This window comes from Atractosteus spatula, chromosome 3, assembly GCF_055471065.1.
Source record: "Atractosteus spatula isolate fAtrSpa1 chromosome 3, fAtrSpa1.hap1, whole genome shotgun sequence".
NCBI classification, from domain to species: domain Eukaryota; kingdom Metazoa; phylum Chordata; class Actinopteri; order Semionotiformes; family Lepisosteidae; genus Atractosteus; species Atractosteus spatula.
Genome location: NC_142708.1, coordinates 13,353,075 through 13,425,163, shown reverse-complemented (window position 1 = coordinate 13,425,163; position 72,089 = coordinate 13,353,075). Strand labels below are relative to the sequence as shown.

The following is a 72,089-nucleotide window of genomic DNA, read 5'->3' as shown; positions in this document are numbered from 1 at the left end:
TGCACTAGATGTTTTTTGACTCTCTTTCAGATTCTCCCTGGCACTTTAATGAGTCTCTCATGGCTTGACCCCTGCCTGTCTGCCCATGGCTAGTTATAAGATGGTGGCAGTGACAGATTGAACCATTCCCACCATGCTGAAGCAAGTACTTTGCTTCGTGGGGTTTGGGAACTACTGTCGTTGCTTTATCAGGAACATCAACTCTGTTGTAGAACCCATCCCCACCCTCACTAAGAAAGGACCTAGAGGGCAGGTGAAACCTCCCACCCCCCACCCCCCCAGATGCAGACAGCCTTTGAGGTACTGAAAGAGCGCTTCATGTCGGTTAGACATCCAGCCCCTCTTTACCCTATGAGGCAGAAATGGACTGCTCAGTCATGAGAGTGGGAGCTTTTCTTTCCCAAAGACCTGGGTCACTACTGAAATTGCACCTTTGTTCTCTAAGAAACTCTCAGCAGCAGAGCAGAATTACATGGGCAACCTGAGCAGTTGGCAATAAAACTTGCCCTAGATGAGTGGAGCCATTGACTAGAGGGAGCTTCATATTTATTCTTTGTATTAACGGATTATAAAAATCTTCCCTACATCAAAAGGGCCAAAAGGCTGAATCCCAGGCAGGCGAGGCAGGCTCTGTTTTTCACTTGTTTATACATTTCTTATTGAAAAGGTTCCAAGAATGGAAAAGTGGACACCATACGTGAGATCCATACTCCAGGTGAAGTATCCATGGACTCAGAGCCCACCATTTCTTCTGCCCACATATTAGGAGCTACCATACTGGCAATAGAAGAAGCAGTGACAGCAACACTGGCCTCAGACCCTGTTTGTACACTTGATTCACTTGACAGACTGTCTGTTCCTCCATCAGCAAGGCCTGCAGTTTTGCAGTGTGGCCATAATTGTTGATCATCAGGTAATTCTGGTGGCCTTTAATGAATGATTATGAAGGCTTTGTGGTTGTGTGTCACTTCTACAACTGGGCTGAAGATCCTAAAACGGTTCCTGCAGATTTCCTTTGGCCACTTCCCACTCCATAGAGCCTGTGATCATCCACCTCTGTGGACTTTAGCACTGGTCTGTGGACCAGTGGTGAACAGTGCTGGACCAGTTTACTAAGGCTGCACACTCCATTTCTTTGCCCAGGTTACCATTCATCCTGCAAATGGCAGACATTTTCACTAAAGAGATCTTCTGGCTCCATGGATTCCCCTCTGATATCACCCCTGACCTACCCCAGTTCATTTGACGTTTTAGCATGCCTGTTGTAAATGGCTGGGAATTAAAGTCAATGTGTCTCAGGGTACCATTCAGAGACCAATGACCAGAAAGAAGAGGGATCAGGAGACTCTCCTAAGGTGTCATGTGTCCAATTTCCAAGATGACTAGGTGCACTTACTGCCAAGAATGGAGTTGTCTCATAACATCTTGCAGTCCACAGGCATGTTTCCTTTCCAGTGCCTCTATGGGTATCAATGGTCAATCTTTGCCCTAATTCTGCCAATGCTCTTGCTTCCAACAGATATGTACAGGACCTTGAAGAGGTGTGACACAGGATGCATCATAACCTTCTGAAGACTCCACAGAGGCATCTGTGTTTTATGAATTACCACTGGTGAGACTGGCCTTGGCTGAGGTGACAATAGAGGGTATGATTGTCCACCAAGAACCTCTACCTGCAGGTGCCATCCAAAAAACTGTCCCAGAGATTTATTGGTTTATTGGAAAGAATCACTCCAGCAAACTTAATGGCTGGCCCTTCCCTACCAGTTTGGGCATTGCATTGCATCTGCATTTCACATTTCCCTTTTGAAGCTTGTACTGACCATTACACTCCTACCAGATTCAACCAGGTCCTGTGACCGTGGGGTCCCAACATTTACCCCAACGCATCCTGAATTCCCAAAGGGTCCAGGGAAGTGTGCAATATCTGGTGGACTGGAGGGGTTGTGAAACTGAAAGGCATTCTTGGATTCCTGCCAGAGAGTTGGTATGTTTTCACATCCGGAATCTTATAAAACCTCATCCACACCTGGAGGTCACTCATTGATGAGGGTGAGTAGTACTGTAATACACATGCAAATGCCGGCCCGAGTCCCCATATCTCCACAGTAACAGGTCGAGTTTCCACTATGGAAACAAGTAAAGGTTTATTCCATGCTGAAAAGAAAAGAAAAGAAACAACAACATTTTGGCTGTGGAGCTTTCTTCAGTTGTGGTCTTCAAGTCTTCTTCATAGAGTCTCCACTATGTCTGTTAATTCATCTAATGGGTGATTATCAATTCCACCTATGAAGCTGACGCTTACCTTGTTACCATCAGGTATTTAAGCCCTGCCTTCACATTGTCCCTCATTCAATTATTGGGTTTTTCCTACCAAGACTCAGTGGCCTTGTTAGCTTCTAAAGTTTGTTCCTGTTGCTTGGTATTCTTGCTCTCTGTGCTTCAATCCAGCTTGTTAGAGCACATCACAGAGAGAGTCCTATTCCTTAAATCCTTGCCTGTTTTTTGTCTCTCTCTTTTCTCCAGATTCTCCTTGACACTTTAATCTCTCATGACTTGAAAATTTTAGTTTCACTTTCATTTGCCAGTTTGTATGTCTCCTGCAGAGCCTGCATGTGGATCCATTCCCTGATTCCTTTGCCACTGCACCTTCAGGTCAGTGTAGTGGTTTTTACAACCTTAAAACAATTTGACCAACATAACACATGTTAAAAGAAAGATCATGGGTTCATGCAAAATAAAGTTTATTTTATAACATCTTATTTTTTACCACCAGAAAGAAAAGATTTTTGCGAACCTTAGGGTTTTTGCTCATCATGTATCTTCTTTACCTTCATGTATCTCATGTTAAGATATATAATGTAATTAATCTATAATAATCAAATATAAGACTCAAATAAGACTCACAAATATATTTAGATATAAATACTGTTTTTCAACAGTTAATTTTAACAGCTGGTTGCTTTCAAGTCTGTTAAAAGGAACCTGCCACTTGCCTATAGTCTACCCTCCTTGAGTGTTAATGGGGGTCAGAGTAGTGATTAATTATCAGCAAGAATGCTATCATAGATCAATAGACCTGACAACTAATTTTTCATCAAAATATCAACATTTTAGCAAACTGTCATCAATCACATTAAAATGACCAAAACAGTCAATGGCACCAATTACTGACGCACAAGATTGAGAACTTCATATGAAAAAAAATCCAGCTGGCAACCAAAACAATTATGCCATGTAATACATAGTAACACAACTGTGCCATTCTGTTTCAAATGTCTCAGCCATTATTTTAGATCATTAGTCAAAAGCATTGTTTTTATAGATGTCGTTAATTAAACCTTCAGCATTTCCTTTAGGTTATATGTTACAATAAAAGTGCAACTGAAATTTATGAGTCTTTGGTCTTAAAGCTTAAACTTTTGACTGAAATAAACAATTTGAAATAAAAATAAACATTTATTTTCCATTGATCTACGTATAAAGTATTCCAGATAATTAACCACAATCTTTAATCAGATTTAAAACATCACCTGTGAGCAGTTTTAAGGTTTTAAAGCCTGCAATGGAAGTATGTGTCTCGAGAACCACTCATAAATAAAATTGTATTATTATTCTAAACAAAATATAAAGTAACATATACAAGAGCTAGCATTAAGAATTTTACATTATATTTACATTATATATAGCATATCTATTTGAATTTTAATGACGTTTGTTATGCCTAAAACGTATAGTTTCGGCTTTTGTAACATTAACAAAGAAAGATAGTTAAACCTGAAATAAGTTCCTGGGTACTTATGCAGTATACATTAGGTAGACATTTGTAGGTGTTAAAATAATCTTTATGAATCAGTTGTTTTCAGAATACATTCTCAGTGAATCATTTCACTTACTGTATATACACAATATGTCCTAAAGAAAATATTTACTTGTTTTCAACATTTTATACTTCAGCAAACCATAGCATATACACCTCCTTCTCTAGAGAATTTCAGACATACAAAACGTTTAAAATACCTGTATACTTGTTACTGTATATAGAAATTATGGGCATGAATTTTAATTAATTCATCCCATATCACAATGCTTAGGCGATGGAATTATTATCTTACAATTTATAATTCCATCTTTTGTATACTATGTATAAAGCCATATAATCTTTCAGCCATTGTGATACAATGAGAGCTAATTAATACCATTATACATAATTTGTCGCTGCTCTTAAAAAAATCATCTTATCCATTGACAGTGCCCCTTGTTAGATACAGTAGATACATGATTAGATAGATGCAAAAGTATTTTTCTGTTCTTTAAATCCCAAGAGCAGCAGCTCCCTTTTCATCTCTCACATTGTTTTCAGTCTATATACCTCTAAGATACACTAGCACTTCTGTTTTGTCTGCAACACAGAAAACCGTCTGTCATGCCATCTGGGATTTCCCTTTCAACTTTGTTTTCTGAATTCCATCGAGCTACTGTGTGACCTGTATGCACTATACAGCAGCAGCAACCTAGAAGACACCAGCTATTAGTGTATTGTTGGTATTGTGAGGGACTTAACATTTTGCTCCTGCTGGCTTTGATCCATAATTTGGGAACTATGAAAAAAACATGCCATATTTCAGATGAAGTTCTGCTCTAAAGCAATCTAAACTATGCTTCACAGTTCTCATGAATTATCGTTGTACTATACTGAAGATATACTGAAATTAAATTTAGCAGCTTACACTTGTAAAACGCCAGACATCAGGGGCTAGTCAGAAAAATTTGCAATACATTTAAGCTGGGATACTAAATAAGACCACTCTTGCATTCTCTATCAGAAACTGCCTTTTGTAAAACAGTGGCAATAGGATTTATCGTTCTTTAAAAACATGGTAATATAAAATGTTTATATGAATTAAAAAGAAACCTATACAATACATTCTACAGCACAAAGCTGTCAAGTATCTCGAAAGACAGCCAATGAATTTATTATTCACATAAAATTCCCTGTCAAATACTTTGAACCGTTACTGGCATTTCATGCCTTCTGTCATCATGCCAAGCTGGGTTGACACCTGCTCTTTATCGTTAAGTGAAAATACCTTAAAGTCTTAAAACACTGAGTTGCATATTCCCCTGAATAAGAGGGCAAAGAAGGTTTAGCAAGGTTACTACTGAACTGGAGTTCCTCCAAGAAAGAATGCAAATTATTGATCTTAAAATCCATAAATGAATTTCTTAGAATAAACACTATAACATGCTATGGTGAAGGAACAATTTAACCACCGTTAACTAACAAATATGATTTCAGCTTCACTAATTATAAATTCTTATCTCGGTTCACATCAAGAAACGTGCAAACTAGAAACCTTAAGGTTTGTTTTTAATTCCTTTGAAACAAATTAAATAATACTATAAGTCATAATATAGTATTATAGTATAGTACTATAATATACAGTACACACCTGAAGAAGGCTCCACGGCCAAAACGTTGTGTTTTCTTTCTTCTTTTTTTTTCAGCATGGAATAAATCTAATACTTGTTCCTTTGCAGCCTACACATGCTGACGCAGCTATCCACCTAAATAATACTACAGTTTGTTGTTTTTATTAATGGCGTGGTGGCAATGTAGTCAGTATTGTGGCCTCATAGCTCTTGAATTGGGGTTTGATTTCAGCTTGCACATTCTACCCATGTTCGTGTGGGTCTTCACTTGTTTCCTGTTACCTTTCAAAGTTTAAGGTGTTTTTAAATTGTTCTTGTACATTATGTGTGTGCATAGTAATGGCCTGACATCCTGTCTATGGTGCAGTGCCTCATTATATCATAGTGTACGTTTCTGGGAAAGACTTTAGGTTGCTGGACCCTTATCAAGTATAAATGTTTTTGATGATGGATGGATAAAAGACAGTATTAAAATATAGAATTGTCACGAAAAAAACTAATAGGAACTGAATGAATTAAAAGTGCATAAAAACAATAATTAGCAATAATTGAAATGTGCACATTAATTTTAATCATCATTATTATTATAATTTGAGTTGTTGCAAATTTGAATGATTGATGATTGTTCCAAAAATAGTTTTTTGCGATTTCAATTTTATACTATCCTGATTTGCGATTGCCAATTATTTCTTTACATCTTGGCTGCCTGCACTGCACAGGGAAAATTAAAAAAAAGACAAGATACTCTTTTGGCATGAGAGTATACATATATCCAAAGGTTTTGCCTTATTTTTCTTTAGGTAGTTGCTTGTTCTTTAGACATAAATATTTATTACTTCTATAAGTTAGAAAGTACTTTAAATTTGCAGTTTTTTAAGAAGAAGCGGTAGGGCAATTACATTTCTATGCTTAATGCTAATAGAATGCATTACATATATTACTGTAAGAAAAATTTCACAAATTCTATTAAATGTTTTTACAGCGTTCGTACTTTTCCAATGCCATGATTATAGTTACAGAAGTAACAGAAAAACAAGGAAATGCCATGTATTGTACATCACACTTTATTATTGAAAAAATTAGTTTGGAAATGGCATAAAGACCAAAGTATAATTATTCATTTTAACAGCCTCTGTGGTGACATTTCACGTTGAATGACCACATTCCTTCATACAATTTAGTATCAGTACTCCACATTTACCACTGGAATCTCCAAATGACTTTTTTTTCTGTCTGTAGATTTAAGGGATTATTTTACTGTGTAGGCTCAAAACACATGACTACATTTGAGTAAATTTGAAGCTTAAGATTTAAGACTTCTTTGTATATTTTGAATGCTGATTACAATTTGTAAGGGAGGAATGCTATCCGATTCACAAATCACACAGTTATTCCTTACTTTATACTTACAGCTAATCCATTATTATTGTATAATTACTATATGGCACTGCAAGGCTACTGGTGTAAGAAAAATTACTGCTTGCTTTGAAGTCTCTTATCTATGTTCTGTCTATTCTATTTGTCTCAATGTCTCAAAGTTGTCTCGGTGTTGACTAATATTTATTAGTTTCTTTAAAATTATTATTGAAATCTGGTGAACAATCTGTCTATACTTTTACATATTGAAAACAGCCTTTGACCGGCACTTTTTTTAACAAGATCAACATCACACTGTAACAATGGAAAACTTGCAACATGCTTAATATAAATTGTTCCTTCCAGACTCATCTTATGCCTATGTAAGCACTTTTTAATATTCCACGTTAAGAGCCATTAAAGGAATGTAAAAAATTAATCCTTCAAGAAAAAAATCTCAATGATAAATAACAAATACTGAAAAACCATGAGTTTTTCAAAAAGTGTTCCTTTATGGAAAATAACTTACAGTTTCAAAAATGCTGAGTAAGTACAACATGAGCGTTGAAATAAAAAAATAGATGAAGATAACATTTTATTCTTTTAGAAGAGAAGATTTAAACTATATAAGTAATGTTTTGACACAAAAGATGGGGATGGGAAACTACATACCTGCAGCTTCTCGAGATTGATTTATTTGATGGTTTTCCTGGAAGGTTTTCAGAAGCTGAATTGACTTAAAATATCTAGAGACATGCTACTGAAGCTGTCAGATAATATGCATGTATGCTTTGATCTTTTTGAGATCACATTTGAATCATCCCCTCAGTATTGGTTAATGCATGCTGTGAATAATCATTAACTATTTACTAAACAGAATTTTCCTTTCCTGGTTTCCTTCTGTCTTTTAAGGTAACATAAACAAAATAAAATATTCTGAAATGCATACTAGACACACTGCAAAACTCATTATTGTCTTTTAGTTTACACTTGGATGGCTTTTTAAAAAAAATTATAGTGAAGTGTTACGACTACACTTGCAACACTTCAAAAAGAAAGAATTTCCTCATTTAGGTAGGATGAAAGATATTCAGCATCATTTTTCCAAACACACGTGCATATAACAAATGGCCTGGTTCCTTTTTTGTGATTTGGAATTCAAGAATTCTGCCACAGAACGTATTCACATTTACAGTACATATCTTCTTGATACAGTATGTTGAAATGTAAAATGAATAGTTTTGTTTACTGTACAGTATGTGATCAATGGAAAATTCACTTAAAACTAGGTCTCTAAAGTACAATTAAGAAGAAATTCTTCATTTTCACAGTGTGATAAGAGTTCAGTATTTATTATACAGTATTTACAAAAATGTATAAAGAATAAATCTTCTTGAAACCCAGCTTAATGAAAAAGATCTTGATAGGAAATCTTGTGTTTACAAATCTAATGCTGGAGCAGACATTAGTATGATTTTGTTGTTGTTCCTCTGGTCCATATCTTAAAAATTATTTTTTACAGAAACAAAGTTGGCAACTGTTGATCTACAATACATTTTCTCTAGATCTTTTCATCTTAAAGATGAAAGTTCTGAAAATATTTTACATGTAGTACAGTATAAGAAGGGACCCGCTTCATTCATCATTAAATTGCAATACTCACCTGAGTGATATGTTGCAGCCATTATACACCATCAGACGCTACTATGCAGATGGGGTAGAATGACTCAAGTGGATTGAATTAAGCGGGAAATTTAGGTAGTGCGAACCTAGAGTGGAAATTAGCCAGGATTCTAGCATTAAGACTCCTACTGTTTCATAAAGTGACATGGCTTCAATGAACAAGTATTCAGAACCTTGATTTAATGTCTCATCTGAAAGGTTAGGGATTGCATTTCATACAGTACAGTGTACCTTGGGGATACCATACTGATGTGGCAGTTCTGGGCCAGAGGAAATACCATTTGGAGCTGCAAACTAGTTTTCCATTGAGATCTCCAATACCAGTATGTAACAGGACTGGCACTGTCTAGCCTCTGGGATCGAGCTACATGCTGGTAATTCTGTTACCAATGACTTGTAAACCTAAAAAAAAAACACACTACGCAGTGTAACTGAACTGTAAAGTCATTTTTGCTGATAATATTATATGTATCTATTGTATTATATCAGACTATATAATAATGAAAACTTGTAGTGATTTTACCACATAGCCACTTTCTGTATAGTATTACCACAAAACATTGAACACAGTAGATTTATTACGTGAGTGAAGAAATATAAACCAAGTAGAGATTAATTGATAATGTGATGTGAAAGTAAGAATAGCAAGGGAATCTTTTGAATGATTATATCATAACAGAGAAAACTAAAAAATGTTAATGCATTTAACTTACATTAAATATTAAAACCTTTTTTGTTTATATTTGTGAATATGTAAACAATCAGAAAATGGATGGAGAGTTCTTTACATACAGCGATAAAGTACAGTAGAAGTTGAAGGTTATTGTCTTTGAGAGTAAGTAAAAGCCTTGAAATCATATCTACCATTTCCTTTTTACATAAAAGCCTTCCATTTTCTAACTGCTTTATTCAATACAGGGTCACAGGGCAGTCGGATCCTATCCCAGCAAGAAACAGGTGCAAGGCAGGACCTGGGGCCCAAGCACTGAGAGGCAGCAATGCTAACCACTGCTCCACCCTATCACCTTATATTTAACACTTCTGTAGAAAACTGAAAAGATTCTAAACACTTTAATTCATTCTGGATAAGAGTGTCTAAAAGTAATTACTATTATATAATTATTTTTTTTACATATACAATAAAATACATTTAAATTATATTATTAAAATAATAAAACACATGACGATGGAACTCACCTACAGTAGTAATTTTCCACTAGCAAAAGCTTGTAAGCCACAGTTTTATATTCACCCTGACCCTTTCAGGTTTTGATTTTTTCTAAAAAAACAGACAACATATTGTAGTTATTACAGTGTACTAACAGGGCAGTCAGATTACAATCAATCTTTTCAGCCTCACTTCACACTCTGGTGACAAGTACCCTGACATTATCTAAAGCAATCATATGTTTAACATGCACGTTAATTCCAGATACACAATTCATTCGTTACATGTTTCCTGCTTTCTGAATATTACAATGCTGTCATTTTGAAAGTTTAAGAGAAGGTGGAATGAAAGATACACATCATTAGACAGGTGTGTAGAAACTTCTCAGTGTCAGCAAGATGAAAAATCAATCAATATACTTTGTATCTATCATTTTGCATTTCAATTTCCCTTCATCCTTTAGGATCTATTTTTATTAAGTCTTTCTACTTGTTTTTTGTCTTATATTGGAAGGACAGAAGAGGCTTCTCTCCACATTAATACTCGCATGAAAAACAAACAAAACAAAATAAACTTTCATAAAATAGAGTTATTAAATAATTTCATAGTTCATTCTATACCTCATTTTATGGGGTTGTCACAATTGAGAGTGATACTTACCTCTAAAAAGTACCTCTAAAAAGTGCTGTATTATTACACAATACTGCATAATGCTGTCATATAATGTTAAACACAATTTGGTTTATAGATAGATAGATAATACTTTATTAATCCCGTAGGGAAATTGATGTAAAAGACTTGTAGAAAGACTTTATACATACTGTATTAAAAAAGTCATTGTCCATCATGGGCATACCGTGATGTTGTCACGGCTGACATTCCTCCCCTAGAGGGCGCTCCACTATTCCTGTCATTAGTTCCGTGATTGTTGCTGCAGTATGTTACCCAGGTGTAGCCTGTTATGTCTACCACTATTTAAAGTCCAGCTCCTCCAGTCCTCAGGGCTCAACATTAGGGTACGGATGTCGCGAGGCCCACCTAGCATCAGGATACCCTTCGTCCGTCTCCTGAGGGCATAGGCCTCGTCCCTGACACCTCTTGTTTCCTGAGCCCGGAGTCTGGAGGAACTTGTCCCATCATCCTAGGACCTCCATGTTCTCCGTGTGTTCGAGTTTTCCCCCTTCCCAGGGATTTTAACCTTGTCGCATCAGAGGATGGATTTATTGTTGATGGACTCATGGACTGTGCCCTGACCTGCCTTTGGACCTGCTCGAATTTGGATGCCATTCTTTGTCTCCCCCACTCACTGTCTCATGGCCTCTCACTATTATTTTGTGCACCAATAAACCCCTGTGTGTTTTCCCATACCACGCCTCCTGTTTTCTCCAGCTCTTACCGCATCGCATAGGGTCTACAACAAAACCCGACACAGACTGCAGACTCTGTCCATAACAGATGTATGCTGTACTACACCCATTGCTTCCCAAGCCAGGCTTCAGCTCCCCTCTGATCCTATATAGGATAAAGCAGTTAGAAAATGTATGGATTGAATTGAGTGTACATTATTTAGATTATTTCTGTCTGTTAAATGTTTATGTCCATAAATGTGTGAAAACAGGCTTGGAAGGCCCAGTACCTTACAAAGTAACTCAATACAGTATTGTGCTATTAAAGACAAAACAAAAAAAAAAGTAAACAAATACAACAGAAAAAAAATAGAAAATATGGTGGTGATTATTGTATTTTGCATCATCACTATCGCTACAATAAAGAAGAAAAAACTAGACATACATACAATCTATGATTTTACTAGTCATTTTAGAGTTTTGCTACACTCCATATAACTGCATAAAACAGAAACGTTTGGTTTCAGTTCATTTAATATCTTACTATAGGTAAAACAAAAAGGAAAAAGTAGGATGTTGCTATTCCATATTTTAGTATATAATCTTAATCCTTTCAGATTTTATTATTTTATTATTTTGCTCTGATAAATATAAATCCAGGATTAATATACTATTATTATACTATCATAATATAAACTGAACCTAATATTATCATCAGAAGGTTATTTTGTATTTTTTCCAAAATTATACATTAGAGAATAATACAGTACAGGTAACTCTGTTTATATGTGATAACACATTTATACTATTTTGTCTACTGTATACAAAGAATACAAAGAAGTTATAGCCTAGCTTTGCATGATTATTTGTAAAATGATTATTGGTTAAGAGCAAAAACTATTACAGTTCTTACCCATAAATAATTGCAAATTGGCTTGTATTTATAAGCGTTAAATTCAATATTTAGGAATTAAATACAAACTGTACTTTCCATATTGAATCTAATTTAAATTTAAACACAAATGTAAAAAAATGAATTAATTTGGTTTTGGTTTGGTTGTTTTAACACTTAACAAATTGAACAAATTGAATCAATGACATTCATGTTATCAGCCATATATTAGGAAACACAATGAAGCTTCAAAGCAGATGTTAGTCACAAGATTCCCTTTTGCAGAGTTACTTTATCACAGATATATAATTTCCAGGTGTCTGCTGTTTTAATATTTCTTGCTCTCCAGTCAGGAATAGTATATTTTTCATTCTTTAATTTTAACTCAACAGCAATATATTGTAAACATGTCATATTTTAACATCGATATTATGGTATTATTCCAATTTTCCAAAACAGTCATTTTGATCTCACCAATATGATAGAATAGAAATGTAAGAAACCATGTGGCTTATGTGATCCCTCTAAGTTATTTTAATGCAATTATTATGAATAAGTAGAATCCAAAAACTAAAGGGAAAAAATTATAATGAAAGGAAGGAATAAAAGTTTTATGCCATGAAAGAATATTGGCTACAAAGAACAGCATCTGACAATGCTTATTCATTCTGCCAAGCAATTGTTCCACTGTCCCCAGCTCTCAGCAGTGACAGACAATTCATCTAGTGCCAGTCATGTCCTTGGAGACTGGTCACCATGTACTTACCATGATAATCCAACCGCCATTTCCAAGTAGGGAGCCAGATGTGATGAGGTCAGCCCCTGCTCGCAGTGCAGGCAGGAAGGTTAATGATGATTGATGTCAAATCACTTTTTGTGAAGCGTCTGCTTGTCACATCAAGAAGTCACACGTACAATCATTTTGTGCTCTCTAATGGAAACATTTATTTCATTTTCAGCTGCACAGTTTTATTCCAGGAAGTCCTCATAGTAACAAGAAATGAATGCCAAGTTTTACTCTCGAATTTGCATTTAAGCATTTCAATATGCATCTTCAAAAAGGCATTTCCTAATCCCATAATACACCTTTTTGCATCAGAAATGTATTTCTTACTATATTTTGCTTACTTAAGTCTAATAGATAATATTCATATGTATTTGATTTCCATTTTGTATGCTATTCTATTTTTTAAGAGTGGTTGCTAGATTTTAATTTGCACATTTTCCTGCAAAAGTCAACTCTATTTAGTCTAAAGAGTGTACCAACAGTGTCAAAACAAATGAGAGATCTAACCATGATCCATGCTGTCAGATTCTGTGCAAAACTTGCACAATCATCAGTTTGATTCTGAAAATAAAAGCCTGTCAGATTCACTACATGACACTTTTTAACTGCTGACTTTTAAAAAAATACAACAAACAGTAAAATCCTGAATCCTCCAAAATACTTTTCAAAAAAGAAATATCTTTTATGGCATGTGCAATGACTAACATGTGATAATTAACCCACATTAAACTTTATAACTCTGATAATTTTACAAAAACAAAAAAACACTAAGGGTTAAAAATTACACTATACAGTATAAATACTTAGAACACCAAGACAGTTCCGTACTATTATGCATTCATATAGCATTTATGTGTACGAACAGTCTATCTTTTACCCAATTGTGTGATTGGTTCCTATTAATGCTCTGTTATTATACTGAACACAAAAATGTATTGCTTTATTTATGTGCGTTTTTCAAAATCTTTTGAAAAAAAGACCATGATGTACTCAAGAAACTTTGACTGTTGCACATATATACAAATTCAGCTTGGTATTGTAGGAGTCACTGTAATGGGGTAATTTATCCTGTTTAAGAAACCAATATGTACTGCTTCCCATGAGAACAACATCTTCAGGTGGACTCAACAACAGTGGAACCTCTTTAGTGATAAATCAAGGTGGAACACCTTACTGAACCTCAGACATGCTCAGTTATATTCTTATTATGTATAGAAAAACAACCACAGGTCCAGGTACGATGGTCTCAGCAGGCATGTCTATCTGCTACAGAACTTAATTTGTAGTGATTGAAGGCAATCTGGCCTTTCTTGCAAGATCAGAATGTGACAGATACTGTATACCGAATATGCCCTTTTCACCAGGCTTGAGCCCCATTGAACAATTGTGGGATAAGCTGAGATAACTTGTGACATCTAGGGTTTAGAAAATAGTTAGCAGGTACATACACATACTTGTCAAAGCTTTATGAGAATAATGGGTCAAAGTCCCCAAAGACAGATCTATAAAATGGTGCAAAGCATGGAAATGTACTGTATGAAAATGTACAGCTTGTATAGCTTACAACAGTATCCATACACACTACTATCCTATTGAGCAAACCTGATTATTAGCATAATACATGTATCAGTCATGTTCAATAGTATCAATGCACATACTACAGTTTTCTCATATTATATTTGTGAATTACTTGCAATTGTACGTTTCTGTTGATGCATCAATTTTATAAACAATTCATAAATATAATCTGCAATTCCTCTTCTTCTTACTATCAGCCTAAAAGTACATTTATAGTTGTAAGAAATTTCTGCATATAGCACCCAAACAATAGATATTTCCTACCAATTTTATCAACTTTTCATAACCACAAGACTCACTTAAAACAATAGAGGGAATAAGGACAGATCAGGGTTATCTCAAGAACTGTAAGTACAGTGTTACTTTTCAGAACAATTTTCCATTGCATACACCTCGAATTCAACACTGCTTATGGTAGAGTTAGCACTGACTGGAAGAGTGATGATAACACATGAACATCACTCTCCCCACAAGTTCCAGGGACTGTTGACAAGGTTATAACATCTTGGCCAAACCAAATCTACAGTTTCTGTGTTTAGCTGAACTGTGACCTGCTGGGAAAGCGTAAGTCACAGCTAGATAAGGCATTAACCCAGAAAATGACTAGACTGTAGGGCTTGACCTGTGTTAGTAATGTGTGTTCCTACTATTTAAGCACCTGAGAAGCCAGAGAGATCTAAAAAACTTATGACAAGTGATAAAGATATTTTGAAAGCTAGTGTTAGTATCTGTTTCTACTTTGTTTTTAAAAGTAGATTGATTTGTTACAGTATATAATGTATATAATATGTTATTCTGAAGTATATTTTAATAAATCCATCCATCCATTTTCTAACCACTTCCTCCATTTGAAGGTCACAGGGGAGTCGGAGTCTATCCTGGCAAGCAACGGGAGCAAAGCAGGATACACCTTGGACAGGACGCCAGTCCATCACAAGGCACACACAGACACACACTTGTACACACTAATAATGATAATGTTTCTTTATTAGCCCTATACAATTTCTCGCATTAGGAATTCATCTTTTCGCATACCCCAGCTTTTCTCCATGAGACACACAGACAGGGAGAGAAGCTTGGGGTCAGAGCGCAGGGTCAGCCATTGTACGGCGCCCGTGGAGCAGTTGGGGTTAAGGGCCTTGCTCAGGGGCCCAACGGAGTAGGATTCCTCTGCCAGCTGCAGGATTTGAACCAGCACCCTTCCAGCCACAGGCACAGATCCTTAGCCACAGAGCTACCGCTCCACCCCACTCACACCATGGCAAATTTTCTCAGAAGCCAATTACCCTACTAGTATGATTTTGTACTACGGGAGAAAACTGAAGGACCTGGAGGAAACTCATGCGAACACAGGGAGCAAATACTGTCCAAACTCCATACAGATAGCACCCCAGGTCTGGAAATGAACTCAGGGCTCTAGTGCTGTAAGACAGCAGTCCTAACCACAGCATCACTGTACCACCCATATTTTAATCAATAGAATTTAAGTTTTAGAAGTTTTAATGAAAATCCTTTCTTATTTTACTAGTATTAGATTATAGATAGAAAAAAAGAGTTAAACATGTTGGGTTAGTATTTTTTTTAGGTGCAAGAAATACTGTGCTAAATTAAAGTGACAGCATGTAACTCAGATTGGCACGTTTGTTTTTAGATTTTCTCTAGACATGGCCCCCTATGGTTCTGGCACACACTGAGTCATTTTATTATCAAATGTTCTTTTTCCTTGGCTGCATATAGTGCATCTTTGGCAATTTTGCCTCTTTGTGAATGTTTCAAGAGTATTTGATCCAATATTTTTTTTATTAAAAGAAAAGTACAAATGTATTTTGTGTTGTTTTCTGGATTATCTAACACTTTATATCTTTAAAAATGTAAAGATAGAGAGATGACTTTTTAAGACACTTTTACAGTATTTACTTTGTTAAGTCAACTGGTTTGTCTCATCATGTGTCACTAAATCAGCCTCATACCAGCAATTGTTTAATGTTAAACCATCCTAAAACTTTTTGTATGTTTTCCCTGTTGATGTTTTCACAATAACTTTGTTAACGTAATTTTCTGAGACACTGTTCACTACAGTATAAGCAGGGCATGATGACAAACCTGTTGGTTATGAAATCTTTATTGTAGCTTGAGACCATAGGTTCACCAATACAGATGAAAACAGCTACAGGTCCTGAAACCTGGGTTAATGGTGGTGCTTTCGCTCAAGTACAGAACACTGAATTATGGGGTCATGCTGTGAGCCTACAAGCAAACAAAAAAACAAACCCAAAACACATACTGCCCTGCAGAATGCATCCTTCATGGCATAACTGTGCATAGTCATGTGTATACTGTATGCAGGAGTAGCTTTCACTGCAAAAAAAATAAAGTATTCCTTAAAATGTGTGTGCACACTTTAATGGATGAAAAAAAAATGATCCACATAAAATTCCTAGGAACCATTTATTCTCCGTTGTTTTTATTTTCTTTAGAAAAGTAATTGTTCTACGTTTCAGCAGATAGTTAAAAAATACTTAAGTTATAAAGCATTGAAAGCATTTCTTCAGATGTGGAATCTTATAGAAGTCTAAAATGAGCACTGTGGGAGGATTGAATCTGGCATTGAGGACCATTATGATCAAATGACTAGTGCCTCTATAACTGAAAGGAAAAATACTTCTTGTTAAATATTTCTTGTTAAATACTCTAAGACGTTTCAGGCGCACACAAATATAAAGTATTATACTGCACACAGGTGACCCGTAAAATAATTAAATACACCTGATAGATAGGTTTAATTTGAGACATGTTCTGACTATCGGTGTTCTTTATTCTCCGGCACCATGCAAACAAATATTTATCGACAATGACACAAAATTGTGCACTCATTTTACACACACATACTGTATACACACAACATTGAATGTTACACTATTTACAAAACAAAACATCTCAGAGGCCTATGCTCTTAAGACCCAGACAACCAATAATGCTAACACTGGAACCTGAAACACTATACAAAGCCTAAGTAGGCCAACAAAAGAGATAAACCTTGTATCCTAAGTAAAAGAATATGGCCAAGCGCTAAATCACTAACTCTGATGGCCAAACGTTAATGAGAATCTCTACCCCTGTTCTAAAGATGCATCATCAACAAGGAGAGTATGTTTTTTGCCTGAGGATTCCACAATAAAGGACATCAGAATTAATTTTATTTATTAGAATTCCTAAAATAAAGCAAGGCAATCTCACTAAAAAACATGGCTCAAATCATTTAACCAGAATCTTGTCTCCAAGATTGATCAGAACAAAGTACTCTCACATGGTACAAACTTTGGTGATGGTCATTCTTCTCTCTCTATCTTTCTTCCTTCCATTCTTTCTATTCTTCCTACCTCTCCTTGTTATGCTGTCTTTCTGTGTGCTGAATATTTATCATGATTAACCAAAGTAATTCACCAGAAAGTTCTCTTCGATCATTTGTGTTGACCTTTCCTGTAGTTGGGCAAACACCTTGAGTTTTACTCATTGTTTTTAGGCTCTGAGAACTTGGAGATGTGATCTTTCAAGTTATGACCACCGTAGTACAGTAGTAACAATATTATAAGAAAAGACAAGAGAAGACTTGGTCCCCATGTCTCTCTGTTTTTTTATTTACTCGGTTGTTTGGCCTTAAATCCACTGACATGTGAAAGGGTGAGCTGGACAGGGCAATGAAAAAGATTACTGCGAGCAATATAAATGCGCTCTGGGAAACGGTGAGGGCTCAATAGGTAACAATGGAGAAAATGTACATTTCTACAGTTGTGTGATGGAATACCTAGATAGTGTGCAACTACCATTGTTAAAAAGTGGCTGAATTCTGATGAGAAAAATGTTACAGTAGGTATAGCATAACCGCTATTCCATTTGTGCAAGATTAATAAAGAAATATTTTCTTATTTCAACATTAGTAAAACACATACCAATAATTACAAATAATTATGTATCATGAAGATAATTTATCATTAATGTATAATGTAATTATACTCAATATGTATGTATACACTATACATACCACATGTATAGAGACATTGATTGATATGCTTTTGATTGACACTTTTCCTAACAAAGCAAAAAAAACTGATACTTCTTTTTTATGCTCCCTGCCACCTCATTCAGTTTTCAAGTGTCATAAAAAGACTGTTTTCAGGTCGTTGTTGGAGGTGTATAAGGAAATCAATATGCTATGAAATGAGGCATGTGGCGTTCTGCATGTATTGATCTGTCTGTTTACGTGATACAGTGTTCTTCATGAAACACCATTTTGCTGCTTCTTATCACATTATGAGTATCATAACCACAGGAATCTGCTATCCTGCTGGTTACAGACACCTTTAAAAGGAATTTGTTAATATTTAGAAATGAATCTACTGGACAGGTATTAACATGGAACACTGTTGTGCTTAATTTGTCAATTATTCTTAAGAATATTAACAGCATGTTAGACCAATCCAAAGTGATTCATACAGTAAGTTTAAATTAAAAAAAATAATCTTCAAAGGAGAGTTTAACCATAATGTTCTGTGTATTTTCCAGGCCTTCTGTGGATGTCTGGGTTCACATAATTTTACGGAGTCCTGCTGAGTACAATTAGGAAAGTCTTGTTGGACTAAGTTTAAATAGTAAATGCAGGGTAAATGCAGACATCATCACAGCTACAAGGCAGGACTCTCGAGGTTTATCATATTCATTTCTAGATGTCAACAGTCGCTAAATTTTTTAACAAGTCCTGAAAGAAAATTTGAATCAATTAATTTGAGTAAAAGTATGAGCAACAAAGAAAGCCTTAAGAAAAGATATCAGCTAGGCCAAATATCATTGGAGTATTAAATAATTTGCCCACAGATTATGTAACTATATTATAAGAATTAATTCAACTCTGAACAATGGTTCATACAGTATATACAGTATAGTTATGACAAATACATAATTAGTCATAGTACAATTAAACTGAGATATGTTCCACACATTTTCACTTTACTTAAGCTTGTAAGTTTGACTATGGCAGCATGGTCAGTATGAAGAGAGATCTTTTTCTTCTATCACAGATTCCAGCATTACCAGACCAGACAGCAATCAGCTTAAAATACTATCACAAGATCTAATTGTGAGCTTTTTAACTTGACAGCTTTCCTAACTAGTGCCAGTTTGTCTTAAAGTTGTCACCAGGACAGGTACAAGCCACCAAGCCACAGGTTTTTGAGACCCAACAATCAAGCACCTGGTCCATTCAATATTAAATACTAAAGATCGCACCTGGATAAAATAAGGTTTTCCATAAGTGGGAGCTGATTTTTGGGTCTAATCCACCACCTAGTGGCGATCATTTTACAGCTCTGCCACTCCTTTAAACAAGTGTTTGAATCGTCACAATGTTCTATAGTACCTGTAGCACTTATTGGCACTTTTTTTAAATATGGTTGTCATTATAGAGATTCCATGCCAGCACATGAGTACAAAAATAACTCACTGCTCAGAGTCAGTTAATGAATGTTGTTTTTCCCCATCAACCCCTTCCATGTATCTCCTTCACCAAGGGGGGCAAAATCTCTGAATTGTATTGGGTGGATAATTGCTGTCGCCCTGTTATCTACTGGAATAAATTCCATTTGTACAGTATCCAAGTGGAAGCCTGTGTATATCTCCACACCTGCAACTCTGGAGTAAGAAAGAAACCAGCTGAGGTTTTTGGTTCCAGAGCTAATGCTATTGTGAGAAGGGAGACCAATTATATCTTAAAAATACTTTTCCATTTCTTCCACCATCTATGATTCTATCTCTACTAGAGAAGTGACATTCCACATCCCTGTAGCCATTCTTCATGACTAAAGTCAGTCCATTGTGGCCAATTCCTCTTAATACCATATTGTACATGATTCTTACTCCATGTTGTTTAGATGACTGTGGGTGGCTAGCCTCCTGGACCGTTCCTGTGAAACATCTCCAAAACCTTGATCCAGATGGGTTCCAGTACTCATGACAAGGTTCTAGAGGTCTTTTATAAACCTTGAACATACTGTAATGTCCTTTTTCCTAAGATTGGTTTAAATATACTGTAGCTCAAGATTTAAATTTCTAGTTTAAAGAAAAGTTAGTTTACTAATGCAATTACCATAAGACCATAAGACAGGTTGTGAGGTTCAGCTCATCTGTTGGTTGCTATTCATTCAATATTATAAGGATCTTAATGAGTCACTTCTTAGAGGATGCCAGAGAATCTGCTTCAAGGCAGTGGCTTGTTAGCCTTTTCCAAAATAAGACCGGAAAGTGATGCAAGAGTTGTTGTTCTGTCAGCACCAATATACTGTCTTTAGCCTGCATCAACTGACCGTTTTAGCTATCCAATGTTCCAGGTGTGTATTAGCGACAGACGTTTGATTAGTGGACAATTACAAAGATTATACTAAACAATCCTCCAATCTTACATCTGGATCCAGTATACATAGCTCTCTAGACACAGTGGAGCCACTCAGCAGGTGGTCTGTGTGCATTATCTGTGAGTCCTCATTGTTTAATCCTGGTTATTTGTTTTTATGGGACAAAACATTCAACGGCTATACCATAATCCAAACTTGTATTCCCCCAAGCACCTAGAAAGATATTGTGGAATTATTTTAGAAAAAACTTGGAAATTTCATTAACACTGTCATAAAAATGTCATAACTGTTGCTTATTGTTCAAAATTGCCATTGTACAACTTAAGTTAAACAACTGCAAAACAAGAAATGAGTAAATTTTTAAACAATAATATTGGTCATTTTTATGAAAGCCTGCTTCTGCTTCTTTTTTGAACAGCTTGCTTGAAAACAGCTCAGATGACTTTATGAAATGTTTACCATTACCAGCCTAGCTTGAAGATGAATAAACGTGCCATGAAAACAAATTACTAAGTTAGATATGCATTACACATACTATGGTAAATGCCCTTGCATTTTTATTTTGTATGTAGAGCTACAGATTTCCACTCTTTTGAAACCCCACAGGTGCAGAATGAATGTAACTAAATGAGTGCAATTACAGTAGCAAATGTATTTGTTAGATAAAGGAAAGATAGAGAAATGCACCAACTCAGCTCTTGGCTCTAGAATTAAATATACAACCAGTTTTCATGTTTATATTATATATACAATACTATTATATTTTGCCTTATATAATAAGCTACTATTATTGTATGTCACTACCAGACATTACATTTACTGGAGTATTTCTGCAAATGTTTGGGGAATTATTTAATGCATACAAGTGGGTGTTAATCATTTGAAGACAATGATTGTGAAAAAATATCAGAATAGATAACAGTTAGAAGAATGTTTCACTACTTTTATTCAAATTAAAAAGGAATCTCAGCACACATGTGACCTACAGTTAGAATACACCCCCGGGAGGAAACTAGCCAATCACAGGGCACACATACATGCAAATGGACAAACTAGAGATGCCTGTTAACCTAGGAAGCATGTCTTTGAACTGTGGGAGGAAACCAGATCACTGGCAAAGAACTAGGACCAGGACTATTGGTAACAATATAAATTTTACATAGAAGGCACCCAAGGCCATGATTAAACCTAGGACCCATGAGCTGTGAATACAGCTAAACCACACATTCATGAAATGAAAAAAATACCATGCATTATTCAAATTTTAACATACTTTAATACCTTCCAAATAGACTTGAAACACAAAACATGGAACTGGATGCAGAGCCTTGTGTCACCTTTGACATCAGCTTGCGCATGGAAGGAGTAGAAGACACTGAACCGAACACTGAAATGAAATGAAAATTTTTGGTAAATCCTAATGATAAAATAGGTTAGAATGTCAGATGATATATTAGAAGAATTATATACAGTTTAGGCTAGTGATAGATCACACAGGGTGTAAGATGTGCACAAAAAAAATGCTTTCAGTGTAAATTTGGTTTAATTGTGAATTTGACACCTTGTTCATGTAAAATGACCAAAAGACAATCAAATAAACTTTTTCAGTTTTTCAGTCAGTAAAACTTCCAGAACAATTTTTTGATTAATCTGGACCAGTGTTGAAATTACCTAGAAACCAAGAAAGCCACAAGCAGCATGGGAGTTGTGCTTCCGATGTGCTCGTGACTAATGCTGATACTCTGGATAAAAGCACGACTGTGGAAAATGAGGAGCACAGTGTGCCACTCGATGCATTCAATGAAGAGGATAACACAACTCAGGTGCTTCTGACTGTTGGGACTACTGAACAGTTTAAATTTCACCAAACCAAACATACATGGCTATTTATGGAAAGCTAATCTCAACAGCCTGACACGGTTAATTGTAGGCTCTCTTGGTCCAGCAAAATAGCCAGGCACAAAACTACATATAGAGAGGGTAACATCCACTGTGAACTTCTCTGTGCCAGATTTTCAAAGAAACATAGGCACATGGGAAAGTTGTGGAAAAAAGTTGTGCAACACACTCGAACGAAGGTGCATTTAGAATTTAAAATTTAGAAGGCTAAAGGGGACACTTTAGTGCAGAGCATCAATGCTCACTATGAACAAAATATACACCACTGCAAGGGTTTACTGCACAATTTACAAAGTTAAATACCATAAATAAACTTTACACCCACATTCAGTATTGTTTTCAATGTGAAATTGTCGAGAATTGAAGAAGATCAATAGGGGGACAGATCTTACATTTAAATCCTCAAACATTGAACAACACATTTGCTCAGAATATTGTTTGAGAACGTTCTCTTTAATTCTGTCTTGCAACAGATAGAATTAGAATGTCAGATATGACCTATATACAGTATAGTATAGGCTGGTGGTAGATCACACAGATCACACATTATGAAACTCTATTGACCTGATAAGAGGTTCATCAGAGTATGACTGCTTCACAAATAAAAAAGTCGATCTGTTAGCATATAATTTTGGTATTTTATATTACTTATTTAAATATATGTATATATGTTATATATTTGTAATATATTATATTACTTTGTTTGCATGATATTGACAGTGCTGACTTGTTATAGTGCATTACATTAATATTACTTGCATGTCACTGTACAGCAGCTTGGTACCACCAGTGTCCCTCACAAAATCCATTCTCTCCAGTTTATAGTGAGCTCTGACACCTTGTGATTTACAAATTAGACTGTGAAGCATCAGAATAACCCACCACAACACCCAATCTCAACTAACAGGCTTCTAAAAATCACTGTGAGTGACACAATGATAACTTAAGAATAGTTGTGTGCATTTTGAGGTTTAATCAGGTTAGAAGAATGTGCAAAACAGAAATGCATACAATCATTTATATTTCAATAACAAAGGAATATAATAAATATAATACACCAGTAAAATTTAAACTAACGTCAGAAAACAGATGTGTGATATTACAAAATTGTGTCACAGCTGCTTTGAATCATTTTGGTGACATGCACAACATCTAAATAAAGGAAATTCAGATTCTAATGCGTAAATATTTATTTATATTTATTAGAATTCCTTCTCTCATTGCAGAGAAATTAATTAAAATAATTTGCATACTTGAACTTCAAGCAATTGACTAATTTCTGTATTGGCATTAAAAAACTAGGATATTTCAAGTGCATTGTATCTTTGTGTGATTGTTTAATTTAATTGCTTTTTATAATTGTCTTGCCTACAAAGCAAAACAAGTACTATACTGTACCCTACATCTGTTTGCATATTATACAGTACATGTGTTTGTTTGCAGAAAAGTAAACATTTTAAAAGTGGTATTTCTATTGTCATCTTTAGGTCTGTAAAGAATTTTCCAAGATAAACAATATTACTTTTGTAGTATATGCTAGCTTTATACATAAAGTTATTACAATCAACTAATTTGTCCTCAATATCATTCTTGATGAATGGAAAATGTTAGACATTATCACAAAAATCTATATGGTTTACTAAATTACTGATTAACAGCATGCAGAACATTTTATCTTTAAATGTTCAATTGATGATCTTCCCTTGTTTGTGAAGGACATTCTGTAAAACTTTGAGGACCTTTTATCTTTATTTCCCAAATTAGACCATAAAAAGCAACTAAATAAAGTTCTTGTATTGAAGATACATTTATTTTGGAGCATGGTGGGAGATTTTTGAAAACCTTACTCCTAATAAAAAGTTAGGTAATACTTAACTTGAATTACAAATTGAACATTCTCATATTTGTGAAATACATTAAGAAACAGAATAGCCAGTATAGGCTGTATATAAGTATAGGCTATATATATATATGCCCTGAGAGAAAAAAAAGTTGATTGGCTACTTGAAGATATTCACTCCACAGAGAAATTGAAGGCAGATGGGCAACCTACCCTACAGTACCTCCTTATTCTGCTCGGTCAAGAATGACTCTGATACCTTTCTGTTCAATACCTGAATGTGAGTATGGGTCTATGCAATATTATTGATATAAAAGAGATGATGTACACCCATGCAGCTTTTATTAATCAGCAAAAAGTAAAGTATATACAGTAATAATGGTATCACAGAATATGTTTAAAATGTTTCAAAAATTTTGTCTGAAAAAATAACACCAAGTGAGAAGTGAGAAGCAAGAATAAAGAGAAGTAATAAGTAGAAAGCAAAACAAGATTAAAAATGACAAAAAAGGTGGTTTAGCTAAAGAAATTACCGCTAAGCTTTTACAGAGTTAGAAATCACTTCTTGTAAGTGGCTTATGCCTATAATAATCACCGTTTGTTACATTGAGGCTTTTAGTTCCAACAAGAATGAACAAGTTCCTAGGGGATTCCTTTGTATGCCATAATGTTTCCCCTAGGTAATCTAATTGGTTTATTGGCCTGCTGGAGTCATCCTCCTCAAATTCTCAGGCAGATCAATCGCATAATAAAAACGCTCATTGTTGAATTCTGCTTTCAGCCACAAATAAAAGGGATAGTGCCAAACAAAATTTTATTTTTGTGTTTATAAACTTACATATATAAACCCTTTTAATTTTATGCATTAATTTATACCTTAGAACACATACAATTTAAAAGACATTCACACTTTACTAAAGGAAATATTTTCTAACCTATATTTCAGTAGTTTGGACTAACCCTGATATAAAAGATACAGGAGTTAACAGGTGAGATTGAATTAGTATGTGTAAAACATACAGTACATACAATCTTCATGATGACGTGGATGTCAGAAAAAAGTCTCCTCCCTCTATGAGCCAAGAAACTGCTACAAAGGCAAAGATTGCAAAATTAGAGGAGGGAGGATTGCAAAATTAAAAACACAAGCAATTAAGCCAGAAACTAAATATTTACAAGTAGGTAGGCAGAAGTGGGCAAGATTAAAATCTGACCACCTCCAGAATTTTCATGGAATATTTCATAAATATAAACTGCAGGTACTATTATAACGTGAATGAACTTCACCAGTCTTTCTTTTTAATCTGTAGAAACATGTTTCTTTCAATTCTGGGGGAATAAATGAATGAAAGACATCCATAACAATGAGTCCATAGGGGACTTTCAGTACAAATCCGGGTTCATAAATGCACCATTGAGCTAGTTTTGAAAGAGCCACAACATGTGATTTAACAAATGTGGCAGCAAGAGTTCCTTATGGATGTCACTTCATGCTTGTTCTCAGATTTGTCACATGCCATTTATACAAAAACAAAGATTGTTTTCAGCCTTTTGGATTTCTGTATCCCCCTACATTTTTGTCAGATCATTAGGCTTCAATGAATCACCAATTAATTCTACCATGGCTGCTGTTGCCATCCTGATTGATAGGTGTCCTTGGATCTCTCTCTAGGACAAGCCACAACGGCAGGTCCTTGTCACTGTCAATCATTTCTCCCCTCCTGGTGTCCTGTGCCTCACTTCATTTAACACTAGCAGCATGTCACTCCTAATATAGACCAAGAAAAACAATTAGCCATGAGAGGAGGTTAAGAGATAGCTCGTCTTTCTCAATCCCTGGTCACAAATTGCCTCATTTAAAACAGGAAGAGTTGTAGATTACCTTTTAACACTTAATATTTCAGCACTCTGTTTCCTACATTGCTTGGGGGTATTTGAGACCTGGATAGTGTTTTGTTCAATAGGAGGCTGCTGTTCTTATGTCTTGCAGAGAAGAACATCGAAGAAGAAAACCGTACCACCTTATAAAATACAAATAAATAAAACAAACAACATGTTTTACATGTACAGATTTATATTACAGTTCAGTAATTTTGTGAAATAATAGGGGAAATTGTTAACACATAATGCAGTAGTTTTTTTATTTCTATCATGTGTTATATTATTTGTTCTGTACCCCTATGTACTGTATATGATTCTGAAGTGTAGGGAATCACTGTTTAACACATTGTGCTGTTGATTCAGATTTTTCTAACACAATCATGACCTTAATCTCACTGAATAGGCGTTGAGCATGAAAAAAGTACACTGCAACTACCAAAAATATGTTCTTTGAGGTAATTGTAACTGAATGGATTAAAAAATGCACATTCAGTATTTGCATACAAATCAATGTTTTATGCTGTTTCCTTTTTATAATTCATATGTTATCCACCACTGAAGTGCGACATCCTCTGTGGAATATAATTGTGCACCTCCAGATCACTACATAACAGATATGGTAGGAAAAAATATTGTTTTAACTAGCTAACCTAAATAGAGAATTTGTAAGTAGAAATAATTGAAAACTAGTTAGTGCAGTATATAGAATTCATTGAACAATTCTTCTGAAATGTGCAATTTGTAACCTATTATGTCAGGACCTCTTTTTACATTCTAAAGCTTAAAACCCCCATTTATTTTAATTTTTGTGATGCGGAATTAAAATTGACACTTGTTGGTCTAAAACCACCCCTACGAGCATTCATCTGTTTTTTTAATTCAAGGTTCCCTTCTACATACTGACTATATCCCTTCTTTATTTAGATTTCTGACAAAATCAGGCTTCAATAATGAATGATTAGAAGCAAATTTAGAAATTTAGCCTTAGAAGAAGAAATCATGCCATTGACTATAAACTGGTCTTTCCAATCCATCTCAGATAGGACATTGCAATATATACAAAATAAAAGGATAAATGGACTTAATGCTGAAACAAGGTTTCAAAACAGAGAAAGAATAAATAACTGAACACAGGTGTATATATTTTAAACAAATAAACCAAAACTTTACATGTGATTTTTTATTTCATCATAATTCACACACTGTTAATCTGATAGAATGTGCTATAAATAGTTCATAAAAATCTTTATCCACTGCATTTAGTAATTTGTAACATCCATACCAGCTTCCTAGTATTACACAGACACAATTGAGAGTTACAATATGTATGGGTTATAAGCTTTAACTATTTACTCAAAAGCACCCTCCAGTGTTGTCTACTGTAATCACACCTTCGTTACTAATGAATAGTGTTTATTAGACAGACGTTCGGGAGGAGGTCAAATTCTAATCTTGCATTTTCACTCTCCTGCAAAATAAATACTCCCTAGCTGGTCATGGTTTTGCATGCATCTTTTCTAGCACTCAACATTTTGTTTCATTAAACAGACATATTTTGCACTCCTTGATGCTAAGACCTTACTTTTATTGCATTTGTCTTCTACATGTCATGACTGGAGTCACTTTCTCACATCTTCAACCTAAGACCTTCTACTGAAAATAAGCATCTCTGCTGCTGCCACACTATCTGTGCTCTTCTTTTAGTTCTCCTGATGTCAGTGCTTCCAGGAACTCCAAACAATGTAGCCATTTTGTCTGTTCTCCCTTTCTGTTTCTGATTTTCCACTGAATGGGGGCTTCCACGCTCACACCCCTCACTGTCCCAAGCCCATGTGGGCCAGGCTGGTACAGTGATGGGTATGCCCCCTGACCCCTTTACTCCCTCCTTTGGTTGGTGTCCAACTGGCATAGTGTCAACCCTCGACTTTTCTACTTCTCTGAAAAACTTCCATCTGAGAATATAGCTGATATTTCTTCTTATTTTGGTGATTAAACTTCAAATATGTCCACATCCATTCCATCTAGTACATTTTAGCAAGTGATGGCTCACTTTCTACTTCCATGTCGTTATTCATCTGGGTCACCACAGTTTCTTCCACTGCCTACCACAGAAGTCTAATCTCAAGATAGCTACTGCTGCTAATGCTGTAACATGATTACTTACTGGCATTCACATCATAGGGGCTTCTCAAGCACTTCATTCTCCAATGATGTTCCTCCAAAACACTTCCCAAATTTACTTGGTCAAACAAGCTGAAGTCTGCATCATACGCACTTCTTATTCATTCTATGCTAGATACACTCTTACTTAGCTCTTAGCTCTTGGGGATACTTTTGAGGGACTGTGACAACACTAATCACTGGCCAGGGCCAGAACTACCATTTTCTCATAAATTTTAGGTAAATTATATACAAGCAGCCAATATGAAGTGGAGAAGATAATCCATCATATTTACCAATTAAATGTAAATGACTCATAGCCAGGTGTTCATGGTTATTAGCACTATTTATTCCTCTCCTAACAACCTTGAAGCTAGAAGGCTACATTTCACTACAGAACACAGATCTATAAGGAGTAACTTTTAACAAATTGGTTAATATTTCAGCAAGAAATTGCCATATAATGTTATTCTGCAGAAAGAACTTGGTGAAGGCATTTGACAGAAAATATGTCTGAACATTTTTTTGCACTGGTACTGTATGTCATGTCATAGTTTAATAGAAACAGATTTTGAACATAGCAGATGTGCTTTATAAGATTGTTGTTAAAGAATTAGGAAATAGAAAAAAAGGAAAATTAAACAACATTACATTATTTAAAAAAAACATAACTTATGGTTTAGACTTGAATCAAAATACACAAGTATTCTCAACAGCTACCGTATGTTGCTTTCATTCTTCGATTGGCTGATTTGCAAAGAAAGCACATACACAGTATTTTCCCACTCCTTCTTTACCAGTCATCAGAAATGTATGCAACATCTCCGCCATGTGGTGCAATTCAGTTATAGGAACATGAATTTCAAAATGAAAAGAAGACATTCCATCCTTCTTGCTAATTTTGTAGATAGTAGCTAAGAGAACAGAGAGGATCTCATCTAACCAGGATATTGGGTTCAACAATATAGCTGGCTAGTGTGTTTCAGCTCCCACAGCCCTTTATGTTAAATTTCCTGTGAAGAATTCAAGAGGGTTGGCTGTGAAGACTTTGAATTCTTGAATTAGCATCTATTAAAGGCAGTTATAGTAGATGACCTAAAATAGTTAAAAGGTTAACTTTTTTCTTTCCATTATTTCCGGTGGACACATGACTTATTTTATCTTATTTTTGCAATTGTCATATATGCAATAATATTCAGATTCAATATCAAAAGAACATTTATTATAGTTGTTTCACTTACTATTACACAAACTAAGCAGTTACAAAAGAGTTGTCTTTTTTCTAAGACAATTGTAACACAAATAAAACACACATGATACACCTGGTTAACAAGGATACCACACTGTGAAATTGTAATTATTTTAAATGATATGTTTTAGCTGCCTGTATGCATGATAAACTGTGATATGCCCGAGAATGAAAGAAAAACTATTGAAATGCATTTTTATGGTGATGCCATATTACAAATATTATAAGGACGGTTATAATCCCATTCAAAACTTAACTCCTCCACATACTGTACCACATTATGAAAATACAGACAAAATGGTTACAATGTTATAATTGTAACAATATACAAGCTGTGTAGGAAGAACGAGAGACTATTTCTTCAGGTATATATGCATATTATACATGTACAGTATAGTATTAACTCAGTTCTGGTTTCCCTTTTGCTTTGTTATTTTTTTCCTATCTTTATCTAAAGAGACTTCCATTTGTACTTCCTTCTTATACAAGTGACTAATATGGAACTTTAACAGAGAACTTTAACATAATAATATAAACAGCAGAATGTTAAGCATTTTAACCAGTGCCATTTGCCCTTGATGGATTGTAACATTTGACTGTTTCACTTAACGAGGATAGTTAAGCTGAACAATGTCTTCTGTCATTACAAAAGTTAGACTTCTTGTACTGCAGGAAAACTATATACACCCTCCTTCAACAGTACTATAGTGATATTTGTATAACACCTCTCTTGCCTGTCCTCTTGTAAGTCCTTTGTAATACAATAGCTTCATGTTAGTAGCAATAAAGTGGCACAGAATAGAATCAACACTTTCTTAACAAGGCATTAGAAGGCCAACTGGGAATGTTCACACAGAAGTCCATTACTTAGTCACTGGGTCATATATCTATGTCTCCAGATGGCTTTTAAATCCTTCCCTTTTAAGTGTCACACGACACCTTTGCTACTTTGATACAGATCCCTCAGCTTATTTAGTCATTACTCTTTTTTGGCTTTGCTTAACTGAAATAAAGCTGTTAAATCTATCGTCCTGTATTCAGGGACATGCCTGGTTTGCAGTTTTTTAGAAGATGTATTATGGACTTCAAGACGCATTTCCCATGCATTCTGATGAACTAATTCAAAATTTGTTAGCACTTTCAAACAAAGTGGGCAGCCTAAGGAAACACAGAAAATTCTGATTTTTTTTGGATAATAAAAGCAACTCAATTGTAAATTCATAATATCAATATATTATTAATATCAATTAATTGTAAATTAATTATATCAATATGATTAATTTACAATCATGGTGAAAATGAAATGATTAAAAGAATCCTTATGAGCAAGTGTGGAAAATCTGCTGGGGTATTACTGTCTGAAACGGCCAGTTTTGTTTTGCTTCTCATGATCCTTTGATTACGTCAACCTACAATATAACCAACAATGCGTAATGTGTAATTTTTTTGCTCTGGATCTGTGTATGGCTGAGCTCTGATCCGCTGTCTCATGGACAGAAAGCTAAAACACAGGTATCTTGGCCTTTTGATGCTCTGTGCACTTGAGAGTCCCGAAGAGTGATGTCACTGTTACACAGTGTTCGATTTTCACAACTTACACAAGACCTCTTCCTCCCTCTCTATAATCCACACTGAGATCAGTGATTGTCAAGCATTAGTCCCATTGATTTTGGTCACAGCAGCAAAAGAGGTCCTGACTATTTCACCATTAAAGATCCTGTGGAACAGAGTAGGCCAAGAGAAGAAGTGTTAACTCCAATGTCCTGGATAATTTTAACCGGTTTGCTCAATCTTGCCTTTCTACATTACCCCATTAATTCAATTAGTGAAGATGTTTCTCAGATCTCCAGTAGATTTATTATGCTGTGGGACTACCAGATTATAACATCAATCTCCATGCAGGTGGGTGTTGCACTGTGCTTACTCCTTCTACAGTATATTCAAAGCATGTTGGGGTCATCAAAAGAACAAACCACATCAAATTAACATTTTAAGATACTTTGCTCCTATCTTCACATATATTTTCATCCATTACATTAAATATTCCCTTACATTTCTACATTATTATTTCTGTATGTGTTTAAAGCATATTAGGGAATATATCATTCAGTGAATTGTTAAAAAAAAGCAGTCTTTAAGTCATATTAATCAAAATCTTTATCACAACAAAATTAAATAAACTCATAGTCAGGTATTCTTCATCATCAATATCAGTTATTTCAATCTACATAGCCATAAAGCAAAAAATGATACATTGGAATATGAGAATTGTTACCTGTTTAATATATCATGTGATATATATACAATATGTCTGTATACAGTATACACGCACTGACAGTTTTCAATAAATATACAGTAACATAAAAGGTTTCAACCATCCAGTTTGAACACAAACCTCATAATTTTCAAGAATAGAAGTAAAAATTCCATAAATATTGATAGTTTCTTGCTATTCTAAATATGGAAATCATCTGCATGCAAATTAACTCTCCGAAAATCTAAAGAATTATTCATTATTCCTTTATTTTACCTTGGTAATCAATTAAGAGCAGGCTTTCATGTCTAATTTCCTTAGAATTGAACTCATAATTCTACTGTTTCCATGCTGTTGCCTTGAATTTTAAGTATGTTGTTATACAGTAGTTTAAACAAATGGTGTTCTTATTTTAACACATCAGTCTTCTAGTGCAATCGCTCTGCAATGTTTTCCTTTACTTGCGCAAAGAAATCAATAATTCACTTTTGCAAGCATCTTTGTTCTTTCACTCTCAGTCACACACACTTTAGACTTCTGCTCTTTCACTCAATATAATGCAGGAAAGTATTGAAAACTTTCTTGTCTCTGTCAATGGGGTCATTCCAGTATGTGTGAGGTCAACTATCAGCAGGCTATCAACTAAATTATCTCCAGTATGCAGTACAGCAGGGACATGCACACACTTCTAAAGGTCAGACTGAAATTTAATGGAAGTAATTTTTCCTACAGAGGTTTATATGCTAGTGTGGAATGTACACTTAAACAACTCAGTATGGACTTAAGTCTTATTATATTGTTATACTGTATATAGTGCATTGTATCCTTTTATTTTTTGCATTTCATTGGTGGTTGAAAAAATACATACATTTAAAACACCTAGCATTTCTCCCACTACAAGACTGCTGGAGGTACTGTGGGTCTTGCTTTAACAGCCTATTATCACCCTAACTTCACCGCCTACAACAATTTGGAATATACCACATAACCCTGGTAGGCAGTCTTTTCCAGTCTCTTTGGGTGTCTTTTAAGATGCAACAGAAAGAAACTAACTAGTTTGAATGTAGATTAGTTTGCTAAGCAAGGTACTGTATAGTTTAGATCATTTTCAACTTATGCAATCAGGCCTTTACGTTGGTTACAAAGGAACAAGTAATAGGTTTATTCCATGCTGAAAAGAGAAGAAAGAAAACACAATGTTTTGGCCGTGGAGCCTTCTTCAGGTGTGAGCAACCTGTGCTTCTGTCTTCTCTTTTCAGCATGGAATAAACCTATTACTTGTTCCTTTGCAGCCTACGCATGCTGACCCAGCTCCCCACCTGAACTTTACATTGGTTATAATGGCATTTTAATAGTTGTGCTCAAACATAAAAATTAAGGAAAGCTTTACTCTCCAGCTTTCTATGGATTTTGTCTGAATCAGCATCTTGGACTTTCTATATACACAGTGCGTTACTAGCATAAAGGTACAAATTAATACCAACACTATTATGTTTCCCAAAAAAAAGTCTTCTAGGTGGATGTTACCCTCAAAAACTTATAATATTGAAGTTTTTTAAAGCAATATATTGCATTTTATTAGGACAGGTTAGATGACGTACATTATAGTGTGTACATTTTGCTCGGTTGATTCTTTTTTGGGCTATTTTGTATCTTTTCACTCAGGGTAATTTCACTTTTAAGACAGCCTTTATGGAGTTCCGTTTTTTTAAACTAAAGTATTGTAGCATGACTTGCAAAACAATTTTTCTCTGTCAGTGCCCAGGTTGGGGAGAAATCGGGACTAATATGTTAGCTGATTTTGTGCCCTAAATACAAATTACATTTTCATTTAAGATTTGTTTCAATACAGTGGAAACTAAACATATTTTAAAAAAAAAAAAGCTTTCCAAAAGAAGCAGATGCTATAATATTCCTTATTGGTGCACTACACAGTGTGATTTGTAGTATTAAGACAAGGTTAATGAAATATCGACAATTGACTTTTTAATTACAATGATTAAAAAGACATTTAAGAGTTCACCTAGTGTATTCATTTTGAATTATATCATTTTCTAGAGTCCTTAAAACCTTCAAATTTGCAAAGATCAAATTAATATTGTAACGCAACGGGGTTCAGGCGGGCGCCCTTGCCGCATTAGGTCGGCCCCGCACCGTCGGGGGCTCGAACCCAGGACTCCCGCTTCACTCAACAGGGACCCAGCCCGGTGAGCTAAAGAGAGATCTCTCTACAACCCACTGGCTGTAGTCCTGCTATTACAGGGAAGGGTGGCGACGTCACCGCTTTGGTAAGCCGGCTCTTACACACCCTGATGGTCGTATGCGTTACAATATTAAGGCCAAAAGGCCTTGTTAAAAATAATTTAACATTTGCTATTTTCTGTAAGCTAAAAAGAAAATGTGATTTTAAGCAGTAACTAGATATTGGCAGCAGGATCTTTATTGCCCCTTTACACTTCACCCTTAAGGAATAAAATAGCTATTGCTCTTGGGACATAGAAAAAAAGTAATGAAATTTACTTCCTATGAACAAAAAAAAAGGATTATGTATTAATCTGAACCCAAGTCAAAATCTATAAATTATATTTATTTTATTTGTATAAAAATCATCAACTAGTCTATTGTAGTACTGTATTTGATTCTCCAGGTTTTTTTTTTACGACAGCTGTAAGTCGTAATAGTCGTAATGTTATATAAATATTACGACTGCTGAAAGGGGCATCACTGAAATACAGAAGTTGGGAAGGCTTCAGAATACGGTATGCAAATTGTTAGCTCAAAATGCTTTGTCAAAAATCCACGCTCGACACTTTTAGTGAACTTTTTTGCCTGCCTATGTGTTTAACCTGTATTGTATTTTAAAGGGGAATGTTTATTTTGACTAAAATACGCGGCATGCGGCATGCAATAGTATAATCTTTTATAATATTGCAGCCTTGCCAGACATTAGACATTAGGCACGATTAAAATCTAGAGATTGTTTAAGTCATTACCCTACAGTACTGTAGTAAACACGGTATTTTCATAGATATAGAGTACTGTTACGCTGGTTGAGTTACAGAAGTATTCATTTTTTGTTTGATCTCTCATTTGGAATGTATGCTGGAAAAGGCATTGGTTTGGAATACGAAATACCAAACTGTTAGCAGGTGGGTGCAAAGTTCTGCGTTCATGTTGTTTTGTTAAATGGCGACACTCCCATTGAGTCTCTTTTTTACCTTTACAGTATGTGCGTGCCTAAAATACTATTCTCATAACAGATTGTGATCTGAGACTAAGAACTCTCACTGGATAACAAGCCACCTGTGTTTCGGATGTTGGAGAGACTGTCATTTATTTTTTCCGTCTAAAATTTTACTTGGACTAAATGGATCGTTTTGTACATACTTTATTGAAGACCAAAGATCATTGTTGTTTCTGATACATTACCTTCCTGAGGCATAGGGGACATATATTTTTTTAATCGTATAGGCCTACATCGGATGGTGGTGCACGATATAAAGAAAAAAAGCTTATACAGTATATTTGTGAATTTGAGTAGGTCTACTTGCATTTTCACATTGCAAATGTGAATGTATTAATTCGCATCTAAGTTCATACACGAGCTATTACTGTCCTTTTCTGTACCTTCATACTAAATAGAGGGGTATTTCAAGTTTCCTTTGTTTACATAATGAAAAACGTGGCAAACTGATATTTTATTCAAACTAAATCACTTGGTTTAACTAAAGTGCGTTTCAGTTAAAAATACACAATTCTTAATTTTGAACGCAAGATAGTGTACCTGTCGCTGACCCTAGAAATAAAATTATATTAACCACCTACAATACTGAATGTATTACTTGCTATTCTTTAGTCATAAGTACATTAATTATTTCAGTTGTTTTCCAATTAAAACAGTTTTTTTTAGTTAAATAGTAAATACACACAAGTATATTTCAGAAAGAGGCAACACTTGTCATCTCTGCTGCTAAACAAATGAGCGCTCCTTCTAGAATGTAGTGTGTGTATACTGCCCTCTTGAGGTGTAGTGTTCACCTAGATTTAGCGTCCTAAAAATTGAAACGGGATTGCTGAGAAATTCTTCTGTAAATGATTCGATTTTGGTCTGCATTAATATATATAATACAGTATAAGACAGTATAAAAGTCTATAATAGTGTGAACAAATCAATCTCCTTAAGCTGCTTTTCCATTTATTGCTTTATGGTTTGAGAGAGTTCAGGTTATAGCAGATTCAAATAAATCAGTTTGTATAATGTACAAGTGGAACAACATTAGATAATGTGAATAGTTTTGAAGTAAAACCCATGTTAAGAAAGAATGAGGGTGAAAAAGTTTGCCTGCTTTTCCTAGCGTATTTACCTCCCCACCCTGACAAGCACATTACTTGGAAAATAATCCAAAAATAATATAAAGTATATCAGTAAAAATATTTCAATAATATATTTCACAATAGGATGAGCCAAATTAAAACAAAGCTTTCTTGATGGTGATGCTTCCACTGAATGCAGAATAATCGATTAATGCTTCAATTCTCCAGTCATGCATCATCCATGACCTCTGCTGTCATCTTAGGTAGGCTCCTTAAGGAACCAGGTATAGACAGGTCACAGGGGAAGCAAGTCAGTGCTGAATGGACAATGCTGTTACCTCAGCAACACCACCTACAGAATTGTTCTTGGAACTCATCTGTTATATGTCCTCACAGGGAATGCTCTTACCCTCAGCTTGCCCTCTCTTCAGCACCTTTTCAAATGGAATAATGACTGTTCTTGGCTCAATATGACATTGGTTTTGCCTAATTAGTCCCATAGCTGACTTAACAGTTTGTCAGTATGTGGACCAGGTCCATGGATGATAAATTGTAGGAAATAAAAATACTTTAGAATATCCCTGTCAGTAATGCAGATATCCCTCTCACTTTCTGTATACAAAGGAGAACTTGCCGCATACGAGGATGACATTTTATATAACTTTTTTTAAATTTTTATGTAGTGTCTTTTCAGAAACAAAAGGACAAAACTTTCGTTAATGGCTCAGAGACCTTAAAGAGACCTGGCTTTCAGAAGTACCATTATTTGTTTATCTCCAGAAGCAAATTAGTTCTTACATATTGCATAGTGTGAAACACAGGAATGTTTTTCTAGGAAGGTTAAAATGCTATGTAGCATCCTGATAATGAAATAATTCAAGAAGACAGCAGTCCCTGCCATAACCACATTGAACATGTCCTTCCTTGCTTCATGTTATTTTTTGTATAAATATATACAAATAGAGATCCAGAATGTGATCTATACATAAAAAGCACAGAATCAATATACTGTACTAATAAGGACAGGAAATATTAGGTGTTAATATCAAAGATTATAATATCAAACATACACAATGCACAGTAGCCCCTAAAGGCTCTCGCTAAACCTCTCCTTTTGACATATATTTTAGTATATTAGTGTTATTGTGTGTAATTGTATGATATTCTTGTCATTTTAAATAAACATGTTGTAGTTAGCAACAGTAGTATTGACACTGTAAATGTATAGCACTACTATTCACAAATTAAGTGGAATTCAGTGAATTAATTTGTTAATCTATGTGTTCAACAATTATATCTATTTTAACCATACTTATTGCATCTACAGTTCTACAAATTTTTTATGCACAATTAATTTTTATAAGATTATAACTATTCAATTATGACATCTCTTTTACAGTCATTCACTTTTTAAATTGGGAGCTGAGCTTTCCTGCCAATTCATTCAAGACAAAAGGTGTGATTTGTTAGTTTGGATGTATATGAAGTCCCTGAAATATTCACTCTCAGTCTTAATACCCTTTTTTCCCCTTAAACACTTATCTTAGTAATTACAATAAAAAGAAACACCCCGTAAGCCAGTGGTGTTTCCGAACTCAATTAACAATGTGAAACATCCACTCAGTAGACCTAAAAGATTTCCCAATAGTTAGAGTGTAGTTTTAAGATATGTGACACAAATCAAATTGCTTATGTGCTTGTGGGTTTCAACAAATTAGTAATTATCACAGTAGTGAAGGGTAGTTTTTCCTTTATTACTGGTTAGGTAGAAGCTCTTTTTAGTTATAGCATTGATGATAATATAATAGGAGGCTTAAGACAATACCCCAAATACTCATATGCCATAATTTTGTTCACACATCGCTACATGAAAATGAATGGTTCCTTTAATCTTTTACACAGCTAATCCCTCTCAATGGAAAACGGCAACATACAAAAAAGCTATGTAACCATATTACAACATAGAAAATGGCAATGAGCATGATGTGATAATTTGATGGGCATTACGGGGCAGTGAAAATGGCTTTTTATTCTGTGGAGAACCACCACTTCTTTCTTCATACACCATTCTCTTCAAGGAAAACCACAACTGTACTGACAATTATGTCAATAAAATTGAAATAATTAATTTAAGAGCATGTAGGAACTTAGAGATTTGGCGAGCTGATTGAATTGAGAATTATTTAATGAATAGAATAGAGAATACACTTACATAGCTCTCTTCAGGACACTCTACTCAGAGGTAATGGGGACTCCCCTCCACCACCACCAATGTGCAGCATTTACCTGGATGATGCAACTGCAGCCATAGTGCACCTGAAGACTATCAGTGGGGAGGAGAACAGAGTAATGAAGCCAATTCATAGATGGGGATTATTAGGAGGCCATGATTGGTAAAGGCCAATGGGAAATCTGGCCAGGATGGTGTGGTTATGCCCTTACTCTTTTTGAGAAACACCCTGGGATTTTTAATGACCACAGAGAGCCAGGACCTCAGTTTTACATATCAGCCGAAGGACAGTGCCTTTTTACAGTGTCCCCGTCACTAAAATGGGGCATTAGGACCCACACAGACAGCAGGGGTGAGCACCCCCTGCTGGGCTCACTAACACCTCTTCCAGCAGCAACCTTAGTTTTTCCCCAGGAGTACCTGTAATTGTAAATTAGAGTTCCACAGAGATCTTACCAGGACTGCTGATCTCCCAGATTTATAGCAATGATCTAGACTAATATAATCAATAAAATAGGCAGGTTTGCAGACCATACTAAAAGAGGAGGATAAGTAAACTATATAAGCAGCAAATTAAATTGAAAAAGTTGTTGTTGATAACATTCAAACTAGAAAACCATCTGGCAGATGACAGTTAATATAGAGCAAAGCAGAATATTACACGCAGTTGGCAAATACAAACTAAACAACAAATGGGTATCACTGATTTTGAAGAGGCTATATATGAAAAGGATATTGTATGTTGACATCATTTACATCTTTTAGACAGGGGAAGGAATAAAAAAGGTAAAATGTTAGGATACATAATGCTAAGCACAGAATGTAAACCAAGATATGTTACAATGAAAAAGTTAGATCACCTTAAAAACACTATATAGAATGTTATAATATCACCATATTATAAGTACAGTCCTGGGTTTAAAGGAATGTCTGAATGTCTTTTTAGTCTTGAACAGAGAAGACTGTAACCTTGAACAGATTGTAGACCTGATCCAATCATTAAAAATAATCAAAAGCATTAGAAAAAAAGTCAAGCCAATGGTCACAAACCAGGGGACACAAGTGGAAACTGTGTGCAAGTGCATTTAAAAATAGGTATTTCTTTGTGCAAGGCTGAATAAGCTAACCAGCCATGTTGTCAAAACCAGTACATTGGCTTCTTTCAATAAATAACTAGTTAAGATCCTGAAATCAATGAGCAAATAATTACCAAATGGGCTAGAGGAGCAAAACGAAATTGTCTCATTCGTAAACATTCTTCAGTTCCTACATAACACAATGAGCGCAATATGCTTTAACCAGTAGCTACTAGCAGTTATCTATTGACCATAACATGTTTTTGTTACTAATTTTTCTATGCTTTACTAATGCAAAGCACATAACAGATACACAAAATATATAGAGGTTGGCAAGTCTGTAGTAGGCCACCTATTTTCCCATTTGTCCAAACTCCAGCTACTAGTGGAAACTAAATGTAATAAGGAATAATCACAGAACTGAATCAATAAGAAAGGCAAGTCTATCCTGTATGTAGTTCCTAAAAGGCAATTTAACTCTTAAATCACTAAACACTTTTCATGTGACAAACTGCTATATCTAATGGAAACAAACAAGTTCACAAGAGGTGATGTAAAATTTTATTTTACATGTACAAAATAACCATTAACATTTTCAGAAAACCAGTTTTCATTCAAATTTAAAAAGTTCAGCTGTTTTAAAAAGTAATACATGGCTCTTAAGAAAGCAGGTTTTGCATATTTACAACTTACATTAAATTAACAGATTGTTTTTTTAACAGTCCTCCATGTTGTTAGTTTTAGAATACTTCATCTGTGTGTACAGGAGCAATGCAGGTTCTTCACACATATTTAGCACACTGTACATCTGCCCTAAAATGATAAAAGGGGATAACATTTTGAATGACAACAAATGTTATAAAACATGGTACAAAACTCATAATAATTAATTAAACCTGCAAGAGCTAACATCTGAATTGTATATCACTTAAGCTATTTATGATTACAGCGAGTATATAGAATTAAATTTATTAAGACACCACAAGTCAGTAAAACACAAAGCATTTTTTATACAGTCATAATGACAAATACTTCTAAGGCGTGTTTTGTAGTGCAGGGACAAATATTAAGATATTCAAAAACCTATACACTCATACCCCTGTATAAGAATGTTCGGTATAAGAATTTTCTCTAATCCGAACATGAAAAATGTGTACCTTGTAATTCGTTATAAAAACAAAATTTCACAAATCTGAACTTTGAAGTTTGAAAGTGACTGACTTTGGCCGAGAACCTTCTGCAAACATTTGAATTCAGTGCCACCGAACAGCTGTTTCTTTCTGCGCGGGCATAAAACATTATGGTTAAGGACACTGAGGAAGCAGTCCTTTGTTTATGATCACAGCTAAAGCTTGTGCTCTCATTTTCAAAGTGTTGTTTTGTGTTTTTTTTGTAGTTTCTGTTCATTATGGGCCCTAAGGAAGATAAATATTCTTTAGCATAATAGTAACAGTATGTACATCATTCTAGCTGATAGCTTGGATAGCATTCTATTACGAAAGAATAAATATGAATATGACATCATTCATGATTTTACAGCTATGGTTTATAGTTATTTAAGTAAAACTGTATTGTTCACTAAGCTTGCTATAATGGTCTGTGTAGCAGGTATTATGTTTAGTGGTTTTTGACATTCTTGTTTAAAACAAAAATGTATTTTTTAAAATATCTTTAGAAATATAATCCATCAGAAGCTTTACTTAATTCTGTTTAGAATTCATATAAATAACACTGTTAAGTGACCAACAGATACATTATAGATGGGCAAGGTAAAATTGATCTCCATGTACAGTATACAATTTACATAAACATTCGCATCTCTACATATTTGTCTCTTTTTTACACGTTTCCCAGCTAAGGTGTGTACAAGTGAAAATTTATTTTCTACAGATATATACTTCCTTAAACTACAAAAAGACAATATTGCAATACAAGGAACATCCAGAAAAGTTGGGTGTAATTCTTTGTACCCAAATTTGGCTCAGCTTAAGATGACAAAAGAATCGTTTAATTAGAATGGTTTAAACGCAGAATTATCTGACATAACGGCAATTTCATGGCTGTCAATGATGGTAAATTTTGTAGTGCAGGGACAAATATTCAGATATTCAATCTGAGGTCCTGAGGCAAAAACAAAACGTTGAGGCAGCTTTTCCACCTCAAGAAATGTATGGCTTCTTCTGTGGGAAAACTGTTTGGTTTTTACCCAGCAAAATTTAATGCGTTTCTAAATGACTCACAACTTGTTTTTCATGTTGACTGAAAAGGCTGACTTTTATCTCATCTGTCTAGAGAAAATTCTTCCAATAGTCTTGTGGATTGTCCAGATGGGATGTAATTCCCATAAATATATACTGGGAGTTATTTTTTTCACAGCACTCTTACTACTATGGGAGTTGTACTTCAAATACTATTTTGACGCAGTTTACTGGTTGAAATAACCTATGTAAAGTATAAGTGACTTTGCCAGGAATACAAAAGTTTAATTCCCAAGAAACTAAATCTTAGCATTAACCGATCTGATTATGATCAGGAAAATGTGACTGTATATGAAATAAAGGTATGTAATGTAAAAGGCTTGTAAAAGAAGAGCCAGCTATATGATATACCAATTACACAATATAGAAATGTGTAAGAGTTGTGACAGTGGAACACACCTCCCACTGCATGGCGCGTGGGAATGCGCAGCTACCACACCAGAGGCTAATCAAGGCTGCGCTTTAAAGATCCCCACGCGCCTGCAGACGGGATTCATCGTAGAACCGAATGTGTTCCCCTCACCGGCGACACATTTACTCCGATCCACGAAAGGATTCTCTTATACTAGAGAACAGAAACATCTGCAGACGACTACACACCGGCACACCAAACAGAAAACAACAAGCGCTCTGCCGGTGCTCAGGCAGCTTCCTATTACATCCGACACTATCACAGAGTTAATCCTGAACAATGGAAAGAAGGCTCTCAGTACAGAAACATATTCTGTTAGGAAGTTTGTTTAAACATTTTTTCAGGCTATAAAAGAAACTCAATTGTAACAAAAAGGTCACATTTTTATGTGCCTGTAAAAAACAAAACAGCAACACAATCAGAAAGTCTTAGTAACATATTAGGGCAAAACATTAAATTTACCATTTTTAATATTTGCACCTCGTTAAAGTTATAGGATCTTAAATCAAGTATCAGCAAAGGCTTTAAGATGGTGTCCAATGCTGGATATTTTTTTTTACAAAACTATAGCATTGCTAGCAATTACTTGTGTAGCAGCTTACTATAAAAAGTTCTTTAGCAATTACTTAGGTCAACAAAATTCCCTTACCAGGTGAAATGCAGAAAACATCTCCTGAAGAAAGATTTTGTTCCTGAAGATCAATTTTTACATGGACAGTCCCAGCCAGAACATTGAAAATCTGAAAACAGAACCGCTTTTCTTAGAACTGTGATTGAATTAAGTCCAGCTGACAGTATATCCCAGTTTTTTCAACATAAAAGCCCACATTCTGTAATAAAACTGCTATATGGCAAACCATCCACCTGCTCACCTCCCTGTGTATGAACATTTAAATTACAAACGCTGTGTGAGTGACAAAGAATTTCATGGGCAACAGAGATTTATGTCCATCTAATGCTGAACTCCGTTTAGCAGCTGTGACACTGCCAGCCCACACTAGCTGCGGCATGTGTTAGTTTTGGGGTTTAATAATTTTTATTAGCTGATATTGATTGGTTTAAGCATAATTGTGTCTTTTGTAGTCAGATTATTACAAACTTGTCACTTTGAACTATTAGCTTCAGGCACTACTAAGTATAAAGATTTGTAGCTAGACATCAAGCGACATAAATCTATTTTATTTTAAATATGAAATATATGTAAATTATATACAAGATACATCTTAAATATATCTAATTCAAGCGACTAAAATTGAGCAGCAAAATAACATGCATGCACAAACACCTGGAATCAATTTAAATAAGAGTACATCAACTCACAAAAAAGCTTAAGTCATGTAGTTTTGAATTAAGTAGATGAATTTGTAATACTACTCACCATCGCATCACTGACAACTAACTGACTATTTTTTTTCATGAATGGCCCCAATAGCATTTTCCCTTGTGAGAATAAGGGGCATTTAACATTTTTAATCAGCCCCACAAATTTTCCAGAAGATTCATACCAGTCAAAATCATCAAGAACAACAGATTCAGCAAAACCTAGAAAAAATGGAAACAAAAAAAAATCTTCATGCTGCCTACTAAAAATCATATCATATGCACACCTTTTCTTCATACTGCAGCATACTCTCAGACTCATTATTGTTCTTAGACTTCTGGCCTCTTATTATTGCCTACAATATCTTGCAATGTTTTTGCTTAATTGTACTGTGCTGTATTCTGTAATTTGTAGGAATATAGCAATAGGAATAATTGTAGTAATATAGCTACATATTTAATGATGTAGTGGTCTACATAATTAACACTTAATTGCACATTTTAATATTCCATAATCTATTTCACAATTGTACAGAGATCACTGACTCAAAACTCAAAATATTTATTATAGCCCAAATTAACACCAAAGACACATTGTTTTACTTATTCTGCCATAGTGGTATCTGTGTATTAGAATATTTTTTCCAAGAAAACCTAAATGCAGAATTAATGCATTAATAAACATTTGCAAATCTGTTACAAATTAAACATTTCCTAAACATATATTACTATAAAAAAGCAATGGTAATTGTATTACATGTGATTGTTGTTGTCCAAGATTTTTTTAGCCAAAGATAAATCCTTTCTTTTTCTGCTGTGGTCAGTTCCATCTGATTTAGTGACATCCCACTTGCTGGATTCTCTGAAACATGGAGGCAGGATTTTTTGCTAGCTGATGAAAAAGATCAAAGGAACAGTGTCACTTCTTTATTTGCACAAAGGAACGTCATTTTTTCATACTATAGAAGCAGTTCAGATCCTACCTAAAAAGGAGTTCTCTTGTTCACAGCCTACAAGTCCATCATCTTCATAGTGAATGGTTCTCATTGAGGAAGGTCCACTCTCATAACCCTGATAACTATCAGAAAAATTAATTTGAAGAAAATGACAAACCTATCCAAATTTCAACATTCAGGCTAAAAGCTATATACATATACAAAAGGAACAAAACCAAATTATAACCACTTATAATACCTTGCGCATCCTGAGTGCCTTCCTGTACGGAGATGTTGTAGACTGGATCTTCTTTTTTGTCGCTTGCTTCTAATGATATAAAAATGAGAGGCAAAAGAATGAATCCTAAGTGTAAAGTTTAAATTGTAAACACTGTAAAAACTGTAAATAAGTTGTAAAGATCATATCTAAAGTATTTCATATTTAAAGTTCAAAAGGTGTTACTTTCTCTTAATACATCACAAAAGCGCCATTGATAACTCACTTATAACTGACAGAAGGCTGTGCTTCTCTGAAGTGGTGTGCTTGATCACTTGGAATGGAAGACAGCATTTCTTCATTAGCACCCTGTGCTTCAACAGAGACATGCTCTTCACTCACAGGACAAAACTCAGGTATAGACACACAGTTCAGTCTTAGTTCAGAAGCTGGGAAATCTCTAAGAGGAGAGACACCATCCTGGTGATAATCAGCAAGTGGTAGGAAATCACCCAGCATCTCTTGTGTGTTCGGCACTGGTTGGCATTGTGTGCGGCCCTTGGAATGTTGGTGTACCTGAAATGATTTTGGAGTTGCAGATGATATCTGATCTGTTTGAGAAGGAGAGAAAAAAGTCTTTTTGGACTTCTGCTTACAGAGTATCTTATTGTTCTTTTCAGATGCTGCTCTTGGAACTGCGGATTCCTTTATTCTTGGGGTTAATCTCTGCTGGACATTAAGAGGAGTACAGATGGCATCAAAAGAAGCTAAAGAGGCTCTTAAGTTCCTGGGGCCATTAAGGTAGTCCGCTATGATTGGTTGTTTAATATATGAATGTTTAGGTTTTAATTTTGCTGCAGTGGGTCCGGAAACAGTATCTGAAAGAGTGTCGCAATCCTTCCTCTCTTCCCCTGAACAAACTTTCTTTAAGTTGACATTGTTTGCTCTCCTTTCCATGCATTTATTTATACTGCTTCGTTTAAGTATGGATGCCTGTTTTCGGCTTGGTTTAGCTGCACTTGAACCTGGCTGACCAGGGTCTTTTGGTTCCCACCAGTTGCCAGGAGGCTTTCTCTGACGTTTTTGGTGTACTGGGCTAGAAAAATACCCTCCTCTAGGTCTCTCTAGCTGTTTCTGAATTGTTGTAAGAGTCTTCAATTTATGCCGTTCAGGCAGGCTGTGCTCTTCCGAGGGATCTTCAGAAATAATAGCGTGTCTTGGAAATGTCCTCTCTACAGCATAAAAAGAAAGAGAAATAAACGGAATATTAAAAAGCAAATTTACTTAAATACATGAAAACAAACCTTGCATAAGTAAAAACTTTTAAAAGCTGTAATACATGTCATAATATAGAAAAGTCAGTAATACAGGTTTTATTTTTCTTAGTTTTGGCCAATGTAATACAAATTTAGAAGACTTCCATTTATTTGTGGATAAACTATGCCCTCTAGAGTTTTTTTTCTATTATAACCCGCTGACCAGTTAATACTTTATACATTACTTCTTTATACTTCAATAGGCAAAAAGTAACACATTTGAATACTGCACTTCTGTATCTTTTAGTTTTGTGTAAACACCACAATAAACGGCAATGGCATCACTTAAGAATATCAAATGAAAAGCAGAGGCTATCTAAAGCTCACGTACACATTTTGCATTTCCATATAACTGGGAGTACCTGGAAATCATACCAGATTAGGGACTACTTTAAAACTAATTTACAAGCTCCTGCTCTGTTTTTCACCCCACTCCTTCTAGCCCTGAGTACTGGTATGTGTTTATTATCTGTGTATGTGTTTTTGCTTTGGTGATGTACAGTGGGTACAGAAAGTCACCATCCCCTTTCAAAACGTGTACTTTTTTTGTATGACACTCAGAAAATAAAAACAAATTAAATTAGGCTTGTTCCATTTTTATTTACACAAAGTAACCCACATTCGCCCAATGAAAATAAAATTCTACAACAATCTGAAAATTAATATTACTAAAGTAAAATACTTTATTTGGATAAGTGAAAACCTCCTTTACAATTGCATTTGTAAACTTGCTCAGGTATAACCAATCACCTTACAGATCACACAACAAACTAATTGGCTCCCACCTGTGATCAACTGTGGTGATTATGATTAGTTCAGAATAAAAACAGCTGTTTCCAGAGGATTCCACTGCTTGGAAGTGCATTTCAAAGCAAAGAATCCACTATGGGTGGAAAGGTGCTTTCAAAAGAATCTCGAGATAAAGTTGTGAAAAGAGTAAAAGTCAGGAGATGGGTATAAAAAGATTTGAAAGGCTTTAAGTATCCCATGGAGCACAGTCAAGATCATCATCAAGAAGTGGAAGGCGTATGGCACCACCCAGACCTTGCCTAGATCAGGCCGTCCCTGCAAACTGAACGACCGAGCAAGAAAGAGACAGGTCAGAGAGGCTACCAAGAGGCCGATGGCAACTTTGAAGGAGCTACAGGCCTTTATGGCAAAGACTGGTAATGGTGTGCATGTGACAACATCACAAGCGCTCCACAGATCTGGCCTGTATGGGAGGGTGGCAAGAAAAAAGCCACATCAAGTCTCATTTATGTTTCGCTAAAAAGCACCTTAAGGATTGTGGCCAAGTGAGACCAAAATCAAACCTTTTGGTCAGAATGCAAACAGTATGTCTGGCGAAAACCCAATACATCTTACTATGCAAAGAACACCGTTCCTACAGTAAAGCACGGTGGTGGCAGAATCCTGTTGTGGGGGTGTTTCTCTTCAGCTGGGACTGGGGCACTTGTCAAGATAGAAGGGAAGATGGATGGTGCAAAATACAGGCAAATGCTAGAAGAAACCCTGCAGCCCTCAGCCAGGAAGTTGAAAATGGGAAGATGGTTCACCTTTCAACAAAGCAGACCGCCAAAGCAACCACAGAGTGGCTGAAGGACAGGAAGGTGAATGTCCTTGAGTGGCCTTGTCAGAGCCCCGACCTAAATCCCATCAACAAATTTTTGGAATGACTTGAAGAGGGCAGTCCATCAATGGTCACCATGCAGCTGGACTGAGCTTGAACAATTCTGTAAGGAGGAATGGGCAAATATTCCTCTCTTCTAGGTGTGCAAAGTTGGTATAGATGTATCCAAACAGACTCAAGGCTGTAATTCAAGCAAAAGGTGCTTCCACCAAGTATTAACTCAGGGGGGTATTCTCTTATCCAACCCAGTTATTCTTTATTTATTATTTCTTTCTTTAACTTGGATGTTGCAAGGTATAATTTGTAAATAAAACTGGAAAGTGTTGACTTTCTATACCTACGTTTAACTATTTTAGCAAATTAATTATTTAACATTTGCTAAGAAAAGGTTTTCTTAGAAGAAACACTCCTGCATCACTAGAGCCCATCCCAAGACTTTTCAGTGAAACAATTCACAACTTTAAAAAAATGTCTTATGGGAAAACCACTGCCCTTCATCTTTCTTCTGAATATATTTAAAACATTTTTTATTTTTTAAAATACGTTTTTGTTTGGTTAGCCTTTTCTAACATCCAGAATTTATATAAAGTATATTTGTGCACTTAAGTAAACCTATTTATTGTATAAGATTATTCTTAAACATATGAATTTACAGAGTAAACAAAAAAGTTTCATACGTCTTGAATAGCTGTTTTTGTTATATACTTTTGTTTCAACAATTTGTTTCTTACGCAGGGAATCACCAGGATTTTCTGAGACAATATTTTAAGATAAGATAATCATAGCCATTAAAGACCCCAATCTTAGTACAACATGTTTGCTAAACAGAATACTGTTTAATCATGGAAAAAAAGCACACTACAAACTTTTTAAGTAATGCTAACTTAATAAAATATGCCATATCATATTCATTTAAGTTGTTTGTTGATTAGCACTTGCACAATACACTGGTTATAAACTCAATCAGATCAGTGTAGAAACAGTGAACCAAGAGGGTACACTTACTGTATGCTACAAAACGTATTTAACTGATTTACAATGATCCACCTTTTGATTTAAGCTTTCACTACCTGGTGTAGAAGCAAGCTCCTTGTTTCTTGAAGATAATGGTGGTGATGTAGAAGAAAGTGCTTCTTCTTCGTTTACAGAATTAGTTTGCTCTTCACAGATATCCATGGCTAAAGATGCCGCGGGTTTGTTATTGCTTCTGCTCTTTGAAAGCTTTGACTGTATCTTTCTTGGCTGTTTAGGCTTTGCTTTTCTGCCCTTCCTGGTGTTAACCTTTAACTGCTGTGCATCACTGATTACTTTTTTCCCAAGCGGGGCCTTGGACAGGTTAGGGCAAGAAGAATGGAGGGGGCTAACAGAATGATCTTCTTCATTAATGTAAGCATCTGAGATTTCCTGTCCATCTCCTTCATGCTGTACTCTCACATGCATTTTCAACTCATGCTCGCTTGATTTTAAAATATCTGCAGTTGGTTCTGTATTAGTCTTTTTCCTTTGTCTGGTTTTCTTTTTTGCTTTAGCTTCTGTGGAATTCGAAACTTGGTGCCTTGTATTTCTGGTATGTTGTTTCTTCACCTCTGTCTGTGACTCTGGTGCTTGCAAAACTGTAGTCTGCTTTGATTTATGCTTTTTTAATGTGGCTTCTTTCACTCCATTTCTGTTCAAATTCACATTAATGCTTTCTTCCTGACCCATAAGCCACCACGGCTGTGGAGGTTTGCATTGGCGTTTCTCGTGAGCTGGCTTTAAATGGATTTGCTCAGGACTTGTGAGAACACCTATCAATGTTTTCTTTTCAGTCTTTATGTTTTTCTTTAACAATTCTTCTTGAGTTACTTTTGCAGATCTGCACATCCCTTTGGAGTCTTTACTTTTCTGTTTAACTGCAGGAAAGAAGAAAAGATGTGTTAGTCTAAGCCCAAAAATTGTTTATTTACAGAAAAATGTCCATGTAAATACACAAAAAGCCACAGACATCTACTATAATTATATTTTCTAATATATACTATATATTATATTTTCTATAATTCTAAATATATAAATTATCAAAATATGTAGGATGCGGTCAGAAAATTCACACCCGAGGATAGTCAAAGCCTAGCACTTCAAATGCAGATTGAGTTTTAATAGTCTATTATTTTTTCTAGAGTATAAATAATAAGATTTTCTAACCCTGTGCTTTCTAAAACAGGAGCAAAAATGCCTAAGACTTTCACCTCTCAGCCTGTGTGTACATCCCTGCTTTGCTATGCAGCAGAAATGCTGGTATTAATGGGTTATAGATATGTGGCCACTGACAAGACAATACACAAATTTATCACTACAGTAAAGTCAGTATGAGTATGGGAGTTTAAAAGCCTTGAGTAAGAGGGAGGTGACATTTTAGGTTTAAAAAACACCTAATAATGTCAACATCTGACTAATTTTATAGTGACTGTTTTCTACTGGCGTCAGTAACATTTCTGTAACAGGATGTAATTTATAGGGCTTGGTCTTTTATTTCTACCACAACAGTGTAATATATGTAAGGCTCTAGGTTTCACACTGTGCCACTTTTACTTTAACAGTCAAATCAATCACTCTGCCTAACTCAGCCTGCCAACTGCTCCCGCCTTTTGTTCTCCTATATCAGCTGCTGACTTCCCTGTCTTTCTCACACCCGAAGAAGGCTTCACAGCCGAAACATTGTTTCCTTTTTTCTCTTTTTTGAATAAACCTTTTCTTGTTCCTTTGCAGCCTACACATGCTGATGCAGCTACCTACTTGAAGTAGATCAATCAGATGAGTGAACATACTTTAGACAAATTTTTTTTTTAAGATTTCTCACTGAAATAGTCATCTCTTCCAGCTGGTAGAGGCATTTAATACTTTCAATACAGCTAGTTGGCACTGTAGTTTTGATCAATACCTATCAGAAAGTGGTCTAATTTCAAGAAGTTCTTTTGTACACTTATGTACTTTTTTAAGATTTCCGGAAGTAGGTAAAGCTCAATTATTTCATATTACGGATATGACATTTCATTTCATAATAGACTGATCCAAGCATTTAAGGCATAGTAAAAGAAAAACATACCAAATTAATTAAAAATCCATTAAAAACTAAACAAATTAAGTTCTTTTTCAGATAGGCTATTGGAATCTAAATGAGATTTCCATGATTGATCATTAAATGGTAAATGTTTTAGGGGTGTTTAATTGATTAATCCTGCAACTGTATCTTGATAAAAATGTTGATAGATTAAAACTAAACTTAACAATGGCTCCTGAAAGAATGGCTCCTGAAATGTTCGGTGTCTTAAAAAAATGGAAAATTCATTAATACTAAATGTTAAACAGTTATCACTGTGAAACTGTATAAACTACTGGTTTGTAAAGATCAGGTTATGCACTGTATTGATGAGGATTCTTTTTTAAACTGCTGAGTCTCTTGCAAGGTATGGTTCTTTGGAGTGTTGTATGATGTCATGCAGCTATTTCAGCAGAGACCAATTCAGATTCACCACAGTCCAGCACAACTTTGAGAAGTAGGTACAAATGTGATCTTATAATAAATTAATATTTTAGGCCAACATGGTACTAACATCTGCAAACACTTAAGTCTGTCTTAAAAATAAACTTAATGTTTTCATAGATTACCGTCATATGCTATTCTGTTCTACAGTAAGGTTTGGATGGGCAACAATCCTGTGCTATGAGTACAAGGCCAATACCTTGTTCATGACTTCATGTGCCTCTTAGTGTTTCCTTCTTCCCTTACTGGATAAAAGTACTTTCATATATGTCTTAGGATACAAGGAACATAAGCGAACAACATTCTCCAAGATTAGAAATGTATTTTATAACAAGAGTAACACAATGTTTTACTATTTCTGTAACTAGGGAGCACTTGAATACAATATGCAAAACCTTGTTTTCTCTCCTTTTATCAACACCTAAAGGGGAGCTTGCATAAATTACACAAAGCCCACTAGAGGACCATATTAAAGAAATTTTATTACATAAAGACCTTTTTAACAGACACTACTCTGAAAGATTAATAATACGTCTAGATGAATAAAACCTACATTTGGGATAATAAATTATGCTACTGGTTTTCAATCTAAAACTATCTAAACCATTAATAGCCAAAAGGATATTAATTTAATTTAGCATTATATAATTAGCATTATATATATATATAAAATTGTATATGCACCGACAATAAAAACTCAGCTTTAGACAGCTTAATTTAGATTTTTTAATAATGAATTAAATCCTAAAATACTAGTTAGAAATGTTAGTAAGAACTTCTGTTGGCTTTGTTAAAAAAGTCAGCAGACCTGAAACACTCTGAAAGTGATTAGCAACACTAGTCAGTTGCCATCTTCTGCTGCAAAAGAAGATTATTTTTTAATTCCTATTCTTTCCATAATATTTGAATAAACATTTTAAAATTGATCTGAACACAAAAATTAAAATAAATGATTGATAATGCATAGTACAATATTGTTTGGCTTCGTACTGTAAGAAGTGATGAAGAAGTCGCAGAATATATCATGGGATGTACAATAATACAATACAACGACTAGGTCTGCATGCAAACAGAACCAACAAATTACTTCTGAGACAGTTACTTTTCATATTGTTTAAACATTAATATATACCTAAAGCATGTGAATATCTGAAATTAACTTTGCTCCAGCACAAATTTTAAATATGGTACCTGGTTTCATAACTGCATCCTCCGTCTCTGAAGAGTATGATGGACAGTGGTCATTGAGATCCCCAAGATCCCCATCTTTGTTTAAACTTTTGTTGGTTTGTTTTTCTGTACCCATTGCGTTTCTACGTGCATCTGTGAATTTTATTTTGGCTTTTACTGGCACTGGGGCTTCAGTGTTTAATTTCCTCTTTTTAGCTTCCTTTGCTTTTGGTGCTGTCTTTATTTTGTCCTGAACTTGGGCATCTTCATCAAAATAATCGTTTTCTTGTTTTTTAGAACTGCTGTCCTTGATGCCTTTCTTCTGGCTTTGTGTATGTTGGGCTTCTTTCTTTTTATTTTGAACCACATCTGCATCCACGTGAGTATTTTCATTAACAAAATTATTTGTTTGTTTTTTTTTACTGTTCTCCTTTGTCTTTTTTTTCTGACTTTGTTTACCTCGGTCTTCCTTCCTTTTATTTTGAGCTGCAGTTACATCTACTATGTTATGTTCATTTTTTGGAGATTTTGCACTGGTCTTTGAAGGTTCAGCTTCCTTTGCCATTTGCTTCTTGACATTCTCATTTATATCATGCTGAGGCTGATTACTTGAAGTACATTTCTTCTTTGGGATGGAAATCCAGTTCTCCCATTTAAAATTTTCTTCTTCCAGGATCATAAAATCCTCATCCAGTTCAGGCAAGGGAGGATCTTTCATAGGGGATTCCTTCTTCTTGGTCCTGTGAAAAAGGACAAAGTTATACACTTCACATTTCTGCCAGACAAGAATAATATGCAGAGATGATATAAACCCGATTTATAAGCCAGGAGATATTGCCACTTAGCTTCCAAGTCAAATAAACTTGTCATTTCCAAATGAGATCAATATTTCACGCAGCGATTACAAACTCCTATAAAAACAAAACCAATTTATCATCAACCTTGGACTCTAAGAACATGCATTTTGTAATGCAATTTTCCATTCCCGAAATGTAAATGTTTTTCTACATATAATCTTACCTCAAAAGTTCAGAACGTCCACGGTTTTTCAACTTCTGAAGGAATGAAGATGTCTCATTTGCCTTTTTTGGTAAACTGGTTGTTGCAACGGGGGAATTTTTAGGTTGCTTTTCCACATCCAAAAGAGACATTTTCCATTTCTTGTGAGGCAGTGCATCTGTGATCTTCAGTTCTTTGGGGGATGGTGAGGGATTTAACAATGCACACTCATCATCTGAACTGAAACAAAAATGTTTAAAACGTGTTAAAACCTTCACCTACCAAGAGCTGATCAGAAGAGATGCACAGACAGTTTAGGACAATTAATGTAAGGCAAGGCACAGGTTCGGACAACAAATACGGAAGAGTTCCTAAAACAGATTAGTTATGTGACAATTTTACTTGCATTTTCAAATGTCCTTATTTGACAGAATTCTTCTGTGGAAGAAATCTAATATTCCCATGCCAGAAACTGCCAGGCTAACAACCACCATCTCACAGAAACTCTCAAAGAACTTAAATTTAAACCATAACTTGATAAAATGGGTCCTAGACTTCTTAAGCTAAAGGTCTCAACAGGTAAGACATTCACTACACTTCCAATGGATCACAAAAGGGCTGTGTTTTGTCCCTCCTCCTGTACATTTTGTACACTAATAAGTGTTAGACCAAACACATAGACATCTCAATAAGTTTGCTAATGACACAGCCCTGGTTAGGTAATTGAATACCCAGAAAACCATGCACCCTTTCTAAATAATTTTAATAAATGGTGTAATGAGTTATTTGAAGTTAAATTTCTTGAAATTTTAGGAAAACTGCAACACACCTTGAACCTACTGTACTTGGGAATGGACTAATTGACACAGACCTAAGAGTTGACAAATGTTGTGACACCATTTATAAAAAAGGCCAAAATAGACCCTTTTTCCTAAGGAAACAGCTATTTCAAGTTATATAGAACTATTTTTACACCTATACATAATACAAGTTATGTATTGAAAGTTTTTTTAACATACTGTATCACTTGTTGGTTTGACAATATCAGATTTGTTAATTATAATAGGCTGGGAAAATTAGGTTATTAAGTAAACAATAAAATCATGGTAAGATCAGAAAGGACAGCTACTTTTTACTTTCTAATACTTGAGTACCGATAAGAGATTATACTTTTGTACTTTTATTTGAGTTGTTTTCTTGAAACTAAACTTTTACTCTTAATGAATTACTTATTTTTGAAAGTAACAATAGTTTTACTCAAGTAACAACTGAATACTTTTTACATCCCCGATTCTTGAATTCTTTACCACACCTATGCAAAATTCCATACTCACCTTGTCATCTTTTTAGGTTCCTCAGCTGAAGAATGAGTCTCATGTGATGGCATACACAAAGGATTCTCTGCTTTCTTTTTAGCCAGCGATTCAAATTCATCATTGTTGGAACTACAACTAAAGGAAAATTTCTAAAAAAATCAAAGTTCCAAAACATCCGACGGGATCTATTGAAGTATCAGTAATCACACGTGGATTCAACAATAAAAAGGAGCAGATTTGTTATTTACAATTTCTATATGTAAGCTTTAGAAACTTTATGTTAATTAAAAAGTAGTTTGTAAAACCTTAATATTTGTTAAAATTTACCTTTCTATACACTCCCATAGCTATTAGTACAAATTTCATTTGTGAGAATGTACTGCTACTATAAATTTTGAATCCTTGGCACATGCTATTTTAATTAAGATTATAACAAAATCAAATTACATCTTTTTTTTTTTTACCTTTTCTGAGCATTTTCTTCTTCTGGTAATTTCGGACAACACATGGACGTCCCTTCTGCTTCTGTGGTTGATGGACTTTTTTCTACAGTACCAACCTCAATCTCAATAAGAACTGGGGAGATCTCACTTTCTCTACTTAAGTCAGTTTCACAGGCAACTTGACTTGAACTCTCCATTTGCAAAGAGCCTTGGTCTTTTAACGGACTTGCTGTTAATTAAAAGAAACAATGAAAAAAGTGTCTGGGATGTTAATACAGTATTTTAACAGAACTCAAGGTGCAAAGTAGTCAGAGACGGCAGCAATTTGTTTTGCACAATATCTCCCCCCTTCCTCAATTCCTGCATGTGTCATCACTGTAAATAAGGGTCATTTTTAAAGCCACATTGATTGAAAGATTTTCCTTCCTTTCCCAGTACAGTATTTTCAATTCATCTAGTAATGTTATAAGTATTGAGAAATGCAAGCAAGCTAAATTAAGCTATATCTACACCACTTAAAGCAGGATGATACATACTAACAATTTTCATGATGCTCTCAAGTTTTCATTTTTTTAAAAATAACTTCTACCTCTGTTCTGTGATGTCTTCTGTACCACTGCCGAGTCTTCATGTGATACCTGTAATTGAAAAAATTAAAAACAGTTATGTCCTTAACTTACAAATAAATTTTATATACAGAGGACTAAAATATAATTCGGTATTCTTCTTTGAAGATGCATAATTTTTATTTTACTTCTCTGCCACTATTTAAAATGTAAGCAAATTCAAGCAAAATGAAAAGAGAAGGGCTCCACAGCTGAAATGTTTAATCATGTCTTTCTAATTTTCAGTGTGGAATTATTCAATCATTAGCTTACATTATTTTAAAAATACAGTTTCACATCTGTTATTCACAAGAAACAGAATACCCATAGTCCCATCTATGTTTATTAAGACAGGAAGCAAGAAACTATACTTGAATTATTTTTTTCATCTTAAGTTTCCTGTGCAACGGCATCTGTACTATGTGCCCACATGCTGAACTAATGCAGGAACTAATACTGAAAATATCATAGTGTTGTTTCTGTACATCTCTGGCTCTATCAATTCTGAACTCCAGACACCTTTTATCCCTTCAAAACTGTGACTGTGAATGAGTGATTTTACATGGACAAGTTCCGTCTCATATTTTCCCCCTTTCATTAATTGCACAGTTATTCTTAGCATTCAGTCACAGACAAAAAAAAGGGCATCCTTCATAATGTTTTATTTGGAGTTTTCAGTAAACTCCATTTTGGTGAAATTCTTCAGAATTCCCGCTGGGTAAACAGCTTAATGTACAAGCTGTTCCAATTTTATTTGTTTTTTTAATTAATCTACTTATTTTTCATTAGTCTGATAAAACATACACAGCTGTGCAACTGGCTTTAATTAAAACACGGTTTATTGACAAAAAAACTAAATACAAAGGAAGTTTAAAATATAGCATGTCCCAGCATGTTTTGTGTATTCTAAAAACTATATTTGGTTTTGTTGATTAAACTGATGGATAGAGTACAGAACATAAATGTAATTTAAATAATGAATGTGAAAAAAGAGCAGCATGAACTAAAAAGGTTAATAAAACACACACTACAGTGAAAAGCAGACAACCACATAAATGAGCTTAAACTGGATCCAAACACAAACTGTACCAACTCAAGTTAGAAGATTTCACTGGTGCCTTTAAGATGCTTTAAGCGTACAGTATAACAATAATATGACTGTCATTAATGTTTGCATTTGTTACATGAACAAATATTTGGGCACAATCAGACATTTAGGTGGCCCCTTGAGTCTTTGGACACTGGTATAATATTGTAAGCAAAACTTAAATTCACATATATTTTACATAAACCTTAATAGTAATTTTCCTGCTGCTAAATTGAACAATGAAGTAAATATCCATACAGAAAAGGGATGCTAAACGCAAAAATTAAAAAAAGTTTCAGCTGTGAAGCTTTCTTCAGGTGTTGGTTCTATCTACTAACACTTGCATGTAGTAGCTCAATATTGACTTGGTTGACTAAAAAGAAACCTTCCTGAAAAATCTGTAAATGAAAAACAACTCTAGTGCATATGGAAAACACCACAATTTCGGCACTTTTTTCTCCAAATTATTTTCTTTCTGGTTGAACATTGATACTCCATTATCCTGGTTTATACTTGAAGAAAGTCTGTTCTTACAATACAAATTTCAAGTTTTCAATCATATGATGTACACTGGGGTATCTCTTAGATATTTTAAATTTGAGTTGCTTGCTCTATTTTTCACAACCAAACACCTTTGGAAAATTAATTTTTTCACAAAAAACACACCAAAGATGTGAACCATACCGGAATCTGATATTGTGATTCTGATTTTTGTTGACTCAGTAGGATCAATTTCTTGTCTAAACATCTGGGTGTAGAAGAACTCTTAGGGATTGGAGATGGCATATCCATATCACAGAATGAAAGAGGTGAAGAATCTGTAAAAAACAAGATACATTAGACTTGCAAACTTTTGTAATTCTACATACAATATGATAAAAAAACATTAGCAACACAATTGTTTTTTGTTAAATAAAACACAAAGTACTGTAGAAGCCCAATAATGAAAAGCAGGGAAGGTTATTCCTTTAGTTAAGTTACAGAAATTGAGACATATTTCCTGCTTATATTGAATTCCAAAATTCAAAACCACTTGCATTCTTTGTTTTTTTAAATGAATACAGGAGGCACTTTTATCAAAAGCACATATACATTTCAAAAGGGGTGATTGCTAAAGATATTATTTCCAAGAACGCTGCTAGAGATATTTAGCCAGGGCCCAATATCAGTACAGTCTCCCAGGAGGTGAGGTGGAATGATATTACCCAAGATTAGACAGGCTCCTAGTGAAGGCAGCATGCCTCCACTAATGCAGACTCCATTATTATGTTGGTGTAAACAATGTTGACATTCATAATTTCCAAAAACCTTGGAAACAAACAGAAGAGACTACTAATTGTTTAAATGATCCTGCTTGCACAACCCAAAGAAGAATATAAATGTTCACTATCAACAACTCAACGCAATACTTGCATGATTGCATATAATAATCATTCCGGATCACCCAGACAGCATCTTGTACCTCCAGCAACCTTATTTACTGTATCTCTTGCAGTAAATGCCCAGCCATCTACATTGGAGAAACAGGAAGGAGACTCGGAGACCGTTTCAGAGAACACGTCAGGGCTGTAAAGATTAAAGATCTCTCCAAGCCCATTGTTTCTCATTTCACCTCTGACGGCCACGACCACTCTAATCTCTCCGTCTGTGTTCTCAAAGACGGTTTTCCAAACTCATACATCAGAAAGACCACCGAAACTAAAATTATTCTGCAGCTAGGATCACACCTTCTCCCTTCCCTTAACGACAGACTACTGTTCTTTTAAATTTTCTCCATTCATTGGAAGTTTCATTTCACACCTCTCTGCACCCATTCTGACTTAACACCTCTTGATTGGCCTCTCTTTCTGTCCCCTGCTCCCGCCTCTCACTCCTCCTCCCTCCCAACCTTTGTTCTCCCGCTACTTTACCTTTGCCTACTGCCCTGTCTCTCTCACACCTGAAGAAGGCTCCACGGCCGAAACGTTGTGTTCTCTTTCTTCTTTTTTTCAGCATGGAATAAACCTATTACTTGTTCCTATAATAATCATTATTATTATTCTTATTCCTAACACTTATATAGCACCTTTTCTGGACACTTTACAGGTAATGTGCAGCATTACTCTCATCACTCTGTTCTCCACCACCACCAATGTGCAACACCCACCTGGATGATGCGACAGCAGTCATAGTGCGCCAGTACGCTCACCACACATCAGCTATCAATGGGGAGGAGAATGAAACTAATTCATAGATGGGGATTATTAGGAGGCCATGATTGGTAAAGGCCAATGGGAAATTTGGCCAGGGCGCCGGGGTTACACCCTTACTCTTTGCAAAAAATGCCCTGGGATTTTTAATGACAAAAGAGTCAGGACAGCACCTTTTTACAGTATAGTGTCCCCGTCACTATACTGGGGGAGCTTTAGGATCCACACAAACCACAGGATGAGCAACCCCTACTGACCCAACTAACACCACTTCCAGCAGCAACCTTAGTTTTCCCCAGGTCTCCCACCCAAGTACTGGCCAGGCTCACACCTGCTTTGCTTCAGTGGGTTGTGAGCTGTACCGTAATATGGCTGCTGGCACAGTGAGCTTAAATAGGGACTTCAGTCCCAATATCTGACTGGTTATTAAATTGCAAAATTTTACAAATTCCAAATTAACTTTGTGAACTTTGAGAAGGTACTGTATGCTTGCCACGTTGTTGCAAACCACAGGTCTCACCACGGGAAAGAGCAAGAGTTCATGCAAATTGTGACAAAAAAACAGCTCACCTACTCACTTATCAATAGATTGTACATTGAATAATCTGCATGAGACTAATTGTGTCTGATTTATTCCTATATGTTAAGTTCTCTTGCAAATTTACCATACAATTTCTGATTTCTGTTATATTAAATTACAACACCTACAATACAAACTGCTAATTTGTCACTTTTACAGTAAAAAAGCAAAAACAATCCCAATCACAAAATGTCAAAAACCCAAAGTGAAGCAGCAATGAAAACACAACATTCCTGGAGGTAAATCCAAAAAAGAAAGAAGAGTGAATGGGTCCTGATGCTGAATTCCAATGAGGCGCTAAACTAGATAACAACAATGATGATAATTATAGAAATTTTATCCTTCTTTTAATATTTTTTCCCAAATTTTCTGCTTAATTTTGGAAGGCTAAGAAAACCATGTCAGGACCTAGCTTTACAAAACTCTTTCAGAGTTTTTCTTTATTCTGTCAGTCTTAACTTTTTATCTAAACTAGTAGACATTTTGGCCATCCCCAGAAAGCATTTGGGGTTCATACATGTGCTACAACTTGAAAAACTGAATTGACTTTTGAAGAAAGTTTTCTTTCTGAGTGAGACATACAAAACTGATATTTCAGACTTGTTGGAAGTCCCAATCATGCCACTTGCATTATTTGTGATAATACCTTAGCTTTCCATCTTTGGGATTGTCCATGCAGCAGTTGTTTTGTCCACTGAAGTAACCACAGTCACAATGGACTTAGGAACTCCTGGATCTGCAATAATGCCCTCTGCAATTGGTATTCACATTGACATACTGTGCAGTGAAAATCAGCAATAACCATAAGTGGCACATTAAGTTCCAGATAGCAGTCTCAAAGCTCAATCGGCATACAAAATCACCTTCAACAAGCATGTGTGTGCACTCTGATATCATGCTGTACATCTCTAATAGTACAGTCTGACCTATAAATTTTGAGGTGGGCAGCGTGTAATGTGGTTCCATATAGTCAATGATACACTGGAGACCAGCATCTTTTTATAATTGAAACGACTGATCATTCAGAGCCATTATATAATAAGTAATTTCTTCAGCCCTGACATCTTCAAATTTCTGTGATCGTTTCAGTGCTTTGTGTTATAATTGCATTCCACTTTTTCAATGATCAGAAAGAGCAACACACCAAGAAAAAAAAAGTATAATGAATTGGAAGCAGGAGTACAAAGCCTATAATGGAGAATTTCTAATGCATAAAGCTAATACATTACACAAATAATTCACTCAAGTGTTGCCAAGGAAGAATTTGAAAACATGCCTCACACTGAGCATAGAAAACTCTGTTTAATAATATTAACACTGAAGAGACAGAAGGGTTCTGAGACTGATAAGATTCCATGAACTGAACAGGACCTATTGATATCCTATAAATAGCAGGAAATTAAACACTCATTTACTGCTACAGTATCACAACTTTTACAAAAGTTAATCAAGACAGCTTATACCCATCAACTAAAAAATCCTAATATAACTCTGTATCAGATAGTTACAGACCAGTAGGTCTTACTTATAATACAAATTCAGTTATGGAAAACATAATTAGAACTACACTCAAGAATCACCTTTAGGAGAACAGGATTCTAGGGGATAAAAAAAGAGAGGTGATGCTTAACAAATATGTTAGAGTTGTTGTGAGAAAGCAACTGCAGGAATAAATGGCAACAAAACATACAATGCAGCTTAATTTTCATAAAGCTTTCTGGAGTGCAATTCAGATTTATACTAGGAAAACTCAATTTTCATCAAATATTAAGATGGCGCTCCAATCACTACTAATCTAGTTTGCAAATGATGCCAAATTAACACAAATACAACAATGTACAACAGCAGAAAAATTTGGAAAAAATACAAAACAGGGCAAGGAATTTGCATATCATATTTAACTTGACAAAAATTCAAAGAACTGCTTTGGAATTAGCCAACACCAACAAACAAATCAGAAAACACAGATGAAAATTATATTGAAGCGCCTCCCATTGTTTGTATTTTTCTAATGTTCTGATGTTTACATGAACTTAATAGATTTATACCTGTAGTGAGAGACATGCAGTGCATTCTCCACATTAAAATTAATGGAAACTCACAAGCTTGAAAGTACCTGAATGAAGCCAAAGGCTCTACTGATGGTACTGGAACAAAGTGAATAATGCTTGATCTGCTCTTCATAAACAGGATTCTTGACAGGTAAGTTTTTTTTTTCCCATTCTGACACATACATTGTTAAGAACATCCTGACTTTATAAAGGGCACATGCAAATATAATAAAAGTTAAAATAATTACATTGCTTCTAAAGCTCTCTGAGCCTTCAGTATGATTAAGCACTTGGAATTAACCTAGAACAGCATATTTAGGGGTCATATTTCATTAGGAAAGGACACATACTTTTCATTGAAAGACTGTATAAATTACCTGTCACGTTTTAAAATGAAGGTAGCATTTGTTAAATGATTTTATTTACCACTGCAGCTCTCAACTACATTAGCATAGCCTCCAAGCCTAAAAATTCAAAATCATTTGGCTGGAAAACCCCAAATACATGGACACTAAACTGTTAATTCTATGTCTTAATAAAAGAACATGAAATTATGAGCAAACAGCTGTTTTGTGTCATATACTGTGCAGTAGAAAGCGTAAAGTACAGGGGGTCCCCATTTAATGTTCTTAATGGGAGCTGCAAAACAGGGAAGTTAAGCAATACAACGTTAAGCTGAGAATTATTTCTGATAAGAAATATTGGAAATAAAGGGATAATGGGGACCAGGAGGATTAATAATTAATTAATAATTGTCCCAGTTAAGCACAAAACCCCTACATTTACTGGTGCCTCGTGAGAGGATGCCTACACTATGAAACCACTACATTATGCTATTTCATGGTGGTATAATGCATGCATATGTGTATGTTCTGAATACCTTCTCAAAACAAGTGAAAATCTAAAAAGACTTCTTCTAATTAGAGGTTGCTTCTTTTTCTACTTAAAGAAAAAATCTCACCCTTATTAATACAACATAGAAAGACAAACAGTAAAGGACTGCCATGAGGGGAGTTACCATACTTAGAGGTGTGGCCTAAGGATGACTGTGTTGAGATGCAGGTCACAAAGCCTCTGAAGTGTATTCATTACTTAAAGGTCAATGAGAAAATAATTTACAATGTTTAAATATATAGTATTTCATTTACGTGTCTGCTAATCTGGCATTTCCTCAAAAATAATGACCATCACATTAGCTCTTTTTTGCAACTTGTGTATGATTAGAAGTGCACGTAGCACGTGTACAATAAGCAATTGCCAGTGGAAAATATATTCTGCTGCAGGTTTTATCTTTTAAATATACAGCTGGCCCCGAATTTATCAAAATCAAATGCAAGTGGGCATTCAGCATTTCTTGCCTAAATAGCCCAAACATGAATGACTGAATAATTGTATAATTTAAAACAACACCTTTCAGGCACATTTTGTCAAGTGTTTGGATAAATTTATCTGCTGTATTTTGGAACTGTGACAGAGGGCTCTGTCATGGATCTCAGGCAGCACTAATGCATACATTTCCCCAGTGTTATTAGCCAATTTGCTGTGGGTACACACGCAGTTGAGCTGGTTTTTCATCCATTCATATACGCTATATGCATTTTATTTTAACTTAATTTCCCAACAGTTTAATTTTAATAAACGAAACAAATACATGCATACACAAAGGTTTAAATTGTTTCTTTTATTTTACTTATCTATGTATGGAGCACTCCTGTCTTTGTGCTGGATTGCTGGTACAGAGACACTTCCTAGTTTTCCTGTGAAGGACCCAAGCCAAGCCGCAGGTATTTAAGCTGGCTATATCATACCTGAATCAGGGCACACGTGTGCATCGCCACAAATATGGAATCAACCATTTTCAAAGTTAAACTGTACATTGTTTAAAAATAGTTACAATTAGCATTCCCTAGTAATTATGTAAATGAATACATTTTCAGTTATGAACTGTGTTATGATTTGTCCACTATATATTTAGGTGTTAAATGTTTTAGACCATTTTGATACTGTCCAAAGGAGGAGGGGCTTTGAGTAGAAAGAAGCCCACCAGCCCAGTTACTGGTAGAATAATGTTTGTCATGTGGTAAAGGTAGTGTCGTGTTTGTAATTCAGTGATGGTTTGCCCATTTTTCTTATTGTATATAGCTCTGTTATATTACATGAATGGGCAAGCCACAAAAGCCACAACCAGGTGGTGAATAATAGATTATGATGACATTGCAGGGATAACTCAAAAATATTCAATGTACTCAGCTATGCCACAGATTATGCTAGTGATCAGATCTGAAAGTGCTGAAATTGTCGTATTGGTGTCATTGGATTTTTAAAAGTGGATAGAGTAAAGTTTTGTTGCTTTTGATGCATTTTACATGCATCTGTAACGAATGTTCCCAACTCTGGCACTGTATATGATGAAATAGTTTTTAATTAAAAAAATGTAAAATTAGAAAGCAATCTGCAATGAAATTGAAAAAAATAAGTACATAAGTACATATGGTAAGTTATTATAATTTAGACTAAACTGATAATTAAAAAGCTGTATTTAGTTTTGAATGCTAAAATTCAACACATATTCAATTAATACAGATCAAATATCATCCATGATAAGTACAACATTATTATACCAAAATGTTCAATGAAATACAAGAACAGAATATATGTATATTATTTGGTATATGTGAAGAATAAACCCTTTACAAGGTCACACTGTACTTGAAATTTATTAAACTACTGACATCATTCCATCAGTTCCAAAGACTGTTGTAGTCTAATGGATTTGACGAATAACGTTAAAAGGGAAACTATTAAGTTGAGCTACCTGCTACCAATTCCCTATGGAATAATACACTTCCTCAAAATATCATTAATGATTACATTTGTACATCTTCAATACTTTTTTCCATCTGCACTCACATTTTTACTGAACAGTAAAAAGGTTCCAATCATTTTATTACCTGAATCTTCAAAAACATCATCTAGGAAGTGCATATCTCCTCCTCCTTTCTGTATTGTTTCAAATCTGACAGAATAAAGATGAAACTGTATTATATAAACTGCCAACTTAATGACAAACTGCTTTTAATCAACATCTCATATCTGGAAAAAAAATAATCTGACTGCAGTAAAATTATGATCAAATCAGACAATTGAAAATTTTACGCTTGACGCATCTCAATTATCAGGTTACTGTGTTGAGCAATGTCTTGGCTCTGTAGCAGAAAAGAAAATTGAAAAACATTTCAGTTGTGTAATTTACATTTTGTTTTTTTCTGAACACCAGACAGCTCAACATTTAACAATTGTAATACAAAAAACTACCTTTCATTCTTTTTGGGGAAATACCGTAGTTTGGGAGATGCCCTTCCCTGCAATATATAAGGAAAATGAATAATGTTGTTAATACATATAAAATTATAATATACAGGTGTGTTATTGAGAAACATACAGTATCAGATATTTAAAAACAAATATACCTAAAGCAAAAAACACTTCTAAAGACTCCTTAAAACATTAGCCTTTTAAAGACACGATTAGTCTCCTAAAAAGAGGGGATAAACTAGTCTATAACCTAGAGCATTAGTACAGAAGTCTTTACAAGTCTATGCTAAAGGTGTGGTAAAAAAAACAATTGAACATGAGTATGGCCCTTGATTTTTGTCAGCATAGGTTAAAAAGAACAATAGAAAGGCAAAGCGAATGAAAGGAATATTGCAATGGAAGATAAAACAATAAAATAATTTTCAGTACTATAACAGTGAAAGAACCATAAAGGATTAAATTAAATGTATCCGAGACAAAGATGGCAAACTTCTAGATGATAAAAATGACACGGCTGACGTATTTCACTTAGAGAGAAAAACGGAGATGCGTTTCAGGTACTGGCACGACTCAAAAAGTTCTAAAGCTCAATAGTATCTTAAAAATCGTAATAAAAAAACAGATGTTATTCAGAAGGCACTGATGTAACTGTTCCAACAGTAGTCCACAGTTGTACTCCATTCAGCTAATTATGTGACTTCTAAAGACAAATGGTTGCACCAGAACCTGCTTAAGTGTATCATAGGAAAAGTGGGTTAATACTTACGCAATCAGTTATTTTGTTTTCTTTTTATAATTAATTTATAAAGGAGGATCTGTATAATTTTGATTTCACTTTGACATTAGTGTTTTTTGTTCCTCTACAGCACAAAATTCAAAAACATGATGATTTCATATTGTAACACAAATTGTGAAAATGTCCAAGGAGTTGAATATATTTTAGCTGTATCTCGTGGAAGATTATTTTTATTGTAAAGATTTTATACATATTTTTCTTTAGAATATTGTTTGGAAAAGACCACAGATACAGAAGACAAAAGCATAAGTGCATTCATTATCACTTAAATAACTTTTTAATTAATCAATTCAGTGTTGTGTTGTTCAATTGTTTGAAGGTTTCAAGTTAACCTGACAACCTTACTGCTTAAAGGTGTGCTGTGAGGTGTTTTTCAGGTGCTGCAAAAGTTGTTTCAAACTAATCACTTCAAAAAAGGATATTATTCAGTACAACCAAAAACACAAGGAAAACAACATTAGCAGTGATGGAGTCTGTTCAGGTGAAACTATGGACTATTTTTGGAATGACCCATGAAAGTAAAGAAAATGGTATGAACAATTATTTTCTGTATGTTTCAAACAAACGTACTTCAAATGTATAAGAAAGTGTAATGCAGTATGAATTTAAAACAGTTTCAACAAATGGCTAGTTTAAAACTTCAGGATAATGAGCTAATTACATTAATGCAATACAAGTACAGCAGCAATAAAGTATGATAATTATACAACGTTCAAAGAAATGAAATGCATAACTTTTAACTTATTTTATTATTCCCTGTAAGAAAATATTTTTTTTTATCAGGTCCAAGGTTCAGTCTAGACAACAACACAATATAATACCATACAACATAGGCAAATCTGTCTGAAAAATGTACATTGTGTAAATTTTAAAATATATATTTTTTTATTTCACACTTCAATCAAAATACATAATTCTTAGACTACAGTCTAGAGAAATAGGCCATTTAATACAGAAATGTCCAATGGGAATCTAACATTCTCGTGTGCTTCTTGGAAAAAAAATCGTTAGGATGGAGGAATGATCCAAAATCCAGCTTTTATTAAATGTATGTAATATACAGTTGCCACAATACATATCAGTACACGTCATGTAACAAAATACAGGGTGCGAATACTGCTCTCTAAAACAATACAGGCCATAGAAAGAATAACTTGCATATACCTTGCAGAACCCCAAAAAAATAAGATGCACACTGCTCAGACACAATATAAAGCTCTAAATCCCAGTAACACCATCAGCAAACACTTCCTTTTAACTAACAGAACACCACCATAATGTGATAAACCCACACAAGATTACTGAACAATAAACAATGAATGAACTTTTGTTATTCTACAATCTAGCTTACTGTTAAGGAAAACGATTTAACAGCTTCAAATTCATTGATTAACATCAGCCGGACGTTTTTGTTACTGTTTGTTTCTGCCAAGTATTCGGGTTGACATTCACCGTAGACACGAAAACATCAGGTAAGGTTACCAGCGACAGGAAGACATTCAGCACCTATAGTGCTTCTGGGTGTTAGCAGATTACCATAAACCCTTTTCCTGAAACAAACGTTTTGACGTTTGAAATCTCATGTCCGAAGAGACACTTCAAAGTGCATGTCAAATAAACGCAACAAAAAATGTTAAAAGAGCTCTAAAACAGTAGTAGCTGTGGTTCTGTTTATTATTACGGTTTTGCTGAACATACCAGTTCAGTTTCCGGAAAGTGAAGGTTTGATTTTAAAGAGTACTCACCAAGCTTTGAAGTTTGTTGTCCATATTGTAACGATTGTTTTCCCAGCTCTTCCTACAGGCCACTATTTTTGAGCTAATTATACAACGAAAAAAAAGTCCAAACACAGTTAACCGAATAACCAACTCTTAAAAAAGTGTCCCTAGACCACATTATATTCGTGAAAAAAATGGCTCCACATTAATACTAATATGATATTTATTTATTTTGTTTTCTTCAGAGATGTTCCGATCCCCAAACTTCCGCGCGCTTTGGCGGACGACCCACAAACAAACCTTACGCGCATTGCACCACGGGAGAAACCAGTCAGTGTCCCCGTAAAACGTCTAAGCTTACCGCATATTTAATTGTAACGTAATTTCCATGTAAAATAGTTTCAGTGTGAAATTCGGGCAATGTTTTAAACAAGATGCAATAATATTTGGGGGGTGGCACCAGACTGCAGTAATTTGAGTGTGATTTCTAAAGCTGCCGATGTATTAAGAAGACAAACGTTGCTGAAATGCTCTTACCGTAAATCTTCAAAAACATAAACTTTCACTTTTATCTTGAATAATTGTTCTTCGTGGGGCTTATGACCGATTTAACGTATATGTTTACGAGAAACTCGCGTTTGATACATGTTTCTTTCTTATTAAAATGGATTGAAAATTAAAGTCAAGCTACATTTTAAAATATTTCCATCCCACCAACATCAGCTTTCCATCTTAAGAGGCAGGAGAGGCAGATTTTAAAAAACGCGCGCACATATTCTTGTATCCGTTTTTGCTTTTGATTACGACTGTAAGAAAAAAAATATTTACTTGCGGCGGTGGGTACAAAATTCATTCAGGGTTCCAACGGTCATGGAAATCCTGGAAAAGCTATGGAAAAGGAAATGTCATTTTCTAGACCTGGAAAAGTTTTGAAAAAGTATCAAATATACATTAAGTTTCGGAAACGTCATGGATTTTTTTTTAATTGATCCAAAAGTATCATGCTCTGTCATGTAATTTTGTTCGTAAGTTGGCCATGTAAGTTTTTAAAGGGGGCTGTGGCGTTACCGTTGATAACATTACACATTATTGTTTATAGTGAGCCGTAAAAAGATGAAGACCCAGGACGTGCGAGACGTACAGTACTGTAAATCATGCGGGAAAACCTTTGAAGTGAAGAATATGGGTGAAGCTGCGCTAGCAAGTCACGCGAAGGGTAAAAAACACATTCACAATGATGAGGCTGCAAGAGAAACAATTTGAATCGGCACCTTTTTCAACTCATTTCCAGCTAGCACAGCACGGTCACCTGACGCAGTGAGACAGCCCAGCAGACACAGATATCAGTGTCTAACAATGATGCGCCTTCTGCTGAAGATTTGTGGGCGCTGAAAGTAATTGATTCGCATTATTCGTACAAATCGTGCGCCAGCGTTGGGCAGCTGCCAATGTTCCGTGCCAGCGAAATCGCAGCTAAATTTTCTTGTGGCGGAACAAAATCCGCATATTTGACAACTGTGGGGATTGCTCCCTATTTTAAATCGCTTGCCTGTTAGAGAAGTGTCACGACAAGCAGGATATGCCATGCATTTTGATTAGACTCTTCATCACGCACTGCACTACAACTCATGCAAATAGATGTGAGGATAGAATAGAATACATGTGAGGATTTGTGAAACTAGGTACGTAGGCTCGGAGTTTATGGGGCATGCAAGTGCTCACGACATTATGGATAAGATGTACAACACTTTCAGAGGGTTGACTAAAAAATCCATTGAGACTGATCTGATTCTCAGATGACACCTTTCAATAATAATATTGCACGAACTACTGTATGTTCAGTTTGTCAAGATGTTGAGGTACTCGAAGTTATTCAGGCAGAAAAGAGTTTGTGTTTACGCAGTGAAGCATTTCAGGAATGAAAATAGCCATATATTTTCCTAGCCTATGTGGGTTTCCTGATGAGGAATGTTGCTCATGTTCTAGGAGTAAACATGCTGTTCAGGTAAAAGAAAAGTAATGCCATGCAAGAATGTATTTCAAATGAAAGTTTTGTATCGGAAAAAGCTATAGCAACTGTAGACACTTGTATTTATGGTGTGTTGATTTTTGTACTAATTTCCTAAGAAATAAATCATAAGGGTGACCTTAGACTCAGATATATTTGTCATTGTGTAAGTTTTAGTCCACATTTATGCTTAATGGTATTGAACTGGCCTGCGTATTTTTCCTCTAACCAAGCTCTTGCACATCTGAAGGAACTGATCACCAAACCCTTAATTGAATCAGGTGTGCAGGAGTTGGGTCAGAGGAAAAGTTTGCTGGACAGGGGCCCAAGGAATGGATTAAATAACACTGCTCTAAATCCTACAAATTATTGTAGCAGTTATAAGGCCAATTTATTCATGAAAGTGCAGTAATATAGTCATGGAAAAGTTTTGGAATTTTGTTGGTAAAAATGAGTGGGAACCGTGTTCGTTAATATTCATGTTTCTGACTAGTATTTAAAGCTCAGTCCCTGAATAATGTAGGACTGTGGGAGGCACTGAGAACACAACAGGGTCAAATTATAGAAGAGAAGCAGCTGTTGAGTGATTTTTATTAATGAAAAAAATGTTTTTTTTTAGATTTTAGATAAAATAAGGGAGGGTTCGAAAAGAGAACAAATTATAAGTGGGAAAATAGGATAACACATTTCTAATAAAGACACTACGATAGGTAGCTCCACCAAGTTTATGTTGTATTGTCAAGTGATCTGTAGTGGTTTTGTTTTTAGTAATCGTGATGTTTTATGGAACGGAAGAAAAACTGGATTAAAAACATTTTGTTCATTTTTTAAACCTACTGAGTAATGTTCTGTTCTAGTTTGTTCTTGTGTGTCCGGACTGTGAGTAACTCTTGTATTGTATTGTATGTATTGTACTATTATTATATAATTCGTTACACTGTGGCTGTGTTGTGTGTGTTAAGCTGCTGTTGCACTGCAATTTCCCTCACGGGATCAATAAAGTATCTATCTATCATTACACATGGTCTATAATATTTGAGTACTGCAATCACTAAGGAACAGTGCTAATAATACAAAACAGTAATGTATGAAATAATACAGACAGTAAAATAATTCCATGTTCTGTGAAAAAGGGTGGATAAGTTACTTTTCAGAGAAAAATCTTTGTCAATTAAGAAATTTAAACAAAAACTATTAATCAATGAATACCACGTTTGGAGAAAATCTGGACAGAAGAGCCAGTCTGTAAAGAAAACCAACAAACATAAAACAGAAATTAAACCAAAGTCACTGTCCACAGTCACATTAATGGTTCTTGCCTCTAAACCAGATGTAATGACTTTTTCCTTCAGGATGACATTTGTTCCTAAAATAAAAAAAAAATGTAGGACAGTGACAAATGGAAAACATAATGCTAGAAAACAGTGGGCCCTAATGGATTAATGAATACATTGAAAAATACATATAAGATGGAAAGCACTTTATAAAATTATTAAATAAGAACAGTACCAAGAGAAAGAAAATGATTATAATGAATTGCAAGAACTTGTGAAACAGGATATTAGAAAAGTCAACCGTGAAATAGAAATGAATATTGCAGTGGAAACAAAAATACTATTGTAATATTTATTGTTTTCACAACAGCTGAAGAAGGAGAAAGGATGAAGTAAAATTCTAGAGAACTATACTGTAGGTGCTAGAAGCACTTAAGATAACTCTACCAATTATTGTTAAGAAAATGAGATTGGAAAATTGTAAGTGTAATTACCCATCTATAAAAAGATTACAAAATAGAACCAATTTATTATAGGCCCTTAAGTTTTACTTACTGTATATATGACTTATATTATTACTTATATATAAAGGTTTTTGGATTTACAACTAAATTAGAGGACTGTCTATTTGGGAATAGGTTCCTAGTTGACAATCAACATGGCTTTAGAAAATTTAATTACCACACAATTTGGTATTGTAACACAAGGGAATTTTAATGTCCTTAATTGCTTAGTAGACTCAAAAGTTATAGAGAACTTAAACACAATTCTTTACTACTTCTTGTGCCCTTAAATTTTTTTACAATGCGCCTCCACTCACTACTTACAGTAAGTCTCCTCAAGTAAAGGAGGTGTCCTGGGGCTACCAGGAAAATGTCCGCTGCTGTCAATGGTTGCCCTTATCTCCCCTCCAGAGCAACTTCAAGAAGAAGGCAACTACTGCAGATTCGATTTTCAGAGGGTTTTTTCATAAAGTTCCATCTAAAATATTAATTCTCATTTTCCATGCACTGGGCATTCAAGGTAACGTGCTTGGACTGGAAACTAGTGAAAGAATAACAGACAGTACAGATAAGAGGTGAATGCTACAAGGGATCTCTCGTGTGGCTCAACAGGTAGAAAGCTCAGGCAGGAGTTTGTGATCACAGATTTGAATCTGGGTTATGAGCCAGCTGTTCTTGGGACTCTAAGTGTCAGTGAACAATTGAGTAAGCCCTGCAGAAGACAGGACTGGATTTGTCCACCAGGGCTGTCTTATCACTGACCCCTGTGGCCACCCAGGCATTTGCAAGCATAGGATGCTTTCAGTGAGGGACATCCCTCTTCTCCAGCCAGTACTGAATCTAGTATAGGTCTTGGGTGCCTGTGACGTGTTAAAAA

General features: G+C 35.0%; 1 protein-coding gene across 2 annotated transcripts; it reads right to left on the bottom strand.

Annotated features, from left to right (window-relative positions):
* Nucleotides 1-40,166: 40,166 nt before the first annotated feature.
* LOC148837440 (uncharacterized) lies at nt 40,167-67,723 on the bottom strand. 2 transcript variants are annotated; one of them, XM_088909882.1, is made up of 17 exons: nt 67,455-67,723; nt 64,914-64,960; nt 64,550-64,614; nt 57,463-57,596; nt 55,676-55,724; nt 55,108-55,315; nt 54,662-54,778; nt 53,349-53,567; nt 52,350-53,068; nt 48,709-49,530; nt 44,979-45,924; nt 44,735-44,803; nt 44,524-44,618; nt 44,298-44,432; nt 43,599-43,762; nt 42,870-42,960; nt 40,167-40,363 (listed from the first exon to the last, which is right to left on the bottom strand). In XM_088909882.1, the coding sequence occupies exons 1-17, from the start codon at nt 67,476-67,478 to the stop codon at nt 40,266-40,268; spliced, it is 4,002 nt and encodes a 1,333-aa protein (XP_088766008.1). In that variant the 5' UTR covers nt 67,479-67,723; the 3' UTR covers nt 40,167-40,265. The 2 variants fall into 2 exon arrangements, with proteins under 2 accessions (XP_088766008.1, XP_088766010.1); XM_088909884.1 differs by lacking the exons at nt 64,550-64,614; nt 64,914-64,960; nt 67,455-67,723 and adding an exon at nt 60,194-60,675.
* Nucleotides 67,724-72,089: the final 4,366 nt, after the last annotated feature.

Bases quoted from the DNA above. Each gene is read 5' to 3' on its own strand.
- LOC148837440 (XM_088909882.1), bottom strand. From the start codon at position 67,478: ATGGACAACAAACTTCAAAGCTTG. The intron at 64,961-67,454 runs GTGAGTACTCTT...TATATATTGCAG, and splicing joins ACAACAAACTTCAAAGCTTG to GGAAGGGCATCTCCCAAACT. The intron at 49,531-52,349 runs GTACCATATTTA...TCTTTCCTGCAG, and splicing joins GGATGCAGTTATGAAACCAG to TTAAACAGAAAAGTAAAGAC.